The sequence below is a fragment of the Miscanthus floridulus genome, chromosome 6, assembly GCF_019320115.1.
Source record: "Miscanthus floridulus cultivar M001 chromosome 6, ASM1932011v1, whole genome shotgun sequence".
Lineage (NCBI taxonomy): Eukaryota > Viridiplantae > Streptophyta > Magnoliopsida > Poales > Poaceae > Miscanthus > Miscanthus floridulus.
In genome coordinates, this window is record NC_089585.1 from 115,901,282 (window position 1) to 115,971,567 (window position 70,286).

At 46.6% G+C, this 70,286-nt stretch overlaps 5 protein-coding genes and 1 pseudogene across 6 annotated transcripts; 4 read left to right on the forward strand and 2 right to left on the reverse strand.

Moving 5' to 3' along the window:
* The first annotated feature begins 1,722 nt into the window (after positions 1-1,722).
* LOC136459169 (G-type lectin S-receptor-like serine/threonine-protein kinase B120) lies at positions 1,723-7,062 on the forward strand (annotated as a pseudogene).
* Positions 7,063-8,391: 1,329 nt separating this feature from the next.
* LOC136459168 (receptor-like serine/threonine-protein kinase SD1-8) lies at positions 8,392-12,197 on the forward strand. Its single transcript, XM_066459059.1, has 7 exons — positions 8,392-9,703; positions 9,782-10,203; positions 10,296-10,506; positions 10,606-10,843; positions 10,946-11,096; positions 11,685-11,986; positions 12,096-12,197. The coding sequence occupies exons 1-7, from the start codon at positions 8,392-8,394 to the stop codon at positions 12,124-12,126; spliced, it is 2,667 nt and encodes an 888-aa protein (XP_066315156.1). The 3' UTR covers positions 12,127-12,197.
* A 3,428-nt stretch (positions 12,198-15,625) lies between these two features.
* LOC136459170 (receptor-like serine/threonine-protein kinase SD1-8) lies at positions 15,626-19,778 on the forward strand. The gene is made up of 6 exons (XM_066459060.1): positions 15,626-17,188; positions 17,976-18,304; positions 18,445-18,655; positions 18,763-19,000; positions 19,086-19,236; positions 19,333-19,778. Exons 1-6 carry the CDS (start codon positions 15,862-15,864, stop codon positions 19,633-19,635), a joined length of 2,559 nt encoding a protein of 852 aa, XP_066315157.1. The 5' UTR covers positions 15,626-15,861; the 3' UTR covers positions 19,636-19,778.
* Positions 19,779-23,385: 3,607 nt separating this feature from the next.
* Positions 23,386-31,093, reverse strand: LOC136459172 (receptor-like serine/threonine-protein kinase SD1-8). The gene is made up of 8 exons (XM_066459061.1): positions 29,854-31,093; positions 29,198-29,768; positions 25,586-25,717; positions 25,291-25,460; positions 24,577-24,787; positions 24,251-24,485; positions 24,020-24,170; positions 23,386-23,931 (listed from the first exon to the last, which is right to left on the reverse strand). The coding sequence occupies exons 1-8, from the start codon at positions 30,679-30,681 to the stop codon at positions 23,620-23,622; spliced, it is 2,610 nt and encodes an 869-aa protein (XP_066315158.1). The 5' UTR covers positions 30,682-31,093; the 3' UTR covers positions 23,386-23,619.
* A 7,183-nt stretch (positions 31,094-38,276) lies between these two features.
* On the forward strand, positions 38,277-42,286 carry LOC136456687 (NAD(P)H dehydrogenase (quinone) FQR1-like). Of its 2 annotated transcripts, none has more exons than XM_066456625.1 (4): positions 38,277-38,459; positions 41,231-41,324; positions 41,476-41,738; positions 41,838-42,286. In XM_066456625.1, exons 1-4 carry the CDS (start codon positions 38,437-38,439, stop codon positions 42,067-42,069), a joined length of 612 nt encoding a protein of 203 aa, XP_066312722.1. In that variant the 5' UTR covers positions 38,277-38,436; the 3' UTR covers positions 42,070-42,286. The 2 variants fall into 2 exon arrangements, with proteins under 2 accessions (XP_066312722.1, XP_066312723.1); XM_066456626.1 differs by having other exon boundaries at positions 38,316-38,459; positions 41,220-41,324.
* A 9,295-nt stretch (positions 42,287-51,581) lies between these two features.
* LOC136459173 (transcription factor bHLH112-like) lies at positions 51,582-54,643 on the reverse strand. The gene is made up of 8 exons (XM_066459062.1): positions 54,243-54,643; positions 53,634-54,108; positions 53,391-53,498; positions 53,142-53,207; positions 52,923-52,988; positions 52,759-52,815; positions 52,472-52,614; positions 51,582-52,282 (listed from the first exon to the last, which is right to left on the reverse strand). The coding sequence occupies exons 1-8, from the start codon at positions 54,500-54,502 to the stop codon at positions 52,276-52,278; spliced, it is 1,182 nt and encodes a 393-aa protein (XP_066315159.1). The 5' UTR covers positions 54,503-54,643; the 3' UTR covers positions 51,582-52,275.
* Between the last annotated feature and the right edge of the window lie 15,643 nt (positions 54,644-70,286).

Below are 70,286 nucleotides of genomic sequence, written 5' to 3' on the forward strand. Positions count from 1 at the left end.
TATAAAAACTACATGCATAGATATAACTTTCCTAAGAGTCTTACTAGTGCAGGTTCGAGTAGCTACTATGCTTAGGTTTTTGATAGCGTGAGTAACCTATCGTTACTCACAATAGTAATTATTATAATTACTCTCATGATAAAATGATTAAAGAAAAAATAGAGACAGAGAAGGAATATGGTATGGGTATTGGTGGGTGTAACAGGTTGTGTCCCGTGGTCAACGGGGCTTAACTTAGTTACACTATTTTCCCTGTTTATGTTGATTAAGGACCGTCTGTTGTTGTGGATGGTATCAGGTCACAGACTTATTATCCTAAGCACATACTTGCTTATGGGAGCGAGAAGGCTCGTTACACTCTTGTCGTGGGTTTTGGCTCTTTCTGGACTGACTGATTGGAGGCGGGGAAAGGTGGAGGTCTAAGCACCATACTGAGACTGGGTCTCAAGTGTGGGGGCTTAGAGTCCAAGTTTGGGTTGGTCTTGTTTGTGCTTGGGATACAAATGGGACGTGTGTTTCGGGGTACCCAGTTAGGATACATTGGTTCACGAATCGCCGTTTTCATGAGACGGTATGACTTGGCTGTGGTCTAGCACCGTAGTAAGAACTAAAAGATGAAAGATGGTGAAATGGTTCTGATTGCTCAACCCTTACTTGAAAGTAGAACATGTGCTTACCTAGAATGGTTAGCTAATGAAGTAATTATGACTGCTAATAAAACTTGACTGTAAGGATGAACTATTAGTAATGTTTTTTGCAAATAAAAAGAAAACAACAAACTCATATTGCCTATCATACTCCTTGGAGTCGGGAAACTATTCTCACTAGTCCGGTAAGTCTTGCGAGTATATTGTGCACTCAGGGTTTATGCTACCCCTGTTGCAGGTGCAGCTTGAGGAGTAGCTCTTGTGTGGAGAATTCTTCTGGTGGGCACAGACGGATCCTTGTATCGTTTCTGCTAGATGTTTATTTTCATTTCGCTGTTTAATTATCGCACTCTGAACTCTAGTATTATAATAAATAATTTCTAAGAACTCTTGTTATATGAAATAGACTAAGTATTGTAAGCTCGTACTCATTATTGGATTCTAGATGTAAAACATGGATTGTTTTGAGTTCTTCCTTGGGGTGTGCTCGACGGAACTGTCCGATGTAGCTCACTTTCGAGGTGCTTAGTGTCTAGTGGAAGACGAGCGCCTCCGAAAGAGTGTTATTTCGGGCGGTTCTACCACAGACCTGGACCCCTTGACAGGAGTGGGATGAGTTGGTTCCGTTTTGTGTCTGGGATACAAGCGGGGCGTGTGTTTCGAGGTACACAGCTGGGATACATTGATTCATGAATCGGCGTTTCTCTGAGACGGTACCGACTTGGCTATGGTCTAGCACCGTAGTAAGAACTGAAATATGAAAGATGGTAAAATGGTTCTAATTACTTATCACCTGCTTGAAAGTAGCATATGTGCTTACATAGAATGGTTAGTTAATGAACTAATGATGACTGCTAATAAAATTGAATATAAGGACGCACGTTTAGTAATGCTTCTGCAGATGCAATAATCCTCATGCAATAACTCACAAGCCAAACATTTCACTTGTTTGGGAGAATTTAGAGAGGTCTGGAGAAATGCTTATGCCCTTTCCTCATGATTATGTCAGTATATCTCTCTCTTACTACTTTGTTTTGATTAGCCTAGTTTGATAATCGGAGTTAAGCAGATAGCCATGTTTGGAAAAATAAGCTTCTGGAGGAACTGCATGCTTCTTGATTTGCTGATTCTATCTGTATTAGCAGCAAGATGTTTGTCAGCTCCCTCGGCAAGAACAGACATCATCTTTCAGAACCAGTCGATTTCAGATGGGCAGACACTAGTGTCCATGAGCAAAAATTTTGTGCTCGGTTTCTTTAGCCCTGGAGCTTTGAGCAAGCGATATGTTGGTACATGACACAACGATGTTTCAGAAAGAAGAGTTGTATGGATTGCTTGCCAATAGGAACAATCCATTACAAGATACTTCTGGCATACTTAAGTTTGATAACAATAGTAATCTGATTGTTTTAGATGGGAGGGGCAACTCATTCACAGTGGCTTATGGGAGAGGAGTGCAAGATGTGGAGGCTGCAATACTGGATAGCGGCAACTTTGTCCTAAGGAGCATCACGAACCAAGATAAGATCATATGGCAGAGCTTTGACTTTCCTACAGATACATGGCTCCCTGAAATGAACATTACACTTGGTAGTAAACTGACCTCATGGAAGAGCTATGATGACCCAGCAGTGGGGGGTTATTCTTTTGGACTTGACATAACTAATGCGCTTCAACTCATTATCTTGTGGAAAGGTACTGCCCTGTTCGTTTGGCTGATAAGCCATGGCTGAAAATACTGTTGGCTGATTTGTTGTGAGAGGAAAAATACTGTTCGTTGGCTGAAAAAGTACGGCTTATAAGCCAAGCGAACAAGGCGAATAATTATTGGACCTTTGAACCCTGGAACGCTTCTATGAAATCTCTGATTCCAGAGCTAACATATATTCCTATCACCCCTGTTTCATTTCAATGTGGCAATCTTACATGCACATACACTCCCAATCCTAGAGACACAATGACAAAGATTGTGTTGGATCCGGATGGTTCATTGAACATTGCCCAATTTAGTCGTGGAACTGAGTCATGGACTCTCTTATGGCGACAGCCTGCTAGCTGCGAGGTGTCTAACTTATGTAACTTATGTGGTGTTTTTGGTATATGCAACAACAGTATGTCATCCCCCTGTCGTTGTCCAAAAGGCTTCGCACAAGACATAACAGGAAATACCCGGAAAGGTTGCACGAGGCAAATCCAACCGCAGTGTAATGGGGATAGGTTTATTAATATGTCTAGTATGCGACTCCCTGACTCCAGAGTAAAACTTTCTGCTATCGGAGAGAGCAAATGCCAATTGGAATGCATGACAAATTGCTCCTGTACTGCATATTCTGTATTGGATGGTTGCAGCCTAACAAATATGCAGGACGGATATAATGGGAGTGGAGTAGGAACTCTATATCTTCGTGTTGCTGCATCAGAGTTAGAATCAACCAATAGTTCAGGTATGAAATGTGTACCGTAAGGAAGTACTCCCTCCTGTTCTTTATGTAGGGGTTATCATTAGGATTTGAAATGGTCCAACCAGAAGTTTGGTCAACAAGTAGTCAAATTATATGCATGTTTAGTGTGTAAAAATTGTACCAGTAGATTCATATTTCGCATACCTTTTATGTGGTATTAAAGCTTTTAACAATTGGTAATATATTCTAAGATAAATTAGTGATATTTTGGACAGTATAGCTACTTGAAAGAGAAGTAATCAATCCCTGTTTTGGAAAGTACTATGAAGTACGAACTGTTTCTCCAAAAGATAAAGTTTTCACAAAGGAAAGTGTATTATGAACCATGAAGTCAAGTGGCAAACTCTCTTTCTTCTTATTCAGGTCACAGATTACTTTGGATAGCTGGTGTACTTCCTTCAGTTGGATTTCTTATTTTTTGTGTAATCTTGTTTATTTGGATCAGGAGATCAAAAAATAAAGGTAACTATTAGAAAGCCATGAGAACTCTTTGATAGCTAAACAAAATTCCAACCTTTTATATGCAGTGTGGTTGAAAACATGACAATAAGTCTGTGTATGAATCAGGGAAAGGAAAACAGGATGGTCATCACTCCGTAATGACTTCAGATGCTATCAAACTCTGGGAGGGTGAGGAGACAAGCTCTTATTTTGCGACGTTTTCCTTTTCACAAATAAGAAATGCTACAGACAATTTTTCAACAGAAAACATGCTTGGAGAAGGGGGGTTTGGCCCTGTGTACAAGGTACCATATGTTCTTCAATCCCTCTGCTTCACATACTTGTCAGCATTTCACAAACTAGATAAGAATGCTGGTACGGAAGCATGTGGTTACATATCTATGGCTGTACCCTATCTTTTTTTTTTCCTGAAAGGATGACAATGGCTTTGCCACATTTTTTTTTTTTTGAGGAACCAGGAGGGGCAGGAGCCCTACTGAAATATATTACAAAGAATAAAAGCAAATACAAGAAGCTACAACCAAGAGAAAGTTCAAGAAACAAAAAAAGGAGGTGAATAAAATAAAGAGAAGAAGAACTAATGAAAAGTGTTCTGCATCCATGATACAAAAGATGGTTCAGATTTCTTCTTGATCCTCCACATTTAGTGGTGAAGTTCCTTCCTGAAGTTGTGCTTGCATTTTTGCGTTCTGGGTTGAATTCCATTGAAAATCAGATCATTCCTTTCCTTCCAAATGCTCCAGAAGAACAGGACTATACCCCTATCTTGTTGTTGCCATATAATTCAAATAATTTAGGGTAAAATCCAATTTACACCCTCCAACTTTCACCAAAGTCCGGATTTCAACCTCGAACTTCAAAACCGGATAACTTTGGTCCTCCAACTCTCGAAACCGTTCAACTTTCAACCAGACAGTTTTGCAGGTGAACAGTAACTTTTGATTTTTCGGAAGGCGCTGAAATTTGATATTATTTTTTCGAGCATCTTAATGTCCTCAAATGAAAAAAAACTCAAAACTATAAAGTTGTAGATCTCATCGAGGTCTACAATTTACATATAAAAATTATCTTCATCCAACATCATATTGAAGGATTTTCTATTTTTTGAAATTGGAGTCTCATCATGCGACAAAATATGGTGCTGAAATTTTATATTATTTTTTCGAGCATCTTACTGTTCTCAAATGAAAAAACTCAAAACTACAAAGTTGTAGATCTCATCAAGGTCTACAATTTACATATAAAAATTATCTTCATCCGACATCGTATTGAAGGATTTTCTATTTTTTGAAATTTGAGTCCCATCACAGGACAAAACAATTTTTTCATTTGAGGATCTCATCAATTTTGTCCCGTGATGAGACTCAAATTTTAAAAAATAGAAAACCCTTCAATACGATGTCGGATGAAGATAATTTTTATATGTAAATTGTAGACCTCGATGATATCTACAACTTTGTAGTTTTGAGTTTTTTCATTTGAGGAGAGTAAGATGCTCGAAAAAATAATATAAAATTTCAGCACCATATTTTGTCGCGTGATGAGACTCAAATTTCAAAAAATAGAAAACTCTTCAATACGATGTCGGATGAAGATAATTTTTATATGTAAATTGTATACCTCGATGAGATCTACAACTTTGTAGTTTTGAGTTTTTTCATTTGAGGACGTTAAGATGCTCGAAAAAATAATATCAAATTTCGGCGCCTCCCGGAAAATCAAAAGTTACTGTTCACCCGTAGAACCGTCCAAAAGGTCGAAAGTTGAACGGTTTCGAGAGTTGGAGAGCCAAAGTTATCCGGTTTTGAAGTTTGAGGTTAAAATCCGGACTTTGGTGAAAGTTTGAAGGGTGTAAATTGGACTTTACCCAATAATTTACATGGAAAAGGTAAACTAAAGGGATATATGTCATGACATGGAGATGAAGGCGCTGTTTTCATTTTTCAAATTTACCTACATAAGTACACTACTATATATGTTCATACCTATGTTAAACAATGGATCTTGACTTTGTTTGGCATCTAGACTAATTGCATCATTATTCATACCTATGTTAAACAATTAGTCTATTTATTGTCCTTTACGTCTGCATTCACTTTCAGTTTATTTATTGTAGAGCACACCATTTGACATTCCAAGAAGTTCAAGACGATTAGTCACATTTTGTGTGCAGCAATACTATCTGATTTCTATCTACATTGAAAACCATTCTATAGGGCCACTTACCAGATGGGCGGGAGATTGCTGTTAAGAGACTAGCAGCAAATTCAGGGCAAGGGTTACCTGAGTTTAAGAATGAAGTCCGGCTTATTGCTAAGCTTCAGCACAGAAATTTAGTCCAGCTGTTAGGTTGTTGCATTGAAGAAGAAGATATGTTATTAGTGTATGAGTACATGCCGAAAAAAAGCTTGGATTTCTTCTTATTTGGTATGTTTGATTTTCGTTTCTTATTCCTATTGCTTCCTATTTTCTCTCAGCTGCTTTCTTGAACCAGTGAGTCTATTTTTTCCCCTTGTCAAGAAAAATCAAGAAGAGCTTTGCTAGACTGGGAAATGCGGATGAACATAATTGAAGGGGTTGCACAGGGTCTTATTTATCTCCACAAGCATTCTCGACTTAGAATTATTCATAGGGACCTGAAAGCAAGCAACATTTTGTTGGACACTGATATGAACCCTAAGATCTCAGACTTTGGGATGGCGAGAATATTTGATCCCAAAGGAACACAAGCTAATACGAAAAGAGTTGTTGGAACATAGTAAGTTGTTGCTTACTTTGTGCTTTGCATTTGATCTATGAAGCTAATGTTGACTAGATTGAAAAATGGATATTGATTTTAAGTGACTGCTATTCTTCCAGTGGCTACATGGCTCATGAGTATGCTATGGCAGGCAATTTCTCCACCAAGTCCGATGTATTTGGCTATGGAGTCTTGCTTCTGGAGATTATCAGTGGAATGAGAAATGCTGGATCTCGAAGACATGGCAACTCTGTTAGCCTCCTTGGTTACGTAAGCATAAGTTATAAAGATAACAGAAATTCTTATACAACTGGAATTATTTTGGAAGTGTAGCACTTCTAACTTGGTTGCTGGAACTGAACTCTGCAGGCATGGGAACTATGGAACGAAGGCAGATTTTTTTTAGAAAGGCGGCAAGAGATTTGCCGGATTTTTATTAGACGAGCAAAAAGGAACAAGAAAAAAGAATTACAACAAACAACGGGAGACCATTGATAAACCATTACACAGTAGATGTCCTGAGAATGTAGCGCTAAGATGCATTCATGTCAGCTTGTTGTATGTTCAGGAGCAAGCTGCGGATCGACCCTCCATGACTGAAGTCATTTCAATGATTACCAATGGAAGTGCCATCTTACCAGACCCAAAGCAACCTGGTTTCCTCTCCATGTTGGTCCCAAATGAAACTGATATCGCTGAAGAAACATGCTCCCTGAATGGTCTTTCAGTTACCATCCTTGACGGAAGATAGTACTAATTCAAATCGCTGCTGTTCTATTGCGGGAACCTGAAATTTAGCACGTCTTACAAAGTTTTAACCTGTTCATCACATATTCTCATCCAGGCTAATGATATATAAGGATCGTTACATAGAGTCCTTAGAGGAACATATGGACATATATGGTTGTTGCTGATGCCAACCTGGCATTATGACTTTCTGATATCAGCTGGTGCCAAAGGGAACTATATGCTCGCTTTTAGTCTGTTCGGACAAAATTCAACACAAGAGGATTTGAGAGACAAATGAATTGGCATAAATATTTCATCGGTGGGGCTTGCTTTCTCTCTCTCTCTCTAGATGATGGGGACAATGTCAATAGCGGCATGTTCATATGCATGGCTCATTCATTTTGACTTTTGATTGGTTTGGCGAGCTAAGGCCTAAGGGTGTTTGATTTGTGGCAGACAGTTGTAAAAAATAAGCGTTCTAATGTGTGCAAGTTGCCCAAACAATCTTTGTCCGTTGCATGACAACGATGGTGATTGGTGAGATTTGATTAGTTCCTGTTTGACTTTGACTTATGGTGCATATTTCAATTTACAACATGACGATGGTATAGATAAGACCGTGCATTTAGCTATTCAGAGTAACAGGGCTGTCGGGCAAGTTAACAGATTGAATCCAGCTACGAACCGAGGGAGATCCAAACACACAAACGTCCATTTCTCTTCAGGTTTGCCGTGCCGTATACTCGTATTCTTATATATTATCTTCATGTGGTCAAGTGAAAATATATGGTATGCCTAGTTGCACTTGCATCCAGTTGGAAGTTGGGAACCGAGAGCATCTGAGCATGGTTCCCAACCGCAAACAAGAGCCGCATTAGCTATTGATTGCAACGGCTCTTGTTTGCAGTTGGGAACAGGATTAGCCGCAAGAGCCGAGCTTCCACCGAGCCTTGTGCTTGCAACTGTGCAAGCCCGGCGGCGCGCGCCGGGATCGCTGGCGGCATGCATCGAATTCAGATCGGGGCAGGCAACAGCTAGCTCTCCCGGAGCGCCAACGTCGAGTCGTTGACTCAGCTTTATTTGCGGCCGCTGCTCCATGTATATGCAGCCCGCGACGACGTGGCCCTGTGGGCGTAACAAATGCGCGAACAGCCTCGCACTCTCACACCGCCGCGGGCGGGCATTTCCTGCTGCCCATTGTTGTTGGCACGAGTGACAGCCACCACCACCACCACCACCCGACCGGCCGACCGTGCCGGCGGTCTCGCAAGGCATAAGGCCGTGTGGTGAGAGGAGAAGTCAACGGCTGGTTTTCGGCGCGCGCCCAGTTCGGCCGAGCCCGAGGAGGACCATGAGGGCACGCACGCTCTCCCTCCTCCTCCTCTTGCTCGCCGCCGCCGCCAGTTCATTCACCCCGTCGACATCCACCGACACCATTTACCGGAACACGTCCCTCACCGGCAACCAGACGCTGGTCTCGGCCGGCGGCATCTACGCGCTGGGCTTCTTCAGCCCGGCCGGCGCCGACGGCAGGACGTACCTCGGGATCTGGTACGCCAGCATCCCGGGCCCGACAACCGTCGTGTGGGTCGCCAACCGCAGGGACCCGGTGGTCAACTCCCCGGCCGCTCTCCAGCTCTCCGACGGCGGCCGGCTTGTCATCCTCGACGGCAATAACGACACCGTGTGGTCCTCCGCGGTGCCCACCGTCGGGAACGTCACTGCCGCGCAGCTCCTGGACACCGGCAACCTGGTGCTCAGCGCCGACGGCAGCGGCTCCGGGCCGAGCGTGGCGTGGCAGAGCTTCGACTACCCGACGGACACGCTGCTCCCGGGCATGAAGCTCGGGGTGGACACCAGGGCCGGCATCACCCGGAACATCACGGCGTGGCGCAGCCCGTCCGACCCGTCGCCCGGCGACGTCACGTTCAAGCTGGTCATCGGCGGCCTGCCGCAGTTCTTCCTCCTCCGGGGCGCCACGAGGGTGTACACGAGCGGGCCGTGGAACGGCGACATACTCACCGGCGTGCCGTACCTCAAGGCGCATGACTTCACCTTCAAGTTGGTGTACAGCCCCGACGAGACGTACTACAGCTACTTCATCCGCGAGCCGTCTCTGCTGTCGCGGCTCGTCGTGGACGCCGCGGCGACGCAGCTGAAGCGGTTCTCGCTCAACAACGGCGCGTGGAACAGCTTCTGGTACTACCCGACCGACCAGTGCGACTACTACGCCAAGTGCGGGCCGTTCGGGTACTGCGACACCGACCGCTCCCCGCCGTGCAGCTGCCTGCCGGGGTTCGTGCCGCGGTCGCCCGACCAGTGGAGCCAGAGGGAGTGGTCGGCCGGCTGTGTCAGGAGCACGAACCTGAGCTGCGACGGCGGGGACCGCGACGGGTTCTGGGTCGTCAACCGGATGAAGCTGCCGCAGGCTACGGACGCCACGGTGTACGCCGGCATGACGCTGGACCAGTGCAGGCAGGCGTGCCTCGGCAACTGCAGCTGCGGGGCGTACGCCGCCGCGAACAACAGCGGCGGGATCGGCGTCGGGTGCGTCATCTGGACCGTCGACCTGCTGGACATGCGGCAGTACCCGATCGTCGTGCAGGACGTGTACATACGGCTCGCGCAGTCGGACATTGACGCCCTCAAGGCTGCAGCAGCAGGTTCCGACTTCGAGTTTAAAATCTTGCACGAAATTTTCCATCTTGAGGCTTGACCACACCTCTTGTTCTTGATTACAGATAATCATCAGCGTTCACACAAGAGCAAGCTGATCATCATCATTGTCGCGACTATTTCCGGTGTACTTTTTCTGCTAGCAGCGGTTGGATGCTGTTGTTTCTGGATAAAGAAGACAAGCAGGAAAGGTGAAGGTGAGGACATGGCGTCGTCCTTGCCTCCGAGTACTGCAGATTTTGCGCTTCCGTACAGGGTCAGGAGCCAGCCTTCGTTGAGCCCACCTCCGTCCAGGATCAGGAGCCAGCCTTCGTTGAGCCCAGTACGGGATCACAAACAGCTTCTTGATGTCTCGGAGGAAACGAGATGCTACTCCGACAAAGATGTTGACCTTCCATTGTTTGAGCTGGAGGTGACTCTGGCCGCCACGGACAACTTCGCGGAGCACAAAAGGATTGGTGCAGGTGGATTTGGCCCTGTTTATATGGTACAAAAACACACAATTTACCTAGTAATTTAGCTTGCTGGTTGATCTCTGTAATTACTAACTGACCTGCGACGAATCAATTCCAATGGCAGGGAGTTCTTGAGGATGGACAGCAAGTAGCTGTGAAGAGGTTGAGCCAGGGATCAACTCAGGGGGTGAGGGAGTTCATGAACGAGGTGAAACTGATTGCAAAGCTGCAGCACAGAAACCTTGTGAGGCTGCTCGGCTGTTGCATCGAGAACGACGAGAGGATGCTTGTGTACGAGTACATGCACAACCAGAGCTTGGACACATTTATATTTGGTCAGTCCAGTTCTACATGCATGAGCAGAGCACCTTGAATTGAATTCGTATGAGGTGATTAGTTAATTGATGGCATTACTCCATGCATTACTTATGCAGACGAAGCAAAGCGCAGGCTGCTGAGATGGCAGAAACGGTTCGAGATCATTCTGGGGATTGCACGGGGTCTACAGTATCTACACGAGGACTCAAGGTTCAGGATCATCCACAGGGATCTGAAGGCTAGCAACGTGTTGCTGGACAGGAACATGGTCCCCAAAATCTCGGATTTTGGCATCGCAAGGATGTTTGGAGGTGACCAGACCACTGCGTACACCCGTAAGGTCGTCGGAACATAGTGAGTGTCCGTCCATTTGCTAACTAACCCTCGTGCCAGTCGCATTGTATTCAGTCGTATAAAACTGACCTTAACCCCCTTGGCTCCTGAGACGGTTTTCAGTGGCTACATGGCTCCAGAATACGCCATGGACGGCCAAATCTCGATAAAATCCGATGTATTCAGCTTCGGCGTGCTGGTGCTGGAGATCATCGCCGGCAGGAGGAACCGAGGCTCCTACGAACCCGACCTCGATGTCAACCTCCTAGGATATGTAAGTACAGTAGCAGCTAGCAACACTTTTTTTTTCCGAAAATTGCTGGCAGGATTATGCCAGGCAAATATATTGATAGAGAAGAGGAAACAATCAAAGTACAAGTGAAAAGTCCAAAAAAACAACATAAAAAAACAACCGATAGGCCCAAACAAGGGATTTAGGCCCTCAAGACAGAAGAGGCAAACGGCCTAATCCAATGGCAAAATTTCTCGTAATCGCTTGGCTCCCGCACTACACCATAGTCGAGCCTCTTCCTTGATCTTTGCAATCAACACTGTCCGCGATTTGTACTGATGCTCGAAAATCCTTGCATTTCGCTCTCTCCAAAGCTCCCATGTGACAAGAAGCGTCATCGATCTTACTGCTTTACATGGAGAAGGTGTTAGACGTCCCAACCGTGCGCCACCAGTGGACCACAGAGTCCATGTTGTTCCATCCTTCACGGCTAGGAAATTTTCCATTGGTCCAAGACCGTATTCCATCCTTCACAGCTAGCAACACTTTATCTCAAGCAATTCTTCCAAAGAAATTCTGAATTTAACCATGCATGTTCATGTCGACTGTCGTCGGTGGTGGATCTTCCAGGCATGGATGCTGTGGAGAGAAGGGCGGAGCATGGAGTTACTGGACGAGGCATTGGGCGCCAGCTTCCACCACAGCAGGGTGCTGCGGTGCATTCAGGTGGCGCTCCTGTGCGTCGAAGCGCAGCCGAGGAACCGGCCGCTCATGTCGTCGGTGGTCACGATGCTGGCCAGCGACAACGCCGTGCTCCCCGAGCCCAACGAGCCCGGGGTGAACCCAAGGATGAGCACGTCGTCGGACACGGAGTCGTCTCGGACCCGGAGCGCTACCGCCAACTACGTGACCGTCACCAGATTAGAGGCGAGGTAGCTTGCATTGGAACTGTCCACATTTCTAGTGCTTCGTAATGCGAACTTGTGAAGGTTGCAATTGTGCATAAACGTATCTTCGTTTTTGTCTGTCTGTCTGTTTCAGGTCCACGTCCACTGGCCACTCTTCCCTGTAAAGTTTGCACAGTTTGTAAAGAGTACAAATTGCATTGAGAAGCTCCTGCATTCAATTTATTGTGACTTGTTATGGGGCCCATTTTTTTTGAAACTGGACAAATTTGGTCCTTTGACCGGTTTCGTAGGTTGTTTAATATTTTCTAAAATATAATTAATATCTAGTTTGATATCTTAAAACTATAATTAATTTATTTTAAATTATAAAAATATAAAACTAATATATTTTTTCTAAAAATGTTGTGTACCTATTTTTTTAAAAAAGTTTGTGTACCTATTTATGATCTATATATTTGAAACTGGTTTGCTTTTATTTGCGTTGCTTATATTGCTTGTAGTTATGCTTATTATTTATTTAAAATAAATAAAATCCAAATAACCCTAAATAAATTAGCAGCGGGTAGATAACATTTTTAGAGGAAAATTTGAAGTAGTTTTATATATTTTTTAAATTTAAAATGGATTACTTATAATTTTTTTAGAGATCAAACATTCTTATTTTTCAAAAAAAATAATACAAAAAACACCTTTGAGACCCGTCCGAAGATTAAATTTATCTGGTTTGAACAATTGGAGGGTGAAAAGAAAATGGAAAAAAAAACATAAAACCTTCAAGTTGCATGTTCTGGGTTTTTTTTTCTTCAATAAATCATTTGCCACATCAGTAAAATAAATACCTGACAAAATAATACATGCATATAGAAATTATAATAGTCTTTATTCACCGCGCGTCTCAGCAAGTTTTGGCACGTCCTGGTTGGGCCCCGGCTGCTCCTTTGTGCTGGATCCCCGTTAGTCGATCTTGACGAATGGCGAGGCATCGTTCAGCATGATGGGAGAGCAGCATTGGTAGTGCTGAACGATGATGGTACCGTCGGGAGCTTCTTGTTGTTCTTTGACTTCAACTATGTGGTCATCGCAATGTATAGATGATGATGGTACAGATTAGGGTAAATTAACAATCCATGAGTCAAACCTTTCCCACGTTTGGGGTTGCTGTGGGATGCAAATAAGCAAGCTCGAGTTCCAAAGACGAATCGAGATCCAATGCACGTTTTTTAAATTCAACTCAGATGCCAAAGAAGTCTAAGTGCATAGATGAAAGTAAACTCTACCCCCAGTCCATGCTGACAGAGCATAGATATGCCATTTGAGAGTGGATCATGGATCTTATAGCACTTTGCAACACAAAATATTCTGGACCGTATTACTATATGAAATATTCGGGGCTCTTGCGTTTGTACCCTGTTTTGTATCAAAATTGTGATTTTGCCTCTATTTTTTTTGACTTTGTGAATTTACCCCTATGATTTCAAAACGAAGCAGCAGTTTGCCCCTGCTCCATCATCCACCCGTAACGGTGTTAAACTTTGTACAAAAGGACATGAATGCCCATGCGATTTTGCCCCTGTTTGTTATGCATAATTGTGATTTTACCCTGATTTGCCATTCCCGACGAGCCGTGAAGCAAGGCGCCGGCATGGCCATCCTTGCGGTGCTGTGGGGAAGAGCAAGCGTACGTGAGTGCCAGTCTGGCGTCTGCACGCGTGCCTGGGTCCAGCAGCTTGGTCGCGGCCGCGTGCACGAGCCGGCAGGTCGGCCCCGTGGTGGCTCCTCGCCGTCGGCGCGTGCGCGGGCGCGGGAGGGCGACGGCTCCAGGTCGTAGGCAGCACCAGCACGACCGCCGAGTCGGTGGCGCCTTCCGAACGCGACGCCGACTGGAGCAGCAGATGGTGCGGCCGCGACCCTGTGGGGCGGGAGACGGGGCGGCGGCCGAGGCCCCCAGCCGCGCCGCAGCAGGCGCGAGCCGGGGGGAGGGGTCGGGGCGGAGTCCGCCGTAGGCCACGCGACGCCCCAGCCACTGCGGGCGCGAGCCTGCTACATGTTGCTGTCGTCCAACTCCCGTGATCCAGCCTGACGCCGGACACCCTGACCAGCCGCATGCGGGCCAGCAGCCAGGCGCAGGCGCAACTAGCCACCCGCTGCCGGCCGCCCAACGCGGCGCCGCGCCGCAGCGGCCCGCCGACCTCCGAGATTTGGAAGGACGAGGACCGGATGAGAGCCGCCGCCTGCCACCATACGCCGCCCACCGCACGTCCGCGCCCGAGCGACCGAGCCACGGCTGCTTCCGAGCGCCGCACGCCCGAAGCCCCCGCACCGCGCGTCGCGTGCCAAGCCTCGCGGCCCTCGCGCCCCCCACACCACGCGCCATGTGCCGAGCCCCGCCGCTGCCCCGTGCGCGACGAGCCCCGCCGCTGGGAGCCGTTGCCGCACCGCGCGCTGTGCGCTGCCAACGCCGCCGCCGCTGGATGCCCCCGACGCCCCGGTCGATGCAGCCGGCCCGTGAGAAAGGCACAATTTCCTTATGGAGGCTGAATATAAGAATAAGGGGCAATTTGGTCTTTTGCGCCTTTGTTTTTTTAGATTTTTATTTTTTTAATTCATTTATTCCATGACCATCTGACGGCATCCAAACCAGGGGCAAACGGATGATTCAATTCAAAATAGCAAGGGCAAAATCATAAAGTTGAGAAAACAAAGGTAAAATTATAATTGGACTCCTGCATAAGGGCAAGAACACCATTTTTCTGAAATATTTTGGATCGTACCGATGAACGCGATCGTGTCTAGGATGTCGACACGATGGGTTACTTGGCCCGACCGATCCTTACATCAGCATGGAATGAAAATCACACGCAAACACATCTACAATGGTACAATGCAATTTTATAGTGTTCATTACTAAACTGAATTTTATTTAATTTTTAAATAGATTGTAAAAAATATTTATTTTTTATGAAAATGGTACACACAAAATATATTTTTTTGTATGTCACGAACGGATAAAGAAAGTAAGACTTCCAAGGACGTGCTTGAACCGGCATTACGGCGCGATACGAAATATGCCAGCATGCTATGGATCATATTTGGACCGAAGGAAAAACTTGCCATGTTATTATACCGCAAACATATCTCGCGTGTCTGCTTGTCCCACCAGATCTATTGATAAGCTGGGACGGAAAATACTGTTAGCTGATTTGTTATTAGAAAAAAATATTATTCATTAGCTGAAAAAATACGACTTATAAGCGAAGTGAATCGGACGCATGAGGCTAGCGGTGCGGCGGAACAAAAACCTGAGTGCACGCGTGTGTTCTGTTTTGTGGATCGGATCAAACTCTGTCTCTGACCTGCCCATGGGCAACGAGCCGACGACCAACTCGACCGTGTGGAAAAACAGATAGCCGTTCCAGACTCTAACCGTCCTATTCGCTTGGCTTATAAGTTATATTTTTTCAATCAACAAATAATATTTTTCTCTCACAACAAATTAACCAACAATATTTTCAGCCATAGCTACGTTGACTTGGGCGGCTTGTGTGCTGCTGTACTCCAAATCCAACCAACCCGCACAGGGATGGCCGGATGGGATCTTGTCTTGTCAAAAGGTGATAAAGAAGGCACTCAAACGCGGCCACAGGCCCATGTGACTGACTAGAATAACAAATTCTCGCGCGCAGCTGCAGCCCGCACCGTCGCACTGGTCGATCACCCGGTACAAGACAACGTCCTCTCCCTCCCGCTGATCCCAAGCCTCGGGGTTGGCAGCCGCCACTCGGCCGTGCGTGCAGGTGCAGGCACCCTCACAAGGCAATGTCCCGATCCCGAGAGTAGCTAGAGATCACCGCCCGTTCTGCACTGGCGCGGGGCGCGCGATTCAGGCGAGATCGTCGAGCATGAGGGCGTGCGCGCTCTCCCTCGTCCTCCTCGCCACCGCCGCGTTCTTCCCACTCTCCACCTCAACCGACACCATCGGCCCGTCCGAGTCCATCACCACCGGCAATAACGAGACGCTCGTCTCGGCCGGTGGCGTCTTCCAGCTCGGCTTCTTCAGCCCGGACGATGATGGCGCCAGGACGTACCTCGGCATCTGGTACTACAACATCACGGTGCACACCGTGGTGTGGATCGCCAACCGCCACAGCCCGGTCCGCAGCACCCCGGGCGTGCTCCGGCTCTCCGCCGACGGCCGCCTCGTCATCCTCGACGGCCAGAACGGCACGGTGTGGTCCTCGGCGGTGCCGACCAGGAACGTGACCGCCGGCGCCACCGCGCGGCTCCTGGACAGCGGCAACTTCGTCCTCAGCGCCGACGGGAGCGGCTCCGACTCCGACCAGAGCGTGGCGTGGCAGAGCTTCGACTACCCAACGGACACGCTGCTCCCGGGCATGAAGCTCGGGGTGGACGTCAGGGCCGGCATCACCCGGAACATCACGGCGTGGCGCGCCGCGTCCGACCCGTCGCCGGGCGACGTCACGTTCAAGCTGGTCACCGGCGGGCTTCCGCAGTTCTTCCTCTTCCGTGGCGACGCGAGGCTGTACACGAGCGGGCCGTGGAACGGCGAGATCCTCACCGGCGTGCCGTACCTCAAGTCGAACGGCTTCACCTTCAGGGTGGTGTACAGCCCCGACGAGACGTACTACAGCTACTCCATCGGTGGCGACGCGCTGCTGTCGCGGCTCGTCGTGGACGAAGCGGCGGGGCAGGTGCAGCGGTTCGTGCTGCTCAACGGCGGGTGGAGCAACTTCTGGTACTACCCCAACGACCCGTGCGACTCCTACGCCAAGTGCGGGCCGTTCGGGTACTGCGACAACACCGGCCAGTCCCAGGCGTGCGTCTGCCTCCCGGGGTTCCAGCCACGGTCGCCGCAGCAGTGGAACCTCCGCGACGGGAAGGCCGGGTGCGTGAGGACGACCAGCCTCGGCTGCGGCGGCGGCGGCGCGAACGCGAGCAGCGACGGGTTCTGGGTCGTCAAGCGGATGAAGCTGCCGGAGGCCACCAACGCGACGGTGTACCCCGGCATGACGCTGGAGCAATGCCGGCAGGCGTGCCTCAGCAACTGCAGCTGCCGGGCGTACGCTGCGGCGAACGTCAACGGGGGTCTCAGCCGCGGCTGCGTCATCTGGGCCGTCGATCTGCTGGACATGCGGCTGTACCCGACGGACGTTCAGGATGTCTACATACGGCTCGCGCAGTCGGAGATAGATGCGCTCAATGCCGCAGGTTCGGACTCTGACGCAATCTTTTTATTTTTGGTCACATACTACTTCTTTCAATTCAGTACAAATTTAGTACAATTTCAGTCAGTTTTTATGATCTTATAATTGCGCGATTCTATGCGTTAGTACAAATCTATATGAATTTTGTACATCCTTGCTAGGAACCTTACATGACAGATGTAGAAATGTAAATTGGAGCAAACTGTTGTGAGACTTGGTTGAGATATCTCGTCTCCGTAGCTGTCGAGATTAATTGGCCCCAGTGTCCCATCATCCGCCTAATTATAACTCGCCTAAAACGATCACAAGTCACAAAACAGCGTGTGCACTAGTTGAATTCTGCAGCACGCTCTTGTGCTGCTTTTCTTTGTCACCTTCTTTGGTCCCGTTTGGCTGACAGAATTTTAGCTGAAACTAGCTGAAAAATACTGTTCTAGCTAAATTGGTGTGAGAGAAAATTACTGTTCCGACTGAAAATATCTAGATATCATAAACTATACAGCGGTGACTGTTTTACATCGACCACATGCATGCATTTCTAGGTACGATTATTCTTAACAGGTGGTAGAAATACGCACATTTTTTCTAGTGGTAGCAGCGGCAAAAAATCCTAAAGCATTCAAAGGGATACATCATGCATGCATGTTTCTAAGTAAGTGGAACCAAAGCTTTGGTATTTTTCTAGTCTGAAACTTTTGCAACGCTCGCATATTGACTAGTCGCATGCAGAACACAGTGTTAGGCCGGTTCACCACCTAACGTTTTGCCGATTGCCGCTGCTTGTTTTCCAGCGAGACACCGGGTCCCGAGCAAGCGCGTGGTGATCGGCGTCATCGCGGCAGTTGCCGGCGTGCTTCTCCTGCCGTCGGTCGTCTGCTGCTGTGTCTGGAGGAAGAGGAGGAAACGTCACGGCGAGACGGATTCCTCGGCGCCGAGCGGCGGAGACGACGTGCTCCCGTTCAGGGCAAGGAAACGGCAGGCGTTGGACGAGGACTGGAAGAGTGCCGAGAAAGACGTCGACGACCTGCCGTTGTTTGATCTGGCGGTGGTCCTGGCCGCCACGGACAGTTTCTCTGCGAGCAACAAGATCGGCGAAGGAGGGTTTGGTCCTGTTTACATGGTAAGAACGATAGGAAGGAGTGTGATTATTAACAGTAGGATGATAAAACCTGAAAATGGTAGAATAATCTGAAAAAGGGTTTGTCAGCCGATTCTCCCTGATTTCTAACGGGATGCTGGGACCTGCGAACTGTTGAACAGGGAAAGCTTGAGGACGGGCAGGAAGTAGCCGTGAAGAGGCTGTCCCGGAGATCGATGCAAGGGGCGGTGGAGTTCAAGAACGAGGTGAAGCTGATCGCCAAGCTTCAGCACAGGAACCTCGTGAGGCTGCTCGGCTGCTGCATCGACGAGGAGGAGAGGATGCTCCTGTACGAGTACATGCACAACCAGAGCCTCGACACGTTCATATTTGGTCAGTTTGACATTGCAGAAACATATATCTATCTGCCCAACAAGTTTAGTTTACTGAATTGTACTTGCATAGAAATGCTATAATGCTAATGGTTATGCGTTGTGCAGATGAAGGAAAGCGGATGTTGCTAAGGTGGCAGAAACGCTTTGATGTCATTTTGGGGATTGCGAGGGGTTTACAGTATCTGCATGAAGACTCAAGGTTCAGGATCATCCATAGGGATGTCAAGGCTAGCAACGTGTTATTGGACAGAAACATGGTCCCCAAAATTTCAGACTTCGGCATCGCAAGGATGTTCGGAGGTGACCAGACCACAGCATATACATTGAAGGTCATTGGAACATAGTAAGTTCTTTCTTGATCTCCTGGTCCTATGCCCCCCAAATTATGGACATTCAAACTGACATGAGAGACGGTTTTTGGTTTTCAGCGGCTACATGTCCCCGGAATATGCGATGGATGGCGTGTTTTCCATGAAGTCCGACATCTACAGCTTCGGCGTGCTGGTTCTAGAGATCATCACTGGCAGGAGAAACCGAGGCTTCTACGAAGAAGAGCTTGATCTCAACCTCCTCCGTTATGTAAGTACTACAACTGTAAGCAGCACAATTTGCATGTTGTTTCTTTCTGAACATTTTTATCTAACCATGCTGGTCTGGTCATTTGTCCTTGTCCAGGCGTGGATGATGTGGAAAGAAGGCAGGAGCGTCGATTTGGTGGACAAGGTCATGGACGGCAGCGGCGTCAACTACAGCGAGGTGCTGCGATGCATCCAGGTCGCCCTTCTGTGCGTCGAGGTGCAGCCCAGGAACAGGCCCCTGATGTCGTCGGTCGTCATGATGCTGGCCAGCGAGAACGCGACGGTCCCTGAGCCGAACGAGCCCGGGGTGAACATCGGGAATAAGAACACGTCGGACACGGACTCGTCTCATGGCCTCACGGCCAACAGCGTGACCATAACCGCAATTGACGCTAGGTAGCTTCGGTTTGCATGCCCTCACCTGCAGACCACCAGTAGTGATTATTTTCGTGGTGCTCTTCTAGACTTCTACTGATGTAGTATGTGCCTTGTATTGTGTACGTAGCTTTTGTACAGTACATCAAAGGTTTCCGTTGTCACAAAGGCCTGGCTCTCTGTTTTTTTAACCACTAGCCACACTCGAAACCCTCCTGTAAGATGTAAAGTTCAGAGCTTGTAAAGATTTATTTACATTCAATCAGCATGTTCGCTTGTTGGTTTCAGCCAGGGCTTATTAGCCAGCCTACAGTATTTTTCTCTCATAGTAAACCAGCACCAGCCAGGCTTATCAGCTCAGAAACCAACCAGCGAACAGGCTAAGTCACCCGGTTCAATTTATTGACAGAAACGAGTGCATTTTTCTTCCATGTACGTACTGTCTTGCAAACTTGAGCAGCTTCACTTTCGATTTGGGGGCGTGTACCGTGTACGTGAAGTCTGCGAGACAGTTTCTCTCCATCACCTTCGTAACCTCAACCCGCTCGGCAGCTGCTCCTATCGTTAGGTCGTGTTCCGGCGTTCCGCTGGCCGCCGCCAGTCTGGACGTGGCTGTAAATCCAACGAATGATTGATTGACGACTGACGAGTCAGTCACACACTCACACGGCATAATCGTTGCTTGCTAGTACCAAGTCATCGCGCGCGGTCGACTCGTGCACGTCGATTGCGATGCGAGCCCCGCGGACAGTAGAGAATTCTTCGTTGGCGATGCGTCGGTGAGACCGTCTCTGATGGTCGCACGCGCTAGCGCTACGCGGCCACGGGTTGGACTGAAGCATAGATGAATCCGTGAACACAGTTTTTACTGTGCAACTAATAAAACAGTTATGTGCAAGAGGGTCATGCTAGCGCCCGGACGTCCATACCAATGTGCCCGGACGTCCATCTGCACGAGTTTTTTCTTCTGATATTCCATACCAAAGAAAACACAAGGAAAAAAGGGTCATGCTAGCGCCCGGACGTCCATCCGCACGCATGCACGCTACTCATGTGCTGCTGCGCTTGATACGCCCCGCGCCTCCTCTTGTTTTTTTTAACACGCACCTCCTCTTGCTGATGCGCCTGCACAGTAGAGCATGTGCATGGGGCCCACCTAGCTGCATGTGAGAGAGAGAGGGAGCACAGCGCGTACTCATGTGTTGACCCGGTTGTATGCTGCATCGTGGGGGCCACGCCTGGTAGTGCAGGACGCGTGGTTCTACGTCCGTTGGGTGCTGGCCCGCTCTAGCGCTCTGCATGCGCGCATAGACTTTGGGCGTATTTGGTTGAGACCCTAGGTGTCCTTTGCCTAGGAGGCAGGTTGCCTGGACGCTGCCTGGATGGCGTTTGGATGCAACCCTGAAACACTGCCTGCGCCAGGCAACGCTTCAAAGCCCAGGCGAGCAAAATCGTGTGCCTGGGTGCACCTGGGTTGCCTGGCCTCCAATCGTCTGTCATTCTACTATTAATTAATTAAATAATTATCCATCAAAGTACTATAGTATGTTTTAATGCCGTAAGGAACCTATTACTGCTAGTGCTAAAAGCGTTGCTGACTGGTAAAAGGATCTTTCCTATCCGACAAGACATTAAATTGCTGTTTTTTCCTTTCATTGATATCGATGTTCATTTTATGGTTTAGGTTATGATTTTTTATTACTAATTTAAATCATTTATTTGTCTTCATATATATTATTTAAACAACATATATTAAATTTTTATTAGACAAGAAAGCATACTTTTATATATTTCTCAGACCCAGGCACCAACCAAACACACTTCTTTACACTTGCCTGGCTAGATAAATATCATCAACTTTTCAGGCAACACTTTTTGCTAGGCAAGGCCATTTGACAAGGGAATGTTAGCCCGTTTAGGTACTGACCGCTCGTTGCGTACACGTCTGACTGTTGGAGCTAGCCCACGTAACAGAGATAGGCGACGCTGGCTGTGTGTGTGCAGCGTGTGCGTGCTCGCGAGTCAGAGCACGTGGGAGGAGCACTTGCTGAAACATACTGTAACAAGGTAAAACAAATTGAAACATATGCTTGCAACATATGTGTATAGCCACTGCAACGTATGTAACATTCATATAAAACACTTGCAATATATGTCTAAAACAGGTGAAACATTGGGAACATACACTGCGACATACGCTTATAGCCACTGCAACATATGTAATATCCAGATGAAAACATGCAACATCCAAATGAAACAGATGAAACATTTGGAAGATACACTTGCAATATATGTATATAACCATTGCAATATATACAACATCTAGATGAAATATATACAACATCTAGATGACACATATGAAACATACACCTGAAACGCGTCGGCGTGGAGTTCAATGCCCATAGTCACCAGTCACGAGAGCAGAAAATGGCGCATGCAGATGTGGCCCCCCACGCTCCTCTCACGAATCCACAATGTCGGTCATTCTATCTCTTGGTCACCGGCATGCATGGGCCCCACGCTCCACATGCACCCCACGCCGATCGAGTGGCCACACACACTCCCATGCGCTGACCGTGGAAAGGACTGGTGCAAGCCCTGTGACTGCAACATGCGTCCTTCTTCTTTTTTTCTTGTTCTTTTTTTCGAGATCGTGCATCGGCACGTTTTTCATTAAGCAGGGTTTTTTTTTCTTGTTCATCACGCCGCATGGCTCGGTCCGTCCTCAACCAAGCATTACCGAGGAAAAACGATCTTATTCAGGGGTATGACCTTTTGACATGTAGTGCTAGCATTCAGGATGTATATGTATATATGACCCAAAAGTCTAAGAATTTAAGAAGACAGCAGCTCAACATCAGGATGTATGCTAATTGACAGCAGCTCAACAAGTCGCGATGCCTCACCTTTCAGAGAGTCCGACTGCACCGCGACCCGCCGATAGCCAATTCTACGAGGCGAGACTCCGTGCAGGCGAATGATTCAACAATAGTAGGCTGCCAGTCAGCACAAGATCAAAGTAAGCACTGTAGGTTCCCTTTCTCTTTCCGTAATTTCTAAATTCTAAAATTGAGAATCTATCCGTTAGTTTATCTAAATTCTGATTTTGTGGATCGTCTAAAAGCCCATTCTCTGTTATATTGGTCTAAAGACTAATCATTGGTGTAGTATTTTGTACTCAGTCTCATTAGTTATTATAAGCAGTGACTGAGAGTTTTTATTTTACCAAGGGCCTCTGAGTTTTACTTCAGCTCCATGCCCTGGAAAACTCAGTGTAACACCCAAGGTGTTAAGCAAGATCATTACATGTGCATCTCAAATAAGTTGTTGATAGAAGGTGCATCCGTTTGTTGGATATTATGGCTGACAATAGGGGCTTTGCCCCTCCTGTTCATTCAAAATATTATGGCTGACAAGAAATGAATTTGTTTTTAACAAGTGCCAACCCAAAACATTTTTGCAGATATTGGTTACATCAACGGGCGCAGTTATAGCCATGTGAAGACAACAAGAAATGGGTCATCCAAGTTTGTCGAATCCTAGAGGCAGCCGCGATGCAATAATTTGCTTCTTTTATATGGCCAAATAATGTTAGAATTGAGTTTTGAGATAGACTTTCTTTTATATAGCTTACCGTAATAAGTGGTTTGATTCTGTTGGTGCAAGAGATGAAATTAGAAAAAACACAGTTGCTCAGGTGCTCACTTTGTATACGCACAAGTTGGCCATCGGAACCACTCATACGAAGTGAATCGAGTCCTTCAGTGTACTGAACTAGAACTGACATGAAGTGCTTCGTAATATTAGCAAACTTTCTTAATTTCTGACATCGTGTCACTTGTCGGAGATAAAAGCAACAAAGATTCTACACCTGCTGCTATTATTTAATATTCATATAATTTTCTGCTGCTTAATCACACAAAACATACTGAAGAGGCCACCAAATTTACTCTACAATACACATTTCCCTAGTAGTTTAGGTTTCAATAAGGTGTCTTAGTCATAACTTCTATCGACCTTCAAGCATGGTGATTGTTGCACTGTCAAATATGCTGCAGTCTGGCTTGGTTGATGACGTGTCTGTTTCCATTAGAACTCTCCTAGCTGCAAAGCCAGGTTGCTTAGGAGTTGGCAGTGAGGTGGCATCAGGACTAGCTAACATCAGAAGCACCTGAGACATCAGTGGACGGTCGTCTGGATTCTCTTGCACACACAAGAGTCCAACTCTGATACACTTCTGTACTTCGTCTGAGTTGAATGATCCATTCATTCTTTCATCTGCTAACTCTATGCTCTTCTCCTCGTTCCATAAACTCCATGCCTGCAGAAAAAAATGGTTACCAGGTTTCAGAAGTTTTATTGAGAAACACAGCTGGTATTCACTAGATGAGGTAAGTTGTCTCACTTACATGGCCTAGAAGGCTTTGGTTGTTTGAATAGGAGTATACTCCTCTGTTTCTCCTACCACTAACAATTTCCAGCAATAATACTCCATAACTGAATACATCTGACTTGACAGAGAAGATTCCATCCATTGCATACTCCGGAGACATATAACCACTGTAAAAGAGCCACACGAATTTGATTAGTACTGCAAAATGTATTTGAATGATGATGAGTATTCCTTTATCACAACTTACTATGTGCCAACCACTTTTCGGGTATTAATTTCTGTCTCTTCATTGCCAAATATTCTTGCCATTCCAAAGTCTGAAATTTTGGGAGTCATCTCCGTGTCTAGAAGAACATTAGCTGCCTTGAGATCTCTATGGATGATTCTGTATCTCGAGTCCTGGTGGAGATAGAGTAAACCTCGAGTAATGCCTTCTATTATGCGATACCGCACTTGCCAATCAAGTACAACATTGTCTTTTTCTGTTGACATACAGGAGGAGGTTAATTTTTTTTGCTGTGGAAATATATCATCAAATGTTCATGGTGAGAAAAGATAGGTTGAGACTTATACCAAATAGGAAATAGTCCAGGCTCTTGTTTGCCATGTACTCATAAACAAGCATCCTTTCTTGTCCACTAACGCTGAATCCAAGAAGCCGAACAAGATTGCGATGCTGGAGTTTGGCTATCAACAAAACCTCATTCTTGAACTCATCAAGACCTTGTGCAGATGTCTTTGAAAGTGTTTTCACTGCGATTTCCATTCCATCCTCGAGTTTACCCTGCAATATTGATTGAAACTATTCCAATTAGCCATGCAAGGGCTGGAGTTCAGGAGTTAATAGGATACTAAAAAAACTAAAAAGGGGCATTGGCATCGTTTCTCTTCTGGTTCATTTGGGATAAATATGCAGAGTTGTGGTGGTCTCAAACAAGTAGTCTAAATAGTTTCCTTTAGTTGCTTTAGATCATGAATTTTGTTGGAAATCAATTAGCATCTTGATCCCACTTTTTTTCCTTGTTAGAAAGGAGTTGCTATATTTTAGGTGCATGATTTTTTGAGAATATTCAGACAACAACTCATAAGAGACAACTGTTACAATTAAAAGGACAACTCACAAGAGACAGAGAACAATTTTTTCAATGGCCAAATAATGACAAAATTACATGTTGCCTAAATAACAACAAAAAAAAACCAGGCACCTGAGATATAGGAGAATTGTAAAAGAAATGTTAGCATGAATATGCATATCTGACTCTGTTCATATAGATTATAGAGTTTCACCTTATATACTGGTCCAAAGCCACCTTCTCCAAGCTTGTTGTTGATCGAGAAACCATCCGTAGCAGCCGCAATTGTCCCCAAATCAAATATTGGCAGTTCCAGGTCATCATCATGACTGCTCCCCTCGTACCGACGCCCGGTGCTGCGTGAGCCACTCCATTTACTTGATCCTGTTACATATTGCCATGTAAAAGCCAGGACAGCATCAAGAAACATATATAGTCGTTTGTCCCTTCTGTTCAGGTATTTGTGTCTTTCAGGCAAAGTGTGATGATAGTTTAGTGCGTGTTGTTACCGGCTGTTCTTGTTAGCCTTCTCCTTCTTGACCAGATGAGGAGAGCAGCAACTGCTAGAAGAAGCGCCAGCACCGCGACGCTGACACCAACTGCGATTTTAATGCGTGCCTCCCTTGATTTAGCTTCTACATCTGTATAAAAATCATGCATGAATGTTAGTACTCTCAGCATATATATTGACCTAGAGGAAGGAGGCCTTTTCCAAGTTCTTTGTGTTATAAACGGTTTTTCATACTAATAAGAAAGTCTAGTAGATGAGGGAGATCGTTCAATTCGGTTTTCTGCATGCATCATGTGACTGAAGGGTGGATCCAGACGAAAGCACTGTAATGGCATGCGATATATTCTTGGATGAGACATGCCAAACTAGCATCACATGCCCGCTGCGTCAACAATCAAGCGGGGACGAGATCCGTTGGCATGGGACCTTGGTTTCGCAAATGGAAGTGATCATCGGCCAAGTGGGTCTATCTGTAGGATCGAAATGGTTGGTGGCCTTTTGTGATTTGGGATGCGCTAGAACACGGCGGCCCCAAATTGCCTGCCGGGGCGCTGTTGCTTGGTGAGATGCTACTGCTAGCTGTTGGCCTTTCCTTACTTGCTACTGTAAGCAATTCGTGCATGGACCCTCATCGTAGATCTGTCAGCTGATTCAGGTCTGCATCATCACTTCGTCAGCGCATCCGAGGTCCTTTTCAGAGTGAGGCAAGACCGGAAAGGCCCTGCGCCCTCGGCGTGCTGCGCCAGCCGTCCAACCAACAGAACACCGAGCAAAACTCATGGAGCGGCAGGAGCGCGCGTGTCCCAGCTCGGCAGCCTCCGACGTCCAAGGGCAGAGGCCACTAGCAGAGGGCAGAGGAGGCCAGAGGCGCTCGGGCGCGGCTGCCCCCTGCCGCGCCCGCGCTGCTTGCCCGTGTCGTACGGAGAGTGGAACGGAGGTGGCCTGGCGACTGGCCGAACCCCGAATCTCCCGTAGATTCGCGCACGCCGACCGGCCGACGACGCCCCGTTCGCTTGGCAACGGTAAATCAGCCTTATCAGCTAAGCGAACAGGTCACGGTGCGGGGGACCGACCCGTGGGGTTTGACGTGCATGTGATCTGCTTCTGGCCTTCTCGGAAAGCATCAATCAGCGCCGGGCCGGCCCCATGCGGCCGTTTGCAGTGCGGTGTGGGCCCAATACGCTGCAGAATCGCGAGCGTTCCAATCGATTTGGGCTCCACGGAGGAAACAGTGGTTCGAGAAAAAAGGGGTAAAGTTGAGAAAATACCTAAAAGGTGCTCCATAAACTCTACTCTATGGTGAAGTTAGAGTTGGTGGAGTCGTCCAAACATCCTATGCCTTGACAGAAACGTGGAATGCATGTCAAATGGGATGGGGCAGTCTGTCGGCTCGCTCGGAGTCCCTAGTCGGAGAGTTCGTATAGTTACTGGGACTGGGCCGTCGCGTAGCCCGACGATTCTCTATGGAACGCTTACCACGTTTATCCGCTTTCCTCCTCCTTGATGATTCTTGTTCACATGATTGATGCTTCGACTTCTGCCCCATCCATCTGTCACCTAATGATAAAGGTTAGCTTATCTTGTGGATCTATCAGTGTTCATCGCCTCCCACTGTACCCTCTCCGAAACGAGATTTCACCTACCAGCACCAGATTCTTCTTGTGCCCACAAGTTGAGCTGTGCTCCGGTCTACAGAGTACAGAGGCTTAAAGGCAACACCCATGCAGGACCAGTTTTCTATTTCAGCCCTCTCGCCACTCATACAAGTACGTACGTGTGCAACAGTCGTCCTTCTTTGAGCAGAGCGCACCCCGAAAAGCGATATTTGCCTGTCGCTTTTCGGCTTTCGATCAGTGGATGATAAAAGGAGGAGTACACGTCACTGCGTCAGAAACTCAAAAGGGACCTCACATACTAACAACCATGTGTTTGTTTATACTGTAATATTTTTGTATAATGGGTTAAGTTTTCATAAATAGTTTAGCAACTAAAGATTCCTCTAAATATAAAAATCTTCATATGTTTCTTTAAAAGGTGTCATTCGGGAAAAAAAATATCAAAGAGAAATTAGAATGGAGATACGACTTACTATTTTTGTAGTAAGCCAAGAAACCCTTTAAATCTCCAACCATGGCATTTAAAATGTCACCTCTCAAAAGATTGATGTCAGGTTACTATGGAGGGTAGTTCACATGATGCTAGGTCTTAAACCACCTCTGAACAAGGGATAATATTTTAGATCCTTTTTTATTAACAGGTGTAGCGGTGAGCTATTGATCTATCTAGCTGACAAAGATCTAAGTTGTTTTTGACAGATGGATGACGACTTGAGACTCTTTTACATGTTCTATTCAGGGAACACATTGGCTTCAGTTTTTGAACGCAATTACAATAGCCTAAGTAGCAGAAGAGATGATGTTGCAGGTAAGTAGCAAGCTAGAGAATGTGGTTATGAGTTTTTAGCATCCTTTGAATTCCATTTTATTTCACGGATTGAGTAATAAGTGTGATTTGTTGTGTAAATTCCGTCTAGTAATTATGATTTTATTCTGTCAGTACGATGTGATCCTCGTAATAATATGTTCTGATTCCTCTATTTCTATTTAGAAGAAGATGAAGCTAGATGTTCTTTCTGTTGTCCAGAAAATGAGCGTTAATTAAGAGAAACGAACTAGCCCATCAGTACACGGGTGGCAGGTACTGGAAGCCTGTGCAACGAATGGTCTACATGCCTCACGTGATGCACGGTATTCCACGGTGAAGTCGCACGTCCAGACTCAAGAGTCTACGTGCCTCGGCCCTCAGGTGATGCACGTATTATTGCAGCTGCAGCAACGGCGATCAACAACCAAACAGTTCCTATGATATTATCATTGATCTTTTGGCTTTTGCTGCAGCCAAAGCTTACTGCTTTCGGTAGTGCTCAACTTCTGGAAAGTACTCGAGGGGCCGCTCAACGGGGCCGCTGTCTCACTCAACAAAAGCTCTTTTTTTCTTTTCTTTTCTTACCTTTCTCCCTCTCGACTATTATTGCACGATCTCAGCATCTTACAGTCTCACATTGTTGGACATAAAGGAATTGAAGGGTACTGTAACGAGGACGGGTTAAAGCGTAAAGATGATCGCTCGTGGTGACCAATTCGGCATCTCGCAGCAGTCCCTCCAACTCCAATAAAAACGGATAACACATGGCCTCCCTCCATCTCTCCATCAGCTGAATCAGGACGCCCTGCTCGGTGCCTCTCGCCGTCTTCTTTGCGGGACAGTGGTCACCGACGGCGATTAGCGGAAAAAAGGTGGGGGCAACTCTGTTCTAGACGGACTGAACCTTAGCAGCCTTGTTTCCCAAAAAGAACGGGAACGAGAATTTAGTGTCATTTTATAACGTAGGAACGTAAATATTTTCTAATCAGGAACGTGGATGTCCCGGAACGAGGAACGTGGCCATATTCCACGTTTCCGGCTGGTAAGGACTGAACAACGGTATTGATACGAATATAGGAGATCCCATGCAGCGAAGCATGGTACTACTATTACCAATGGTGGACGTAAACTACGTATAGAGACACCAACGCATAGTGGACGTACAGAGGGCGGTGTTCGTACGTACCGAGATCCGCGGCGGCGAGGCGGACGAAGAGGTCCTGGCCGAAGTCGGGGTACACGCGCAGGTCGGTGAGCCCCGTGGTCCACATGACGCAGCCGGAGCCGGCGCCGTTGCCGCGCCCTCCGCCGGCGCCGACGCTGACGTTGGCGCTGGCGTACGCGGTGCAGGAGCAGTTCCGGAGGCATGCCTGGCGGCACTGCTCCAGCGTGAGGCTCCCGTCCACCGCGCTCCGCTCCGTGTCGGGCACCTTGGCGTGGTGCACCGTGATGAAGCCGTCGGTGCCGCTGCGGCAGTCCAGCGGCGTGGTCCGCACGCACCCGTCGCGCCCGTCCCGCAGCGCCCACGCGGCGGGGGTCTTGGGGGTGAAGCCGTGGAGGCAGGAGCAGACGGGCATGTTGTTGGTGTCGCACACGCCGTTGGGGCCGCAGGGAGACACCGCGTCGCACTGGTCCTTGGGCGCGTACCAGTACAGGTTCCACGCCCGCGCCGCCTCCACCCACGTCGAACGCTGCAGCAACCCGTAGTTCCCCGTGCTCACGACGCCCAGGTGCGAGATGATCGACGCGTTGTGCACCTGCATCGTCGTCCATATATAATGTGATGATGGTTACTTGCATCTAATAAGCAACCAAATGGAACTAGGTGTTGTTCTTGCGTACCTGGAAGCTGTAAGTTACTTCATGCGCATCGTTTATGAAGCTGAAGGTGAAGCCGGAGTAGGTGGCGGTGTCCGGCACGCCGGTGAACTGGACGCCATCCCAGGGGCCGGAGCGCCAGACTTTCTCGCCGCCGTTCCAGATGAATACCTGGGGGTCGCCGTTGGTGTCCATCACCATGGCGACGGGGCCCGGGGAGGGGTCGGACGGGCTCTTCCACGACGTCAGCGTCCTGTTCTTCCTTTTCACGTAGTCGATCCCCACCTTCATCTCTGGGAGCATCGTGTCCGTCGGGTAGTCGAACCCCTCCCACGCCACGGCGCCGCCGACGCCGTCCGCGAGCACCAGGTTGCCGTTGTCGAGGATCTGGGCGGTGGGGCTCGCCAGCCTGGACGCCGGCTGGACGGACCACACGACGGTCTTGTTCCCCGCGGCAATGGCGAGCGTGCCGCCGGCGGAGACGGAGAGCGTGGCGCCCGGGTTGTCCTCGACTGCGCCCGCGATCGGGGCCTCGCGGTTGGCGACCCACACGACGGTGCGGAGGGAGACCTTGTTGTACCACACGCCGAGGTAGGTGCTGTTGGCGCCCGGCGGGGTGAAGAAGCCCAGCGCGAAGTTGCCCTCGCCGCCCGAGACCAGCGTCTCATTGGCCGCCAGCGGGCTGCCCGGCGTGATGGTGTCCCTCGCGGTTGCGGCGTGGCAGGTCGCAAGGTGGCGGAGTAGGTAGAGGAGGACGCACAGGAGCGGGGACGCCATTGCTCGGCGCGGACGTCGACGATGGGCCGCCAGTGCCTCCGCCGCCGCGTTGGTACCGCGAGTGGCGTCTGTCATGCACGTTGGCGCTTTGGACGGGAGCTGCAGGGATAGGGTGGTGGTGGTGAATGTCGTGGAGTGTGGAGTGGCAGCCACCGGCCAGGGGGGCGTGGCGGCTTATCCCTGGACACATGGACAAGGAGCCGAGGGCGCCTTTTTGTGGCTCAGGTGTTTCAGCATCACTATTGCATGTGGTTTTCAGAAGCAAATTCAATTACACTCTTCCTGCACTTCAGGTGCCTGAAAATTGCTGAGATTTCAGGCGACGGGAATTTCAGATTAGGGAAGGGACTCCTGGATGATGAGGGTATTTCTATACTTGGCAATTCTTGCAACCATCGAAAAAACATTGTAATATAGACTTTTTTTTTGAGAACACGCTTATGCGCGTATTTCATTGTAATATAGACTAGACTAGACACAGACACTTCTGGGCTTGATTTTTATTGACGGCCTCAGAAATAACAACTCCCCAAGACAGGTAGCAGTAGGCCAAGGGCGCAGAAAGTTACTGTTGATTTCCCATCAATCGTTTCACGTTGGTCGCCTGTGACGAGGCCAAATTTCAGACACCTGATTAATAGCATGTCCCATTCAAATGCCAAAAGGCCATTCAGTTTCAAACTTCCAAACTGTCTTCCAGAAGTAAATCATGGCACCGTTTAGTTCGGCCGGAACTTTGCATCTGCACAGTGTTGGATGCGACGGCAAACACCGTAGCACTTTTTGTTTGTATTTGTAAATTATTGTCAAAACATTGACTAATTAGGCTAAAAAAATTCGTCTCGCAAAGTTCAACCAAACTGTGCAATTAGTTTTTTATTTTATCTACATTTAGTACTCCATATATGTACCGCAAGTTTGATGTGATGGGGAATCTTCTTTTTGCATAGTATCAAAGTTAGGAGTTTGGGGATGTCATTTTTTCCTCGCCGGGGCACGCCCGGATTACATTACAAAAGCAACGAAATTATGGAGTCTAGCACGCAAGCGCTTTCCAATGAAAGCAAACAGGAACTAGAACGACAGCTAGAAAAAAACAGAGCAGAGAACACAGGGCTTCCTTACCTCCTAGGCTCCTAGTCCTAGCACGCTCAGCTTAACAAGTACTACTGGTCCGCGCCGCGTCCCCTCCACACGTCAGACACATGAGTACATGACACAACGAACATAACCAACACGACAAAGTCCAGGACGCCACATACAGGCAAAGCAACACAAACCGAAAGCCTAGGCCAAACTAATGTCCAAAACAAACAACTTGCAAAGGACTCCAGGCCATCGTTCCTCCAGTTGCAATCAGCGCTAGCTAGTTCATGATCCTTGGCTTCTCCCTCCTGATGATAGTGCAACATCGTTTCTTTGAAGATGTCAGCTCCATTCTTCAACAGGCCGAACAATCTCAGTAGGAGTTCTTCCTATAAAACAAATATGATTTCTAGCTCTCAAAAGAGCCCAGCATACAGCAGCTAAGCCAATATTTTCGAAAAGTCACCCGTTTTGGATGAAATTATGAACCTAATCCCAGAATCATTCAAAAGAACTAGATCGACAATTGGTCTAGTCATGAACTGTCCTTCAACTACTACTTTTTTTTGTTTGGTTTATAGAATGAAACCAGCGGATACACCGTATAACCTCATCTCTTACGAGCAGGAAGGCAACTTGGAGGTGCTCTTACGAGCAGGAAGGCAACTTGGAGGTGCTCAGGATGCCGACTTCATGCGTTTTCTAGAATCATGCTCTATATTTCGGTGTCTAGCTAAGAAAAACACAGAGCATGGTTTTAGAAAAGAATGAAACAAGTTTCATATTTTTTCTAAGTTAAAACAAATTTTCTAAGATTAAATCAGCTTTTAATATTTTAAATGCGTATTTTTCAGAAAACTACTTGGATAATTTTTTGAAAAATATTTCTTAAAGTCCAATAACCTCTAAACTTTTGCGGAAGTTCAATTTACCTCCCTCGTGACTGACGTGATGCCATGTAGAATGGCTTCAAAACTGGGTTCAGGAAGTTAAATCTAACAATTAAAAAACTGAGCAAATCTAAAGATCCGATTTTAAAGATGTAGAAGAGACAGATCGGACTCTCATGGTAGTTGAGGGGGCCATGGGATGTTATCATGTTATAGATAGACTTTTTTCAAAGAAGAAATGGATGGAGGTGGTAGAGCAGCCTGCAGCCCAACTACGTTGTGCGACTTTGGATGGCCTAGTAGTGCCAAGACTGGGCCAAAATAAGTATAGAGAAGGAGATAATCCAGCTTCTTGGGCCTGCCGTTCCTTATCTCTGCGTGGGCCAGCCCACCTCCGAACTCTTTGTTTACTTTTGCCGATTTTAGTCTCACTCGATTTTTTTGTGATAAACAACCCAGTTCGTTGTCGTTATCGTTGAAAGAACTAGGAAAGTGCTACACGCAATTTGCGCCATGTGGTTTAACTCTAGTACAATTTAGGTCCTATATGGATCTTATTTTTATAGTGATTATAGATAATGATATAAACTGTAGATTTTAGAAAAAAAAAGAGGTGTTTTGAATCTCACTCTCACGCTGATCATTACCTTTGTACAGTGAAAATCTCCAAATAGCAAGATTCTCCAAATAAGTATAATCTTATTTTAGAATCCAATCGTTTGGATCTCATTCTCATTTTTCTACTCATTTTCTTATGAAATCCAAATAAGATCTTAACTTGAGCCCATTTTGGTGATGTCACTTGATAGCAATATATTTTTTAAAATTCAACACTAACGTATATTGTTTACCTAAGGGAAATAAGGCTAATGATCATGTTCTTAACAAAAGTGACATCCATGACTATTTAGTCTGGATCCCCGCCGCCCTCCACCCTTCCTCTCGATCGCGGAAGCTCGACATGAAAAAGCCCCGCACACATGACATGAGGGATCGCCCTGGAGAGCGAAGGCCTCGACTTGCGGCGGAGTAATCCATCATCAGTCCGCAGCTCCGCACACATGACATGAGCTTTATTTGCCGTCACGCTGTCCAGGATTGGAGAGGGAGGCGCCACGCCGGTTGGTTCGGAGACTTGGAAGGCCAATCCAAGTAGGCCGCGCACGTATTCTCCTTGTCACTGGACGTCATGGGGGTTGTGCTTAATTTTCCAGAACCTCGGGTCGCCGACGAGGTGACCATCCATGATCCGATTCCATCAAGTGGTCGTGTCCCGATATCACTCGATCATTTATAGTGCAGGCGATGTGATGCCGGCCGGCTGGCCACGTGCCAGCCAGGCCCCTCTCGAGGACACACTGCCGGCCACACGGGTAATAAAGGAGAGGAGATAGCAGCCGAACACATCAGGAGTCGAGGACGGGTAGCTCGCGTGGCGTTTTCGCGGGCGGTGCGCGCTTTGGGCATGCCGCATGGAGACGAGGCGGCTATGTTGCATGCACTGTTGTGTGCGTGCAGTGGCAGTGTGGCACACAGCACAGTGGCACTCGGCGGATCTGATGCCCTGGTTCTCCTTGGTTGGTGGCGTTTACGACGGCCGGGCCCGGGCGGTTGGCGGGTTGGGCCCAAAGGGCGCGCCAAAGCCCGAGATCTCTCTCTTTCCGGCGTCGCTGTGCGCAGGTCATGATGCCGCCGCGAGCGGCTGCGGCTCCGTCCGATGCGCGGAGCCGGCGGGTGACCCGCTCGGTCCGTCGTCACGCTGCCGCTGTGCTTACCTCACCTGCGAAAGCCTGTTTCCGTGGGCGACTGTAACTGGGCATGACGAAGCTGCCGACGACGGTGCCGTTAGCAAACTAGCAACAACTACCAAATGCGCCGTCGTTGCCTGCGCCTGCTCCTCAACCCCGCAGCATCTCATGCAATGCATTGGCCTGCCTCTGTCTACCTGCATATTAGGAGTATAATTAAAGGAAATGAAGTCATGTTCAGTACGTACACATCGATTTATTTACTTCCCTCTTCCACGCTTTGGATTACGGCATGCCATCGTCGATGCGGATCACCCGGCCAGGACCAGGAAGTTAGAGAGTGATCGGCTGAGATTAAAAAACACTATTTATGCTGGAACGTTGTGAGAGAAAAACATAGTTTCGGCTAAAAAAAATAAGCCGAACAAATCGACTTAAAGTGCAGCTGAACACTCTCTAAATAAATAAAATATAACCCTGACCTCCCCGGCTCCCCGTACGTGTACGTCATCCATCCTGCTGTCTCCAAATTCTTCTTCGGCGACGCCGCCGCGCCCTCAAAGCTGCTGGAAGCCTCCGGGTCGGGGGCAAGAAGCGTCCGGGGTTGTCGGCAAAAATCTCAGGCTCATTTTTGAAAAATTATTAATCTCATGCTCAAAACCACGAACCTCTTGTTTTCATCAGCTAGACTGCATAATATCCACGTGCGATCCAAATACTCCTCCCGGTCTACCAAGCAATTCACGCGATCCTTACGATTAGACCGTGCCACGTGAAATCCGGGAAACGGTGCGAGACGATGACCGGGGAGACGATCTCGGCCATGGACTCCCCAGGGCCCAGGCTGCAGACATGTGATACGTATTAAATGACAACAAGACAGCTGCGGCGGTAGAGTACGGTACAGCCAAACTACCAAAGTCGTCATGCATTGCTGTCCCATACGCATGCGGCCGGCACATATGCGCTTGAAACAGGGGGGCTTTACAATTTTGCGTACGCTGGCCCATACAAGACAGGTCCAGCGAAATGGCAACCGGCTAATAACATCCACCGTGCCAAATCTCTTTTGACTTGAAATTCACTGTCTTTTTTGGCGCTTTAGATAATAGGGTTGGCGACGGGGTAGGTGAGCATCTGAGTTCCTACGAATTTCTTTTGTTTTTCAACTCGCCAAAAATTATTAGGAGGAATAAATAAGATTATCTCTAAGAGTTTTCACTCCTAAAATATAGAAGACAATTTTACATCAAGAATCATATACTATATCTAAATTATCCTAACCACTTTTTATATATATATTTTCTCTCTCGCACATTTGCATCAGGAACTATTTTTCTACTCTTTATTCTTTTTCCGCCCTTCGACCTTTAGATTGGCCATAGTATACGGGCGTTTGGATCGCTGCGGAGAAGATACACACGACCTCGCATCTTTACGTGCGAGCAGGTTTTTTCCCCAAGTGCCAAAGGATTGGGAGGTGAGTTTGGGAGTTGTTAGAGATTGATATTTTTTTTTCATTCTTTCTAAAAATCATGGATCGGGAAGGATTATTGGGTACTCTTGGAGATGCTTGCTCCAGCGGTTCATCCATGTGCATGTTCTTCCATCTTTTTTACTATTTATTTATTGTTTGTTATTAAATTTCCAAAAAAGAGTAGTAATTAAATTGTGGTAATTATATTTCAGCCTTGTATATTGTCTAACTAATAAAGATATTTTGTCCTTACCGAACTCAGCCTTTATTTTATTTCTTGAGGAGAATACATTGCGGGCACTCCTATATTCTAGGTGTCCAAAAATTTTGGTTCGTTTCACGGCTATTTTTCTTATATAATCGGATTCTTGGTGGAAAAAATAAGAACCTCACCAAACTTTTTGATCATTTCTAATTTTCAAAACTTTAGACTAGCGTAATCTAGAATTGAAAAAAATCACCGTGGCACGGTGATTATAGGCAAAACCAAATAGGGCCTTAACAAACACATATAACTCACATGATCTTGAGGACATTATTGGCCCTGTTTGGATCCAGGGGCTAGAGCTAGTTTGTGCTAGTTTGAGCTCAACTAGCCCAAAAGTATCCAAACAGAAGGGTTGGAGTGGGTTATTTGCAACTAGCCCACCCTAAAAAACTATCCTCCAAAAGAGGTGATTATTTGGGCTAGTTCTGGTGGGGCCCACTGAAAACTCTTATTTTTTTATTACTCCACCCGCACTGGATCCTCGCGACTCCCATCCCCTCATCGCTTCCCACGCCGAGCGCACCAACGGATGCCTTCGCGACGCTTTTTCGCGGTGACCGGCCGTCCTAGCCGAGCGACCAGAAATCCGCTGGGTTCACAGTTTTCACCTCGTGTTGCCGGGCACGAACGGGCTGCTCCTCAAGCTGCCAGAACAATGTAAGCATGCGTGGTTCATGCCGCTACAGACTAGAGTGACAGACAGGAGCCGTGAAGGCTGCAGTTGCTTTCCAGCGGTTCGCGGGGCCCCCTGCCATGCCTGAGACGCTGCAGGGGGCGTTTTCTGATAGCGCTGCGCGACTGCAATTTGCTTGTGTTTGGTAGAACGTGTGGACAGCGTATTTCGCGCCTCCAAGTGGGTCTCCAGCGCCCGCAGGTCAGTGTGCGGGAGGAGGCCACACAAGAGCCTGCCACACCAAATCCGGCTGTAAAGATGGTTTAAATGAGCCAAATGATTAGAAAAGTACATTTATTGTTAATCTAACCCTTGCATCCAAACATCTATTGGGCTAGAGTTAGTTCAGGGCTAGTCTAAAGCTAGAAACTAGCTCTACCTCTAGCCGAGCTAGAGTATCCAAACAGGGCCATTGTTTGATGTAATAGATGGGCATAGCATGAAACATAGTATTGCAGCTCCCATGTTAATGCGTACATTTTGTTCTTCAATGTTCCAAACATTGATGTTTGATGTTTTAACCCATCATATGAAAAATGTTAAATTTAGACATATGAAATATAGTTTTTCAAAAGGATCGCAAGAGATTTGTCACTATTTTTTATTAGTCGAAGAAAAGAAAAGAAACCAAATATAACTAAGAAAAAAAACTTGCAACTTCAGTTGTGACATAAGAGCTACCAAACAAACGGCATTTGAAATATAGTAGGTTGGTGCTTGTTCTCTATGACTAGAAACATTGCTTTTGTCTTTTCAATACATTGCTTTTGCTATGTATGTAGATATAACGTAGGTCTAAGTACATAGCAAAAGATATGTTTTCTAAAAAAAACTAAAACATCTTATAATTTAGAATAGAGGGAGTTTTTGCTATGTATCTGGATATAATGTACATATATAAGTACATAACAAAAGATATGTTTCTAAACCAAAATGTCTTATAATTGGAATGAACTAAAGTCCTCGTTGTCAGGCTTGTGCGTCAAAATTGAGCTGTAACCATTTTTGAACCCTGAGGATCCTGTCGCAATGCTTACGAAGTGGGAAATCGTTTTCCCTAAAACTTCAAAAAAAGAGAAAAGAAATACGTCCACTCCTTAATTTCTGTTTTTTTTATTTCCATGTGAATGGTAGCACTTTTCAGTCCACACAAGTAATGCTGTATACGTAATACGTAATACGTCTATGAACAAAATGCGTATAGAATCTCGTAGAAGACGTGCCGACAGTCTGAATCCGACCCCACTGACGTGAAATTTGGTCTACTTCGTTTGGCATTTGGAGTCCAAGCGTCGGACCAGCCGATTCATCGTAGCCTCGTAGGAGAAAAAGGGTAGGAAATGACCGTCGCATTCCACACGGAAACCGGCTGGGTAATCTGCCAAAGCGAAGCATTTGGATGAACCTGGCGTCGAATCGAAGAGAAAAAGGGTAAACGGAGGGGAAAACAGCCATTTTTTTTTTTTTTAAAAAAAACTAGAGAAAAGGAAGCAGAGGCTTGACTGCCAATTGGAGGTCAAACCAGAGCAGCATCCCTGCCTATAAATACTCTCTCCACTGGCCGTAAACTGACACCACTACCAAGGCAGGAGCGCCGATCCATTCCGCACAACACCCCTGCTCTGCCCCAGCCCGCTGCAGGAGTTCCCAGATCTCCCTCCGGCCACAGGAGCTCCGAACCCTCTCCAATGGCGGTCAAGGTCTACGTCGTGTAAGCATCGCCACCACTCCTTTCTTGGAATTGATGGTTATTCCCGTGGTCTCCGTCGCCCGCTCCCTAAAATTCCTCTTCTTTTTTTTATAGATAGGCAAGAACATCCTGATTTCAGGCTCTAATTTCTTGTTTCCGATTGTATATCCGTGCCTTAATACTTGTCCAGTGTCGTTCATGGTGTTATTCTTGATTGTTAGGGTTTAGACTGTGATCGAATCGCATCAGAGTTTTCGAAGTATAGTCTTTACGGGAAGAATTCTCGAGATGAATCGTCGATTTTAGGAATTCAGATGTAGGATGCCTCCAATTCTGATTCTTAATTCCTTTTTTCGCGATAAAATCGATAAACGAGGTCGATTTTTCCACTCTGTACACTGATGATTCTGCAGTATTGGTAAAGAAATGGGAGGAATATGCTGGGACTTCTAGTGCGCCGGTGTTTATTTTTATCCGCAGGACACAGGGTCTCAATCATGACGGTAGGTTTGTGTCCTTGACGGAATTGATGCCTCCTTATTTGCCAGGTTGGTTTGGGCTGCTTTGGCAAGCCATGGCTGGAAGTACCGGTGGCTGTCTTGGTGTGAGAGAAAAACGTTGGCTGATAAGCCAAATACGAACAAGCGAACAGGCTGATTAATGGAGCCAAATAGTGGTGGGCTCCTGCGCTAATCGTGCCCATCCTTTCTTTGCTTTTCTCTGCACACCTATGCACCGGAGGTCCAATTTTGTCAGCCTTGCTGATTGGCCCGGAAAGGAAATTAGTGCCACTATTATTTTACCCCGTCAAGTCCATAACTGTGGCTAGGATTATTGAAAAGAAGGTTCTTGCTTCCAGACCAATTTTGCTCTTCGTCGTATTCTATCAAAGATGCCTAGCTGTCAATTCTCTATTTTGTTTTCAAAAGATTGACATCGATGCGTTGCTAGTTATGTTTATGATACTAAGACTACTCTAAGCACTTATCACATCCACCTGCCTGTATCATATTGATCTGAAAGTGACCCATTTGTACTATTGTGTTCTTTTTTTCCCCCAACAATACTATTGTGTTCTTTAGAAACGTAGACATTGTAGATGAAACCCTGCACAGTGGTAGCCAAAATATATAATGCTCTGTTCCCCTTTTCTGACACCAACATGAGAATTCTAGCCTTACCTTAAGATGAGAGTTTATATCAGCCTGAAGATTGTGCACGTATTCCTTCTCTACTTTAATGAAAAGGCAGAGCACCTGTCATTGCTCTAAAAAAAAGAGTTTCTGTGTTCTATATGCACAAAAATGTTGTGAGCATTTTGGATGTTACCTCCATTGCATATCTTTGCTACCTTTTGTGACAAATCAAATGGAATGGCTCTGCTTTTCTTTTTGGAAATATGTGATTTATGCGGATGCGCCCTTTTCTTTTGACATGGTGGATGCCCCCTTTTTGTGATGTGGGTTCCCTACCAAAAAAAATCACCTTTTTACCGTTAAATGGCACATTCATATGTGCAAGTCCTGCTGCTTCCCAGTGCCTCGCCAACACTTTGGATCTTTATTTCTTTTCTCCATATCTCTAGCTGTCTAAGCAATTCTTTATGAGGATAAAAAACAATTGGTCCATACCCTCTTAATGAAACACGTGTCAACGGACACGTTCTCGAAAAAAAAAAACAATTGGCCCATAACATCTAAGGCAAAATGAAAAGGCCATCATATAGGCTTTTGTTATATTTCCTTTAGACAGAGTTGTTGATCAATTCCTGCTGTAGCTGTACAGTGAACTTTAGCATGAAATAGTAAAAACATATTTAACATTTGTGCGCATCAAGTTAAGTGTTGACTTGAGCCCTAAGTATTTGATTAATGGAGCACACTTTTAACTGCAGACTTTATTTGCGCTAGCAAGACATATTCTCTTTGCCTATATCATGTCTCTTTTTGTCCAGTTCAGTTGTTAATTAAATAGTTAATCAGGTAAGTAGCAGTTGTAAAATTGTCTATTGTAATAAGAGTTTTTGAGGAACATTTATGATTTGATAGTCTTCATCATCAGGCTTTTTAACCACCAGAATGAAAGTTCAGCAATTCTGAAGACCTGAATTACTTGAATGTATAAATTATATGCACTGCTGCACCTATAGATAAGTTTAGCAACATATGTATAAATTTCTTCTAGATGTGGGGCTTCCCCAAGCTTCTTGCTTGTGATATACTTTTTTGTTGGCCCGCTGTATGCAGAGTTGCAGACCATCTTTTCTAGAAGAAAATAAAGCTGAAAGTGATATCGTAGCTAAGAAGATATACTCAGTTTTATTTCCTTTCATGTCACTAATCCTCACAAAATAATGTATTCTTGAATTTGGTTTGTCTGTACATATCTTCTTTTCTAGGATTGATTCTTTCATCACTATAACACTAAGGCAACAAAACAAAGCACTTTATGGAGTAGTTGAATGATGTGTCTGTATGAAGTATGAGTATCAGAATATAGGATGTGTTCAAAAGGAAACCAGGGCATGGACACTGCCCTACCAATTTATTGATGGATTTGTTCTTTAGCTCAAAACACATTTTCTGTAAAGTATGAAACATAATTTAGTTACATATGGATTGTGATGGTAAAATTGAGAGCAATATTAATAATTATACGTTGGAACTCTCTTTTCTTTTTTTTCTTTTTTTTGCGACAATTGTAAGTTGGAACTCAGAAGAAAAGGTTAATCCATTTTGCTACTTGAATACTTGGAGCAGAACCTGTTAAACAATTTATCAGTTTTCCAACAGGTACTACTCCACGTATGGACATGTTGGCAAACTAGCTGAAGAGATCAAGAAAGGTGCCTTATCTGTTGAAGGTGTTGAGGCTAAAATATGGCAGGTAAGCCCTGATCATGAATAGGTATTTCCACACTCGTCTGGCTTAAGTGCCCCGAGACTCGTACATAAGTTATCTGGAATGCTCTAACAGTTCATGAATGCAAATCTGGACATGAATTGCTGATACCACTTCTAAATTTTTGCATCTTCAGGTCCCTGAAACTCTCCCTGAGGAAGTGCTTGGAAAGATGGGCGCACCCCCTAAGCCTGATGCGCCAGTCATCACACCGCAAGAACTTGCAGAAGCTGATGGAATCCTCTTCGGGTTTCCGACAAGGTTTGGAATGATGGCAGCGCAAATGAAGGCGTTCTTCGATGCTACTGGTGGACTCTGGAGGGAGCAGAGCCTTGCTGGCAAGCCTGCTGGCATCTTCTTCAGCACTGGAACCCAGGGTGGTGGCCAAGAGACTACACCGTAAGTGCCATTCCACACATGGTTACAATTACACGAGCACCAGGCCTGATGTCCAAAGATCATGAGACCAACATTTCGTTTGTTACTCTTTTCATTCAGGTTGACAGCGATTACCCAGTTGACACACCACGGCATGGTGTTTGTGCCTGTGGGCTACACCTTCGGTGCCAAGCTGTTCGGCATGGACCAGGTTCAGGGTGGCAGCCCCTACGGCGCCGGCACGTTTGCTGCCGACGGCTCGAGGTGGCCGAGTGAGGTGGAGCTGGAGCACGCCTTCCACCAGGGGAAGTACTTCGCAGGCATCGCCAAGAAGCTCAAGGGCTCTGCTTGATCTGCATATACCCTTCTCAGATATCATAAAACATTTACAGATTCGTCATACCCATTATTCTCTCATGGTGCCGGATGCTATGTGGCTGATTGGTACTGCTGCCGTATAATATGGTTTTTCATGCTCTGGTGACTTGGTTGTAATCTGGAGTTGGACTATTGTGTTTCTCGTCGCTTAAATTTCGATGATTGCTCAAGTAAACGACTTGCAGCTGGTTGATCTGTGATGTCTTGTGTTTGGTCAATTTAATGGCCGAAGCAACTGCAGCTAGGTTGTTAGGTTAGCTTCCTGTCAGGTGTCACGGCTCTCCAATCGAAAGGCTACTGAGAACGATGGGAACTTATGTGACTGAAGTGTGGATTGGACTGGATAACAGGAACGTGCAGACGCGCAGTTGCTATGCGCCTATGCTTGTCTTCCCAGCATTGCCAAACGCATGGTTTCTTTCAGCATGAAAACCTCTGCTGATGCCCAGCCTGCTACGGTTAGGATCCGGCCTGTCGAAGTTACTAGGCCAGGCAGGCAGGCTGAAATTGTGCCGGGCTTGTGCTCGGTCTCGGCCTGTCCCATATTTCTTTTGCCACAGGCCTACTGCCAACGAACGACATCCAAATATCTGAAGCACGTGGCAGTGACCTCACTCTGACGACGTAGTGAGATCGCCTAAATAAAGGCCACCCTTCTGTTGTCACTAGATGTACTCGAGTGCTGCTTTCGGGTTGGCCTTCTTCTAGGTGACGCACTCGCTAATTACAGTAATGCGTTTAAGCACTAAAGTACGTGATCATGGTGAGTTGGTGACGCACTCGCTAAGCTACTCTACATCAAGTCTGCACCATGCAAATGCAAATAGGAGGGCATTTGAACCTCCCGTGCTCGGCGATCGAAGCACTGGAAAGCAAGCACGAACTCCATGAGGATTGGCTCATGGGTGGATGCCTGCCGGCTGCCGCCGGCGGCGGCGGAAGAGGAAGAGGGTGCCAAGCGCCGCCGTTCTTGGCCTGACGCGTGCGAGAACCATGCCACCATGGCGCACTTTTGCAGCGAAACGCCAGTTTGAGGGCCTGTTTGGTCGGGCTCCGGACGTCTCCGGCTCTCGCTGCCGAATTCGTTTTTTTCTCTCACTGACACCACCGGAGCCGTAAAAGCTCATTTTTCTGGCTCCCATAGCTCTGGCTACAGTGTCACTATAGTGTAGAGCCGGAGCACGAGGTAACCCGACCAAACGGAGCCTGATAAGGCCGGCGGCAGGCGGCTGCTGCGTCGCAGGCAGGCGACCTGCAGTCGACCCGGCCAGGCTCCAGAGCTCGGATGACTGGACCTGGACATCACCTGAACAATGCAGGGACCCCATTCCATCACATGCTCTGATGTGCACCGGTACTAGGCACTAGCTCGCCGTTGCCATTGTGGCTGCTAGATACATACAGGTTCTCTGATAGAAAGAAGAACTCAGCGAGAAGCCGAAGGAAGTAGCTGGCTATATTGTTGGCATCTGGATCTTCCACACTGTGAGCCGATTGCTCACTGACGTTATCGACCACACACTATGGCTAGAGATAGAAGAAGGGAGGAAGAATAGCGCGCGCACACACAGCACAAGCATCAGCGTTGGCCGCAGTTCTGCAGAGGAGATATCAAAACTGAACTCGCTCTCTTTACTGAGTTGCAGTGAAAAGCTATATATACAACTCTACCTATATAATCCTAGTACACAGACATGCTAGGCTATCATGCTGCTACAGTGACTAGATATGACAGCAGGGCTGACTTTAGCGGCTGCCCCTGCTGTGGCTACAGTACGGCAGGGGAGCCTTTCGGCGCCTGCCCCTGCCGCGGCTATAGTGCAGCAGCAGGGAGCCCTTTCGGCGCATGCCCTTGCCGCACGTTCACAAATGAGAGAGCAACAGATTACTTTACAATTCTTTCCCTAATTCTGCTGCTAACCCTAGAACCTCCACAATGCCGATCATCTTCTTCAGCTCCGTGAACCGAAGACGGCCGAGCGGTTTGGTGAGGACGACCAGTTTCGACGAACTCGATGACGATCTGTCCTCCATCGACACAGTCCTGAGGAAGTGGAATTTGATGTCGATGTGCTTGCTCCGGTCATGGAGAATTAGATTCTTCGCAAGGGCGATGACAGGCTGGTTGTCCACCATTAGTGTTGGTGGGTGAGCTTCCACACCGGTCAGCTCGCCCAGTAGCCGGCGCAGCCACATAGCTTGGCACGCCGCTGTGGCCACCGCCACACACTCTGCCTCACATGTGGACAGTGCCACCATCTTCTGTTTCAATGACAACCATGAGATTAGAGCTGATCCGAGGAAGACGAGCACGCCAGAGGTGCTCCGCTGTCCGTCGATGTCCCCCGCCATGTCTGCATCGCTGAACACAGTGAGCTGTAGCCCACTTCCGCCGGTCTTGGGGAAGATGATCCCTTGATCCACCGTCCCCTTGACGTAGCGCAGCAACCGCTTCACCGCGGCCCAGTGATCCTCTCGGGGATCCTCCATGAAGCGGCTAACGTAGCCCACGACGAACGCAATGTCCAGCCTAGTATGGACTAGGTAGCGTAGACCGCCGATGATGCTCCGTTAGAGTGTTGCATCTATCTTCGCCGTGGTATTGGCCTACCGCTCTTCCAACGGAGTCACGCACGACTTGCACTCAGCCATGCCGCTCCGCTCCAACAGCTTTGAGGCGTACGCACTCTGACCAAGCGTGAGCACCTCCTTCCCCTGTCTCACCTTGATGCCGAGGTAGTAGGAGAGCGCGCCAAGATCGCTCATTCGAAAACGAGCCACCATCTCGCACTTGAAGCTGTCGATGTCCTCCGCACATGCACCGGTGACGATCAACTCATCCACATATACGCCATCGATGAGCTCCTCCTTCCCCAATCGCCACGTGTAGAGCGCGTGCTCGGTTGTGCACCGCGTGAACCCAAGCTCGCCCAGCGTGGCGTCAAGCTTGGCGTTCCATGCTTGTGGGGCCTGTCGTAGCCCGTAGAATGCCTTGTGCAGTTAGAGCACCATGTGCTCCGCTCCCTTGATGGCGAAACCCAAAGATTGCCTGACGAAGACCTTCTCCGCCAGCTCGGTGTTGAGGAAGGCTAATTTTACGTCTAGGTGATGAACGCGCCAGTCCTTTGCTGCTGCCAAAGCCAGCAGCAGTCGGATAGACTTCATGCGTGCTACCGGTACAAAGACTTCCTCGAAGTCGATGCCCTCACGCTGGACAAAGCCTTGGGTGACGAGGCGCGCCTTGTGCTTGACAATGGCACCGCGCTCGAACCGCTTGACCTTGTACACCCACTTCAGGCCGATCGGACGGCATCCTAGAGGTGGATCAACAAGCACCCAAGTCTTATTTTCCTCGATCGCCTTCATCTCCTCCAGCATCGCCCATCGCCAATTTGCATTGCGCTCGGCCTGCACGAATGTGGGTGGTTCCTCTACACTGACGAGAAGTAGCTCTAGGTCATTGAGCAGCCGACCCACCTGGCCTTAGGACCCTATGCCGCTGATGATGTCGTCCTACCTGTGGAACCACACCTCCTCACCATGGTGGAAAGCATCCACAAACTCTATGATGTCTCTTGGAGGTGAGGCGAACTCGATCGGCGTCGATTGAGTCCCCTGTTCCGTCAGAGTGGTCGACATAACACCTGGAGTGCTCGGCACCCCGGCTACAGTGCTCGTCACTACTCCTAGACCACTCGTCACCACTCCTGGAGTGGTTAGCACCAATGCAGGAGTGCTCCACACCAGTCTTGGAGTGGTCAGCACCACTGCAAGACCTCTCGGCTCCGCTACAGGAGCGTTCGACACCTGTCCTATAGTGGTCATCACCACTGCAGGACCACTCGGCACCACTCCTAGAGTGCTCAGCACCAGTCCCAGAGTGCTCGGTACCACCCTAGGAGTGCTCGCCTCTGTTGCTGGAGTGGTCGGCACCTCCTCTCCAGCGTCTCCACCACCGTGGATGATCAAGTGCTTTTGACGACGAAGGTGCTGGTGAAGCCGCCAGCTTCCCCCGTGCCCGGACTGTCCCAGTCCTAGGCTACCTTCTCGTCGAACATGACATTGCGTGAGACAACTACCTTGCCTCCATGTGGATCGTCGAGCCGGTACACCTTGGTATCTCCCTCGTAGCCTAGGAGCACCATCGATGTGCTCCTGTTCTCTAGCTTGGTGAGGACCGGCTTCGTCTCCCTGACATGACTGATGTAGCCGAATGTCGAGAGGTCAGACACGCATGCCTTGCGCCCAAACCAAGCTTCTAATGGCGTCACACCCTTTAGGGCCTTTGTGGGCGCACGATTGTGGATGAACACCACCGTGGTCACCGCCTTAGCCCAGAACCTTGCCGGCATGCTCTTGACCTTCATCATGGATCGAGCCATGTCAACCACCGTTTGGTTCCACCGCTCCACCACGCCATTCTACTGTGGTGAGTATAGCATGGTGTGGTGTCGTACCACACCTTGATCCGCGCAGTACGTAGCAAACTCCACCAAAGTGAATTTGCCACCACGATCAGTCCACAGCACGCGTAGCTTCTTGCCGCTCTCTGCCTCCACGCGCGCCTTGAACTTCTTGATCGCCTCCGTCGCCTCGTCCTTGCTCATCAGGAGTTGTAGCCACATATAGCGACTACAATTATCCATGAGCAGGAGGAAGTACCACCGACCATCGTTTGTGGCTGGCATGATTGGCCCACAGAGATCGCCGTGGATGAGTTTGAGAGCGTCCGTCGTACGATACTTGGCCACCTTTGGGAATGGCAGTCTCTTCTGCTTTCTGGCTAGGCAGCTATCACACGACTTGACTGTGTGCAACATCGCTATCAGGAGAGTGGCCTCATCATCCTCATCAGCCTATGCTAAATGAGCCTCAACCTTCTTCTTTTGCTTGTGATTTGGGCACTTCTTTGCCCAATGACCCGTCTTCCCATAGCACCGGCAGGTGTTGGGCTGACCTTCTTCTTCTTCTCTGAAGAAGCCTTGTCGCGGTGCTTGCCATCGCCGCCGCAACTAGAGGAGGCTTTCTTGAACTACTTTCGGGTAGCCCACTCCTCCTCTGTCAGCAGTAGCTTGCCGTTGTCCATCGTTGCTGTGGCCTGCTCCATGCGCTCGTCCACCATCCGTAGACGGCCTGTCACATCCTCAATGGTAGGGGTGGACAAGTCCAGCATCGTCTCTATGGAGAGAGCGATCTGGATGTACTTCAACGGCACGGAGTGGAGGTACTTGGAGACCATCTCTTCTTCATCGATGGTGACATCATGGCTCCTCAGCTTGTTGATGAGCGACTATAGGTAGAGGGAGAAGTCCTCCACCGACTCACTATCCTTAAACTTTAGGGTAGCGTACTCCTGCTTCAGCAGCTGGGCCGTCATCTTCTTTGTGTGGTCGGAGCCGACACGCATCGCTGTAATAGGCTCTCATGCCTCCTTAGCAGAGTTCTTCGTCCCTAACGGCTCCCTATACTCCATTGGCACAGCAGCAAGGATAGCCTCCAATACTGATATGTCGTTTTCTTCATTGTCGGTGCCCTTGTCAATGGCATTCCAGAGTCATCGGGCTCTGAGCTTGACCTTCATGGTCACCGCTGAAAGCTCTAGTTTGGTTTTAGTAAATTAATAAAACCCTAAGTGCTAACCTAGTTTATCAAGTGATTATGACATAGGTAGCACATTCCAAGTGACGAAGCAAATGAAGATCATGACATGATGATGGTGATATCATGGTGATGATCAAGCGCTTGGACTTGAAAAGAAGAAAGAGAAAAACAAAAGGCTCAAGGCAAAGGTATAAATAATAGGAGCTATTTTATTTCGGTGATCAAGACACTTAGCGAGTGTGATCACATTTAGGTTTGATAGCCATACTATTAAGAGGGGTGAAACTCATATCAAAATGCGGTTATCAAAGTGCCACTAGATGCTCTAACTCATTGCATATGCATTTAGGATTTAGTGGAGTGCTAACATCCTTGAAAATGTTTGTGAAAATATGCTAACACACATTTGCACAAGGTGATACACTTGGTGGTCGGCACATTTGAGCAAGGGATAGAAACTTTACCGGCAGAGTGTCCGCCCGTAGAGTGTGGACAGTCCGACGGTTGTGTCCGCCCGTAGAGTGTGGACAGTCCGACGGTTCCATCGGCGCCATATACAGAAAAGACGGAGATCACTAGAAGTGACCGGACGCTGACCTTGGTTGGACCAGTGCGTCCGGTCAGTAGAAGCAGCGAAGAAGCTGGCATCGGTCTCTGATCGGACACTGGGTCACTTAGTGACCAGACACTGGAGGGTTGTGTCCGGTCCTACTGACGTGGCAGCACATAGGGGAGTCGCCGAGTGACTGGATGTTGGGTGAGTCCGATCGAGCATGACCGGACGCGTCCGGTCGTAAAAAATCGTTTCTGGATGCTTACTGGAAACGACCGGACGTTGAGGTTCAGCGTTCGGTCACTTTGAACTGCTGTGTCCGGTCATCACTTGACCATTGAGATCGGGCGATCAATATTTGAAGAGAGGGAACACGTGGCATGCATCGCGTCACCGGACGCTGAGGTCCAGCGTCCGGTCAATACGACCGAAGCATCCGGTCACCCCGTGTTGTGCCCAGTGAAGGGGTACAACGGTTCTATTTTGTGGGGGCTTCTATTTAAGCCCCATGGCCAGCTCAAGCTCACTCTCTTGGCCATTTGCATTGACATAACAACCTTGTGAGCTTAGCCAAAGCCCTCCCACTCATCTCCATCATTGATTCATCATCTTTGTGAGATTGGAAGAGAATCCAAGTGTATTACTTGAGTGTTTGCATCTAGAGACACTTGGTGTTTGTGTTTCGCTGTGGGATTTGCTTGTTACTCTTGGTGGTTGCCGCCACCTAGATGGCTTGGAGCAGCGAGGATCATCGAGAGGAGGTTGGTGATTGTCTCCGGCTTCGATCGTGGTGATTGTGAAGGGTTCTTGACCTTTCTCCGGTGGAGAGCCAAAAGGTACTCTAGTGAATTGCTCGTGGCTTGTGTGATCCTCATCTTGTGTTGGTTGTGTGGCACCCTATTGAGGATTTGGCGTGTGATGCCAATTAGCGCATGAACCTCCAAGTGAGTGAATCGCCACAATGAGAAGTAGCTTGCCGGCAAACAAGTGAACCTCGGTAAAAAATCATTGTGTTCACCATTTGATTCTGAGGCGATTGGTCTTCATTGTTATTCATTCTTGTAATTGATTGGCTCCTTCCTCGACACGGCAGTATAACCTTCTTCCTCACTCTCTTTATATTACCGTAAACTAGTTGTCAAGCTCTTTAATGTAGCTAGTTGTGAGAGCTTGTTAGTTTGGTTAATGTAGCTTTTTAGTTAGCTTTTGAGAGCACACTAACTTAGTGTAGTGTCATAGCTATTATGTGGATAGAAACTATATAAACTAGAATTATGGTAGGTGGCTTCTTTTTTAGTAGGCTAGCGCAACACTTGCTTCGTCTTATAATTGTCTAATCGGTTTGTTAAGTGTTGTTATAGAAAATTTTAATAGGCTATTCACCCCCTCTAGCCATTAGAACCTTTCAACCACCCACTCGCCATAATTAGTGCGAGTCAGCGTCGGCCAACTGGTGCCGCTGACCTCCCACACCGTGCGCACGACGACCTCCTGTCGTGGCTGGGCAGCCACAGTAGCGCCGCTGCTGTCGCCCATCTTCAAACCATCCGTCATCACCGGCGGTTAGTCCAGCGACAGTGCTTGCACGGATCCGATACCACTTGTTGGCCCCTGGATCTTCCACACGGGTGAGTCGACTGCTCATCGGCGTTGCCGACCACACACTATGGCTAGAGGTAGAAGAAGGAAGGGAGAACAGAGCGCATACACAGCACAAGCACCAGCGTTGGCCGGAGCTCTGCATATGAGATGGTAAAACTGAACTCGCTCTCTTTACTGAGTTACAGTGGGAAGCTATATATACAACTCTACCCATCTAATCCTAGTACACAGACATGCCAGGCTGTCATGCTGCTACAGTGACTAGATGTGACAGCAGAGCATATTTACGCGCCTGCCCCTGCTTTGGCTATAGTGCGACAGGGGAGCCTTTCGGCGTCTGCCTTTGCCGCGGCTATAGTGCCAGCAGTAGGGAGCCCTTTCGGCGCCTGTCCCTGCCGCACGTTCACAAATGGGAGAGCAGCAGATTACTTTATATATATATATATATATATATATATATATATATATATATATATATATATATATATAGAACTACTAATATGTAGGTGACTACAAAATAACTTATTCTGTAGCCAATTTGAGTTACGATAATTACTATATTAATTTACGAGATTATAGTAACTCCTTACTAAGTGGTTTACTATAACGTTATGGTAAATATCTCCATGTGTTATAGTAACCCAATTTTCGTAAATATGTATTGACATTAACGTAAATTAGTATATAAAATTATCGTAAATGGAGGTGACTACAGAATAACTTATTTTGTAGCTGCCTACTAAATATATTCTCCCTATATATATAGGCAATAATAATATTGCTATATATATATATATATATATATATATATATATATATATATATATATATATATATATATATATATATATATATACACACGCAAGGGGCCTTGTTATACACAAAAAGAAAGGCAACCAACGCAACAGCACTAGATACACACAGATTTGTTCGATTTCCACAAGGGGCCTTGTTATATACCCTCTCCATTTCAAAATGTAAGGTGTTTAATTTTACTATAAGTCAAAATTTCTAATTTTGACCAAATTTATGAAATAATATATGATCATTTGCAATACCAAATAAATACATATTAATGACATATTTCATGTTGGATTAAACGAAACAAATTTGACGTTGGTTGTTTTTTACAAACTTTGTTCAACATTACAAATTTTTTGATTTAGGATAAAACTAAAAACACATTATATTCCATTACATTTTGGAATGAAGGACTACAAGATTGCATTAAAATTTTGATATCAGTATATGTTTTTTTGCTTATACAGCAAACAGAAAAAAGAATACTGAAAAGGTGTTGGGGATCTAATGGTGTGATTGGCATAAAATGTTTGGTTCTTTTCTTAAAACCTCACTATATGTTTGGGGACCCTCGTCATTATAAGTAATTGGTCTTAGTAAATTTGCAAGCCGAGGACAGAAACAGAACTGAATTAGCATGATCCGGGCTGGCCCTTCATTTAATTTGAATTTTCACAGTTGAGTAGCATATATGTTTAGGTAAAATCTCGGTCCTACAGACCTAGGGCTGATGAGGGCCTGGTAGCCCTTGGACTGGATCCAGACTTGGTACACATAATACATGGCACCACCGCACTAGCAATCCGATCCACTAATTAACTCCGTTGCACTGTATGCACTGTATGGCAAAGGGTATGAATTATGAACATCTTTCTCAGAATTCAGTGAACAAAATACACGGAAATTTAATCCCTGAATGGCGGGAAATAGTTACACACATCCATTGTATTTGCACTGATCTTTTTTTCAATCCACTAACGAAGTATACTACTTGTCTGTGTGCGGCGAATAATTTACAACTCCTTCATCTAAAAAAAGACAAAATATGCTAGTACGTAGTACGGTAGTACTGCTAGATCAAAAACCAATTGAAATTGAGGAATGCATCGTCTTTTACAAAACTAAACAAATTAAGTAAAGTTACTGATTTGGCACTTATCCTTTTTGAGCGCATACATACTTCCAGTAATAGGAGCTTATAATGAGATAGAATCATTGCCATGCTGCCATGACTGTTGTCAGCTATCTGCACTAATACCTCCTGCTAGCTTTTCCTTTGAAATAATTTTGGCACCTGCCCTACCTTTCCCTTCCAACGCCAAACCTATTCATACTACACAGTGCTAATTATATATAGCTGTCATGAATTATTTGCTTGCAAAGTTGCATATATATGAGTATAGATGCCCCATACATGGCCTCAATTCATCATTCTCTTTTTGCACCTGATCCAGCATGTGTTATATATACTTAGCCTGTCGTAGAAACCACCAGTAGGCAGTACCTATTATCATATCCATCTTTTCCCTTGCAAAACATCCTTCGATTGCTTGCTTGGGCGACATCATAACTTCTTGCTTTTCGTCTCATCAAGCTACTTAGCTTGCTACTAAAACTGGTCGATCACCATCTGTACAAAACTTAGTTTGATAAGAACACATGCATGAGTTTACTTTGCTTTAGCTTCAGAACACTCTTTGCGTTTGTTTGTGATTCACGGACGAGTACACGTGTTGCTGTTATTAGCACGTACGTGTACCCTCTACCAATGCAAGCTAAACTAGTTACAGTATATATATATATATATATGTTTCTCTACCGGAATGTGCCTCCAAATGTAGGGTGCCAGAACTCCGGCGTCTCGGCCGCCACCGTGTATGTGGTCGCCACTGGGACAAGGCACAGGCCTCGGCTCTGCAGGTCATGCTTCGTGTCACCGTTGTCCTTGGAATCCTCGGAGCCCTAGTCGAGGAGAAAAATGATGTAAACATATGCCAATCGAAAATATAGTACCAAAGGCTGGTAACTGTTTTCATGTACCAAAGGCTGGTAACTGTTTTCATTAAGGAACTGCTAGAAGCAAAAGTTGATATATATATATACTACCTTGTGCTGGAATTGCTTCATGGGAACCCCATTTTTCAAGTAGGGAGAGCTCAGTGACTGCAGGTAGTATATCGCAAGATATGATAGGGATTAGGGACAAAATAAATGAAACAAAATTTGCTAACATATAAAGCAGCTTGCATTGGCATTTAAGATATACTCACCGCAACTTGGTCGTGAAGGAATTTGATGTATTCGATGGCCTCGTGAAGAACCGATGCGGTATCAGTCTAAAGTATGAGACCCATTACCATGCATAAGATTGATCCGTCAGATCATTATCCAAGATGAGTTCTAGCATCACTTGTGTCCTCTCATATGCTAATTGCAACGGCGAGGAATGTGAGGGAATTGACGACGCAGAGCAGAGAAAGAACTAATACCTTTCCAAAAGGCGAGACTAGTTGCTGGAGCGCAGTGATTCTGTCCCCTAGCTTCTCTTTCCTCACCTGCAGCGCAAAAGCGAGCAGGAAAAGAGAAAACATTTAGCAGTCAGACTCTATGGTTATCAATCATCCATCGATGCACCAGACGGAAATCCGAAGTGTCATTTCATTCATCAAAAGGAACAAAAAGAGACACAGCCAACTGCTGAAAGATTAAAAAAGAAACCAACTCAGATCGCTCTTCACCTTAAAAGTCGGCAGCGGCGACGGCGCCTCGATCCGTGGCCTTTTCGCGGCGGTAGTAGGCGGCTCGGAGACGCTTTTCCTCGTCGCCGGTGGTGGAGAGCCGTCGTCCTGGACAGACAAACACGGAATTGGAGTGCAAGCGAAACTGATGCTATGACTTGACGAAACCCTAGATAGCAGCTATGAACTCATCAAGAATTCTAGCTAGATTCGTGACTCTGGTGCATGTCTTCTCTTAATTACCTTCACCGTCAGAGAGTTAGCGTTGGAGCTGCGGCTATTGGGCTTATCCGCCTGCAGGGCCTGCAAGAGAAGGTTGGACGGCAGCGGGACACCGAAAGGAAGGTAACTGCCGGCGGACAAGTACTGCACCGGATCGCCGACGCCGACGCCGACGCCGACGCCTTGCATCGGCGTAGACGCGGCGGGCACCGAGGTCTTGAGCAGCTGGGAAGAAAACTGCATCGACGCCGCCGTGGCGTCGTAGCTGACCGAGGACTCGCTGTCTCCGTACATCGAAATGTTGTGCACCGCCGCCGCGTCGTCGAATAGAGCTTGAGCTTGCGATGGGTCCGTGCCGTAGGGCGACGGCGCTAGCTGCGCCTGCTGGTCGACCAAGAAACCGGCACCCATGTCGCCGTCGCTGATTAATGGATCGTTCATCGCGGGGGGTTGTTCTTGGAGCACGGCTTGGAAGCTGGTATCACTCCTCCCGCTCCTGATTAAAGTTCATGCAAGATCGGATGCTTCATTAGTTACCCCCACGGCCCCACCATGAGGGCTCTAGAGACCCAGAACACATGGATGCGAAGGATGGACGACGACGACGCTATGTATGTATAGCTAACTTACAAGAAGGCCTGCGTCCAGTCCATGTGTGGATCACCGAGCGACGAGGCGGCATCAGACAGAGGCTGCTGATGGGTGGAGCTCCTGTAGCAGGGATCCTGGAAGGTTACGGAGCTCGTCGACTCAGCGGCGGCTGCGGTGGGGGAGGCCCAGCCGCAGGCCAGCCTGCCGCCCGTGACCGTGAGCGGCTGCGGCGCGGCGGCCGAGCACGCTGACGCGCCGTGACTCCTGTGAGAGGTACTATCCCACCACTGGTCGGCCATGGATCGGAGTGATGGAAGATCTCCCTGGCTCTGCTTCTTGCGGTGCCTGGTTCGCTCGAGGTGTGGTGTGGGCGTGTGGCAGAAAGGTGGATTGAACGGGAGGAAAGGGAGGAGGGCAATCTGGATATATATGAATGAAGGGTTCAGCGCCGTGTGCGTTGAGCATCAATCAAACCATGGTGGTGGTGGACTTGTATAGGGAAGGGAAGCAGGAGGCTGACCTTTGGGATGGGACCCAACGGAGTAGTAGCTAATACAGCAGTGTCATGTCATGAGCGGTCTTACATTCCCTTTTTCTTTTCTTAATGTTTTGTCAAAACATTATTAGGTGGTAAGGGTCGATCTATTTGGTTATGGTCAGTTATCTGGAATACTGCACCCAAAATCAGCTTATTCATCCATGTTTGTCTTTTGGTCTTTTTTGGGTCCTTTCCAGAGATATACGTACGTACTAACGTACCAAGGAGGTACAATTGCAAATAAATTTCATTAAGTGTGAAAAAAGAGGTAGCGTTATTACACAAATTTTGGTAACTAGTACATTAAACTTATGAGACATAAGCAAGATGATCATGTTCAATATTTACAGCTAATAAAACTATTTACATTAATTTGCACTCTTTTTTCTTTGTTCATTATAAATACTTTATATTCTACATTTAATTATAAACTTATCAATTATTATACATTGAATTGTCCATATACATAGTTTTTTCTCCTTTGCATTGCACTCATGCGTATTTGAAATACCCATTGAGTTGAAACCTTAGTTTAAGTTAGCCTATGTCTCATGACCCCATGAATTTAAGGTTTCTTTTTTTTTACTTTAAAATTATTAGTTGCTAAAACACCCTCAAGTTAATTCAAAACTCTTGTGTTTACAATGTTTTTTTATAGTGGCAGAAGTGGATGAGTGTTTCAAAAATAGGACATATCCAATGGCTATTATGAATGGTGATTAGAGTCTGCTGAGTTGGTGGTGGTAAGATCATTCCAATTTTTGTTAGAATTTTTTAAAAAATTTCAGCCCTGTTAGTAATATTAAGATATGTATTGCCATAGTTTACATTGCAACACCTTGACGCATACACAGCTCAAGCAATAGAATCCACATGTATATTGGACGTAGGATAACCTCTATCTGAACTTGTACATACTTTGTGTCCCGTGTGGTACTATCTAAATATGTTATTTGTAATACACACCACCTCATAATCATAGCAGGATGTAAAAACATCTACACATTTTCTATGGTTTGTTATGGTAACAATTTTCCATGCTCGATAAATTATTACGAATGATACTTGATCTACATAGTCGCATATATCATTTTTACATTTAATTTAGTGGTGGTGTAGAACACATATATAACTTACTTTATGGCTACAGAATTATTTCCATAATAGCTTATATTAATATTTAAAAACATAGGTTGAGGGATTTTTAGTTTTTATAACGTCAGAAGGGAAAATCTATCTACAAATCAAAGCTGTTTCTTCATATTATCTTTCATAATGAAAATTTTGAGTAATTTAGATACAAACAAGGAGTTATTTTTATTATCATGACAGAGATGGGTTATTTACATGTAACTTGAGGAGGTTATTTTAAAATATCTTTCATGGTTGTAGAGGTGGATAATTTAGATGCAAATTTAGAAATAATTATGTATTTTTTATAATTACATAGGTGGATAATGTTTTAGAATAAAACAAAATAGATTCAAAGACTATTATTGACGATGGTGAATAAAGTTTACAAAATTAAAAATTAGATGTTTATGCTTATTACCATGGCCTTCACATCAAAATGATCACACAGAAGCCTGCAGCTTGACTGCAGCCCCCATCCATAAAAAAACTAACGAACTTATTGGAGCTAGAGGTGCATATGCATGCCGCTTTCCACATGCATGATAAATTCTATCAAAAAACTACCTGAGGAGATTACTGAATGCGGCCTGACCTAGCTGTGAATTATACACAACTGGTAGTCACTACCAGCAGCCCCTGCATAATTCCTTGGACCTGTTGACCTCGATCAGCGCTACTAGCGCACGAGGTTGATTGATATGTATTTGCTTCGGTACAAAGGGAAATCATGTGGTTGCTGCTTTGCACTTTTTTTTGAAAAGTACGAAGGAGATGGTTAACTCACTCATGACCTCCCGTTGTAACAATAACCGTGTGAAATTCTTCTACTTGCCTTTTATGTCCTTCTCTCTGTCACCTCTTCTCCCTTGGAACGGCTATAGAGCCATCTTAGAAAAAAAAAGGCGTAGCCTGTTTTTGCTTAAGACATATTTATCATGCATCAAAAAGTTCAGGAAGCAGGGAAATTGCAACCTATTGACAATTTGACAAAAAAGTGCACATATAAAACAAAGTGCTTAGAAGCGAATATTTGAAGAAAGATAATATTGCCACATCATAAGCACCGATATAGAAATTAATTCGAACAATGCAAGTTGTGTTTAAATAGGCCCAATAACCTTACTAGTACACTTCGAACAACAGCAAACGTAAGCATGTTACCCACCTTTTAAGCAGTTAAGCATCAGCGCAAATAACATGGTGAAAAAAGGTTTGTCATTAAGCATATCCTCTAACTCTAAGCACCCCAATTTTATGGTTGTACATGCTTTGAAGCAATCATGTTGCAAATCTCGGTAGACAACCTTCAATAGATGCCACTAAGCAGGGATCAGATTAGAGAAAGGGGGTAGGGTTTTAAGATTTTACACCAAGAACTATTGCTGCCAGGTTTACCGGCGGCGGGAAGGGAGCAGGGGGGGGGGGGGGGGGGGGGGGGGGGGGGGGGTATGGAGGTGGCTGCTAGATCGGTGGTGGAGGTCGGAGGTGTGCTAGGTGGTGAGACAGGGTGCTCTGGTCACAACATGCTTTAAGGACAACTAATAAGCAGGGGAGCAAAAACAAGTGAGAGAGAAGTGACAAATAAACTTAATGGTGGGGACGTCGTTAAGGACAAGAGGAGCCCATAGTAGTGGGACGTTAAGTGCCGCGCGCCCTAGATGAAAAGAGAAAGAAAGAAGTGAGCACAAGGGAGCATGGGTTAGAGCATGAACATGGCAGCGAGCCTTTGATGGCCATTGAAAAGCTCAAAATTGTATACAGAGTCTTATGATAATGCAATTTGAAAGCATTTTCTATGATAATGTAGTTTTAGAGAGATTATATAGACTTAGAGTCTTAGAGGTCAAACAGAGCCAGCCAATACCTTATAGATATTGTAGGGACTGTTTGGTGGATATCTATATTCTACCATATACGTTTCTTATCCACGTATATACTCCCTAAAAACAATTCTCTATTGAAACAAAATCACTTGCTCAATTCATTTGACTACCTATAATAAGTTTTAATTATGAGTGTACTACCGTAGTAAGTTTGGACTGATGCTTCTTCTTCTTAGAAGAAGGCTGAAGCCAGAAATTTCTCATTATCTAAAAAAATCCATTTGACTACCGACCCAGATTCTCCCTGAAATGAACTAGAATTGGTGTGGATCATCCTTTTGGATGTTTTTTGCTCCCTAGTGTTAAACGAAACATTTCAAGGTGACTAGCGCAAAAAAATATTTCTCGTTCCCTTCTGTGTCTGGAGACCAAAGTGAGCGTAATTTATGAGGAGTTGGAATTAATGTTTTCTTCGTTTTCCTTAAAAACCCTATAACAAAATAATCTTTGAGGGGTATCCCATCCCATAAAAACCCTTATAAAATGTTTTGACCATTATTTTATATTAGAATATAATGAACATCCTAACAAATTTATACTTTCATGAAAGTCTTTTTCAGACAAGTGTATGCATATGATCTTTTTAATTTCTATACAAATTCTTTAAAAGTTCTTAGTAATCAAAGGTTTGGAAGTTTGACTAAAATCTTGTCAAAAATGTAAAAGTTTGCAAACCGGAGGCAAGTGAGCAGCGTTTATGCATATAACTTTTTAAGGCCGGTACATACTTCGTGATTCACACCGAACTTTGCTCAAAAGTAGCTTTTTGCAGTTGCAGCTGGATTACCTTCTGGAGAAACTTTAGTGAAGGACACAGCATAAAAAGAAGAAGAACAAAAAGGTGTAGATAATACTTTGCTCGTAGTGCTGCCTACTAGTTTGCTAACTGGTACACGAGCTTCATGCATGGCTTCTTCCTGAAGATGAGGTAGAGAAATAGGGTCCGGCCGGTATGTAATGCATGTCAAAATGTTAACGGCGGGCGATCTACCAGGTTGGTCTCCGTCTAAATCACTTCGGCAGAAAGGTTGACACTTGACAGCAATACAGCATGTCCATGCATGTGTAGTAGAGTCAGTGGCTCTCAAGATGTAGGAAGACACAGCAGCAGTTCTAGTGGCATGAACCGGCAGGCTGGCAAGCGACGTTTTCAGTATGCTCATGCATGTGAACGAGCTACAAAAGGCAGCGCATGCGTATGCATGCCTAATTCTTTTTATACATGTCAGTTCATTGCTGGGTAATAAGAAAGAATGTGGTCTCTGGTAAGGAATGGCTAGCTACATGAAAAGCATTCAGTTTAAACCCTGTGCTTAGTGTAACTACGAGATGCCTCCTTTGGAATTGAAATACGACTTCATTTTGTCGTTTGATGAGATGGCCTGAAATATTCCCGTGTATTGTTGCTTCACCAAGAGGCCACCTCTACTGGACCACTGGTAGGAAAAAGCGGGGACCTTGCATTGTACCCATCATGGTATCTTGCCTCCAAAACGAAGATCTGGATCGCTAGTTTTTTTTTTCCTGTGAAAGCTGGGTTCAATCTTGCTGCATGTCGATTTCCAGCCACTTAAAACATTGTGAAGAAAAGGTTGTTTTTTTGTTCTTCTTCTAATGAATTTGCTCAGCTACTCTCTTGCTGAGTTTTCGAAAAAAAAATAAACATTGTGAAGAAATCAAGCGGGTAGTGTTAGTTTATTGGAAATTTTGATGCATAGTTTGATTTTGGCATATAATTTTGATCGAGTTTACATAGAAAAAAAAATCATTGACTGTTACATTGTCTAATAATCACACTGTCAAGGGATATTTTATAGTGGATTTTAATGAGACTAATTAATGTGATCTTATATATGTTAGTGTACTTTTCTATAAATTTAGTCAAAACCATTGAAATTTGACTTAAAGACAAAACTAAAACAACCACATGAGAAGGGAGTAGCTTATCCATATCTTCAGTGCACAGCTAATGTAGCATCAGTGTATGAACTACTAATAAAAAGAAGATGCTGGAAAATGAGCTGATCATCAGTGATCACCTTTTGGCAACTAATTGGGAAAGGGGAATATAAACTCTCTTTCTGTTTCCACTCTCGTCACCCCCTGAATCGAAACCAAAGCTGCCCATATTTCTATGCGGAAAAGCAAGCTCGATGCATGGATGCGTGCAGGCATTGCCAGCTTTGAATGAAGCAGCCGCACAGCTTTTGTGCCTCGAGCTCACGATGTTTAGAGCAAGTAGGATAATTGGTTTATAGCCAATCAAATGCTCATGTAGAGGAGTGAAGAAACGAGAGAGAGGAGAGCTTAGCTCTTATGCAAGCACCAAGCTAGATACGGAAGCATATGTAGTTGTGGGCCCAACATTAAGTGAATATGAGGAGGATCAGGAAAGAGAAGATGATTTATATAGACAAATAAGATACCATTATTGTATATCTCGGCTCTTACAAACTTGACTAATAGCTGAATATTTAGCTCTATTATTGGACTTGCTCTTAGGGTCCTGCTGGAAAACTAATCAAACATCCATGTCCGTTAATACAATACACGTCCATAATTCTAGGGCCTTGTCTTGAGGCGTGCTGTGTGGCTGTGCGCAGTGCAGGTACAGGCTACATCGATCGTCATATATGCGTGTGGATTGATTGTGCAAAGCCGAGTGAGATTTGGGCCCTGTATCCATCCTGCCTGTTTGTCCCCCCTCTCCCATATGCTTTCAGCAACAGACAAGCGCGACAAGACAACGAGCCGGATGTACCCTGGCTGCTGCCTTGCATGGATGCCTCGCTTTTTTTTTACACTCGTGGGCCTGGCCTTGCTCGACATGCGCGCTTATCAAGGCGTCGATCATTGGAGTTTTTCCGACCCCATACATTTCTTTCCCACAAGGTTACGTACGTACTGCTCGCAGAGGAGGAGAAAGCTAGGTACGACCCTATAGAAATGTCGAAAAGTTGGACATCACACATGCATGCTGATTAGTCTATCCGTGTAGTGTCAGCGAAATGCGTGCACGGCGTACTGCATGCCACGAATGTATGTGTGTGTGTGTGTCTATATATATATATATATATATATATATATATATATATATGTACCTATTCGTTTGTTGGTTTCAGTCATGACTTATCAGTCAGTCAACAGTGTTTTTCTTTCGTAACAAACCAGCATTAGCCGGGTTTATCAGCCCAGAAATCAACCAGCGAACAGACCGAGAATCTGAACGTTTTGTGGCCAGTTGAAATTGAAAGATGATTGTTCAGAACTTTTGTGTAAGCTGCAGGCGACACATTGATGTGCGAGAGGATATCGTGCTCGGGCAGTGCCACACTGCCATGGATCAAACCGGGAGAGGAAACCATCGATGGCGATTTGGCGATCTAGCCATCTAGGCAGCTAGCAATCCCGCGCGGACACGAGGCGTCGGGGTCGGGGGCATGGCATCGACAGGGCCAGCAGCAACGTCACGCCGACGTCGAGCGCACTTGTGGTCGCGCGGGTGCGGGGCCGGCCCCGGCGCACGCGTGCCCCCACGGCCCGCGCATACCTGGACACGGGGCCCGACCAGATTCCGGCTGCCGTGGAGGCCTCTCGCCCCGATTAGCCAGCAGCGTCTCGCGGATGGATGCCGACCCCGCACGAAAGCGACGGCTCGTGCACGGCCACGGCCGCCCGCCCGCCCCCGCGCGCGCCGGGCGCCCTAACGTGGAAGCAGATGCGCGAGTGGCGACTGCGTGCGAATACGGCGGCTAGCGGCAGGCTCGCCGGCTGTGCCGTGCCGCGCGTCCTCTCGTGTCGTGTCTCGTCCCCGTTTCATGCCAATGCCATTGCCGCCCATTACCTCTGGTCAGTGGTCACTCGCCAGAGCGCGGGCATCTTTCCTTTCCTGCCGTTGAGGTAGGTGGATTACGGGAAGGAAACTCCGGTGCCGGGATACATACTCCCACGCTGCAAGTCACGCTGCCGCTGCATGCTGAATCTGAAATACGCTTTGTGCCTGATTCAGTGGCACGGTCGGTTCTGCACTTCTGATCTCCTCCACCGTATGGCTCTTTCTCACTAGCCATCATCATTGCCTTGCCTCAGGCTCAGGGAGATGCTAAAAGCTTGACCATGCACGTGTACCACACCACAGCCAGCTCCCAGCTGAGAAAGTGGAAGTGCTAGCATTGCATCTCCGAGACTCTGACACGCGTGCTGGTACGGTTGACCGAGTTCAGATAAGCGTGCCTGACTGACTCTGCGGTCGTCTGGAACTAACACACACAAAAACATGAGCGTGGATGGATTGGTTCAGTTCCCTAAACCGGAGTGGATCTAACGAACTCTTCCAACCGCAGACACCCGTCTTAGACCATAAACTATAGTACTCCTACCATTGAACACAAGGACCAGCAGCATCTCAGTGAGGCAGCGCAGAGCCAAGAGCACCCAGCTGCCTGACGAAGCGCGCGCTACCAAATCTCCTTTTGGCTTCTCATCGATCACCACTTGATGAGAGACACCTACAGCTCGCAAACGCAATCCTGTCACATAAAACCCGGCGCGGCCCCGCGAGTCATCACATCGTTTTCAGGGAAGACAAAAAGAGACTGGCCACGGCCTCCAAACCTCCTCCTGCTACACAGCGTGCTACAGACAGTGGTGGTTACCAAAAACAGGGCGTACTTACGCAACTAACGCAGAGAGAGCCACCTGCTACCGTCCAGTCCAGTCCAGTAGAGAACTAGAGGACGCCGCTGCAAAGCCCGGGTTTGGGCGCAGAATCCCGGCGGGAGCAGTGGGTTCCCGCCGCTAAATGACAGGACGGAACGCTGCAGGGGGGCTTGGGCTTGGCCAGAGCTCCAGAAGCGTACGTACGCACGTACTCCATGATCGGATCGATCGCGATCGCCTTGGGAAAAGTGGTCAGTTTTGTTTAGGGTGTTAGTTACGGCCTCCAGCAGTTGGAGCCTTCGGCAGAATCGCTTTCGCGACATAGCCAGCGTCACACCGGAACCCTTTGTAATATAAAGCTGCTTGACTATAATGCCGTCGACAGCAACGATACAAACAGGTCTTCTTCCCTGACGCAATCACTCGTTCGCGGCTATTTTTTAAGCGCTTCGTCGCCGTGAGCCCTCTGACGGTGCAGTCGCCGGCCACCCGAAAGGCGATCGATCGAGTCGTCCGGTTCCGGTGAACCAATGTCAGCCCTGCTCTGCTCAGTCTTATTAGGATATTCTATCTGCCGTGAAGTCCTAACTGCAGCTGATGTTGATTGCCCGCAATCTCTCTTGTTGTCAACATAAAGGCAGGTCAAAGGGGCGTCTCCAGCATGATTTTCCTGTCTACTCAACAGATATACTTAGGGGGCGTTTGGTTCCTCCTCCTAAATTTTAGTCGCTGTTCCATCGAATGTTTGACACATGAATGGAGTATTAAATATAGACTAATTATAAAACTAATTACACAATTTACGACTAATTTACAAGACGAATCTTTTAAATCTAATTAGTTCATGATTTGACAATATGGTGCTACAGTAAACATATGTTAATGATGAATTAATTAGACTTAATAGATTCGTCTCGTGAAGTACTGACGGATTCTAGAATTTATTTTTTTATTAGCATCCGAACAGCCTATGCAACGTCCTACCTCCTAAATTTTAGCCACATGTTGAAACACCCCATTACTTGTTCGAAAACCACGTCGCTTTGGCTTTGGCTGGCTACTGGCGCAGGTGTCCTCCTTCCGTCCGTCCCTGCCTCCGCAAGGGACGTTGACCTGTTGGCCGATCTTCAGTTCTGATTGTCTGGGTAGACTGTAGGAGTAGTACGCAAAGAATGGGTCTGCTGTGTCGGACGGACGGTCATGTCGATCGTAGTCAGCGCCACCCGCCAGGGGGGGGGGGGCGTTAGTCACTGTTCATCTAAATGGCTGTTTTAAGCCTGTTTAATTAGCTGTTTAGCCCGTTTAATGGACTGTTTTACATGAATACTGATTAAACAGCAGATGACCGATTGTTTACCGTTTAGTGTTTAAGAAAATATTGGCGTCAGAGTTTACAGATGCCGTTTTCGGCAAAATCCCCCCAGAGTCAGCGCTCACGTGAAGGATCGGATCGGAGGTCCTTTTCGCTGCTTGCTTTGGCGTCTCGGTCGAATTACATTAACAGTGCACGGACGAAAAAAATGTCAGATGCGCGCAGTTGGGCTGCGGCCTGCGGGCCGTGCGCCTAGATATTGGTCGGTACAGCGGTCTGCGGCCTGCCCGGTTGTGCCGGATGCCTAATCCTGGGCCGCTGGGACGTGGTGAGTTCGGGCCTGCCCATCGGGGATCGTACCAACTGTGACTTACATGGGCTACCCGTGCCGAACTGAAAAAAGGCTACTGGGCTACTACTACAGTCGCGATTAGTCGTGGACTAGCCCGCGCGTCCGGTGGATGGGTTAGGCCAGGGATGTCTCATGTCTGGGGTACTCCAGCGAGACCCCTGCCCAAACTCGCGTTGGTTCCAGATTCTCGGCTCAAATTTCATGGACCTGCACTTGGCAAAGCCCATGAGGAGAGTAATAAACTGTGAAATGAAAAAGAAAAAAAAAAGATGCATGTCGACTTCTCGACGGCCCTCGCTCATTTCCGAGAAAACAGAAAAGCGATCGGAGAGTAAGAAGACCATTTGTGCATGCATGCACGTTATCGGGTTAGGGTTACACCGTCAAATGCCGGGCCAAAACGTGGATGCACGATGCCTCACGTACACGATAATATGGGGCACTGAACCCACCAACAAACCGCGATTGGCTGATGCTGACGGCACACGCAGCGGCCATAAGCCCTTGGTTGGGGCTGTCCTCTGCGACACACCAAGGCTGTGCATGTACACTGTGCCGTGCCCCTATCTCCTGGTTTCCATTTCCAATGAAATCCTCGTGCGTGCCCAGCTTTTGTAGCTTATCCGCAACCCGTGTTCGGGAGCACGTATGAGCTCCCCCCGCCCCTCCCCCTTTCGGCCTGTCTGTCGCGACCGCTTCACGGTGTAAAAGCGTTGCAGCTAGCTAGCTGCAGGTTTTACGTTACAGCGCACGCCGCACTTTCTCACCTGGGTGCTCCCACACAGGAGTCGCCGCGCACGGACGTGTATAGCACATTAGCACACACCGGGACAGCCGGCCCTGGCCAGGCATGGTGCGAGCTCACCAGACAGAGGTGACCTCTCAAAAAAGAGGTGCTGCTAGCTCTTTTGGCGCATGCAGCCTTGTGCCTCCTTTCCGTCGATGGCGCCATGTTTGTATCTATGCGTACAGGCTACAGGGGCACTTTCATTTTACTGTATGTGTGCATGCATGGATATATAGTGTTCTTATAGAACAAGAAAAAATGAAGATAATAAACTGTCACTAGAAACAACCTTTGATCCCGTTTTAAAATTTGGCTTTAGTTCCGTTATTTTTCGCGCCCGGGACTAGAGAGACCTTTAGTCCCGGTTTGTATATCCAACCGGGACTAAAGGTCCCTGCCCAATGACTACTGCGGCAGACTTTTGCTGCAGGGGACCTTTAGTCCTGGTTGAAGCTATCAACCGGGACTAAAGGTTAACTTTTACTCCCGGTTGGTCCCTCCAACCGGGAATAAAAGTCTACTCCCAGTTGGAGGCTCCGTCCGGGACTAGAAAGGGACCTTTAGTCCCGGTTGGTTTCTCCAACCGGGACTAAAGCTTGAAACTGTAAGAGGCAGTCTTTTGAGCTGACACTAACAGGGTGCTGTCCCCTGCTTGCATTTGTTGCCGTGCTTTAGTCCCGGTTTATACTTGCATTTGCTTGCATTTGTTGCCGTGCATTTGTTGCCGTGCTGACACTGACACTGACAGTTTGTACTAGGAAGTAGCAATAAGAAACGAAGAGTGACGACGCATGCTTTAGTCCCGGTTATGAGTGGTGACATTGTACTAGGAAGTGCTACTAGATCGAGACGTACTTGTGTGCTTGGTATTATGAGCCGGTTACAGTTTGTTGCCGTGCTTTAGTCCCGGTTACAGTTTGTACTAGGAACTACCTTTAGCCCTGGCTCGTAATACCAGCCGGGACTAAAGGTCTTTTAGTTCTGGACGTTTATAGGAGCCTCGATGGACTGGCTCGACCTGAAGCCCACACATAGGAGAGAGCATATACCAGAATGGAGCGGCCCAGTACGCAATATTGCTGGCCAGTCCCATCTATTAGCACCACCTCGCTTGCTCAGAAGGATAAAAGCTAACTTAAAAGCTCAGCTCTGGAGCCATGCACCACGATCTTACTTGAACAGGATCTGTTCTATAAGATCATACCGCTGCATCCTTGACTAAAAGTCCTTCGCACATTATAAACGTGTAGAATACGTATATTCTAGCAGCGTAGAATGCGTATTCGAAAGCCAAAACGAATCATCAATTGAAAATAAAAAGAAAAAAAGAAAAAAAATTGAAAGTCCCGGTAGAAGCGTAGAATGTGAACGAAAATTGAAAGTCCCGCTAGCAGCGTAGAATGCGAACGAATCATCAATTGAAAATAGAAAAAAAGAAAAAGAAAATAGAAACAAAAGAAAAGAAAAAAAAGAAAACCTTTAGTCCCGGTTGGTAATACCAACCGGGACTAAAGGACCGGCCCACGTGGCCAATCCGGGAGGCCTCTTTAACTCTGGTTGGTATTACCAACCGGGACTAAAGGTGGATCTTTAGTCCCGGGTGAGAAACCGGGACTAAAGGAGGGGCCCTTTAGTCCCGGATTCATGCTCCTGGTTCCAAAACCGAGACTGAAGGGGGTTAAGAACCGGGAGTATAGCTCGCTTTTCTACTAGTGTGTGGATTCTTTCTTTCTCTTCCATTCTTTTGTTTCCATATTAAAGTGTAGGTTTCTTTCTTAAATTTAATAATATTAATCTAATATGTCCACCGGTGTTCCAAAAGTACCCTACTAGATTCCCCGGAGATGAAGAAGCAACTTGGGCTGACTTATATGATGTTACATATCAAGAAAGGATACTTTTTTTTTGGTCAAGAGATTCGTTGAGAGATCACGAATCATATTACAGATCTGATGGTATATCTCGATATAGAAGATGAAAATAGCGATATTTTTTGTTTATAATCTACCCCGGCGGAATAAAATTCCTTCATATTACAGAGGCTATTCTACAGCTGACTATAGAATAACTTATTCTATAGCCACCTTGATTTACGATAATATTTGTACCAATTTACGATAACATGAATATGCATTTACGATACTCGTATTACTACAACTCACGGTGATATTTACGATAATGTTATAGTAAATCACTTAGTAAGGAGTTACTGTACCCTCGTAAATTAGCATGGTAATTATCGTAACTCAAAGTAGCCACAGAATAAGTTATTTTATGGCCAGCTACAGATCCGTAGTTCTATATATATATGAAGGTTATACAAGAAGCAGGAAACGTTGTCAGCCCACAAATGTATACAGCCTATTCGGAACTGTTGGTTTGTTCGTTACTGGTTCGTAAGAAAGTACTGCTAACTGGTTTATGGAGAAAAAAATACTATTCCTGACTGGAAACACTGTTCATATGAACAGTGCGCATGCGCGAGGGCTGGTCCGCACCAGCCAGCCAGCCACTCCAGCCGAACAGGCTGATACCCATTTCAAGGAATTTTTTTGACACGTAGTAAGAAGAAAAATGAAAAATATTTAAAATCAATAATGACCATGTAAGCTTTATGGGCTCTTGAAAATGTCCTATAGTATTTTGGTGATTATGATGACAACCCAATCAATTAATAGGACTAACATGTCTATAACATGCATTAGATAAGTTCAAATATTAAGTAGAGCACTAAAAGTAAGCTTTTAGAGGTTCAATTTACATCCTCCCCCTCTCTTTGTCTCTTGGGTCTCTCGGTACTTATGTGCTACCATTAACACATGTATTTTTCTATTGATACCATGATTAAAATGCACTAATTAAATAATAAGATGTTCGTCTTGCTATCTCGAATCATGGATAGAGGTAGTACTTTTTAGAAAGCTAGTTTTAAGATGCACATATGTCTTAATTTCTCTTTTGAACCTCCTAATACATTTTCTGACAAGTTTATGACAATTTGATTCTTTTAGGATAAAATGAGAAACACTTAGGATTTTGGGAAGGGCAGTATACTATTAGGGCCTGTTTAGAACGCGGAAATTTTTTCCTGTTTATGTGTTTTTCCTGTGAAATTGAATTGATTTCTGTAAAATTTCTACGTAATTCTTGTGAAATTCATGCGTTCCAAACATGCCTCTAGATACGAATATCTGACATCCGCGCACATGACCGCGACTTGTCACCTATGTGACTTGTGAGATATGACCAAGCATTCATCATCGACCATCCCTTTTTACTTGTGCGTGCATGCGATGGCCATGACTAAAGAAGCCCACTACTATCCAGTATCCAGGCAGAAGTCAATGCGTTGTTACGCATAGTGTTGTCATATATGGTCGTCACAGTTTGGTTTACACCCTCGAAAAGTTGTCTAGATCGACCAGACAACAATCTTAGAGGTTTGATTTTGATTATCCGTGGTGGGATGTTGCCTGGGCCATGAACTTTTCCTAAGGCTCACTGAACTGCAGGGTGCAGGAGTCTCCACCACTTCGGAATTTGGGTATGCATGCATTGCTAACAAGGCCCCAGTTGACCTTTTTGATGACCTTGACATTGTGTAGATAACACAGTGTACAACAAGTTGCGAGTAGCACATTGGCTGGTAGACTGGCTCATATAATCGGTGCATGCTAAGGTGGCGTGGACTGTGTCACTACGCGTGCTTTGTCGAGTGTAATTGCACTCGACAAAGAAAGCTTTACACTCGACAAAGCCTTTGCCGAGTGCTGCACTCGGCAAAGAGCTGTCGGCATATCCCTTCATGGCAAATGCTTCTTTGTCGAACGCCGTATGTCGGGCACTCGACAAAGGATTTCCCGAGTGCCACGCGTCGGTACTCGGCAAAGAAATTTATTTTTTATTTTTTTAAAAAAAAATTATTTGCCGAGTGTCTGAATCTGGCACTCGGCAAAGCTTGTTTCCTTTTTTTTGGATTTTCTTTGCCGAGTGCCTTGCCCATGACACTCGGCAAAGCTGGGAAGCTTAATCTGGCACTCGGCAAAGCTTGTTTCCTTTTTTTTGGATTTTCTTTAACGAGTGCCTTGCCCATGACACTCGGCAAAGCTGGGAAGCTTAGTGTCCTAGATTCTCAGCTTTGCCAAGTGTCATGGTCATGACACTTGGCAAAGAAGTTAAAAAATTCAATTTTTTTTGGTTTTTAGTCTTCCACCGTTGCAAACAAGATATACATCATATATATATATATAACACAACTATATATCACACAAATGTATATCACAATCCACCACAAACACAAACATAGCATACAAGTATCACAATCTCGACTCCCAAGTCCAAAGTCCAAACACACAAGCATAGTTCACAAAGTTCACAAGTGCATTATATCACAACAGCTTCCATTTGAAGCTCACGGCGACGGTCCGAGTTGGGATGGCCCAACGTGTGATCCCGGCGACCCTCCGAGGTGGTTCGACGCCGCCCCCGATTGACGCTGCACAAAATAGAAGAGATTGCACGTGAACGACAAGAGAAGAGATAAATATGCAAGATAAATATCTGCTACTACTACCACCACCACCACATCACCGCCATCACCAACACTTCACCACCACCACCATGAGCACCACAACACCGTGACCACCACCACCAACACCACACCACCACCACCACCATGACCACCATACTACCACCACCACCATCACTAGGTTTTTCTAGGTTTCACTAGGTTTTTCTAAGTTTCAGCATAGAAAGTAAAACTTTGTACTTATACTCATCGAGGTAGAATCAGGACATTATGGAGGTGGATCTGGAGCAAGCAGCGTCTGTGGGACGCCCAACCTTGTTGTTGGCCAATTTGCTGCATGAACTTGATCATCTCGGCCATCTGCCGCTGATCTTGCTCCTGCTGGGCCTCCAAAGCCTGTAGCCTCTGCCGCTCGACCTCCCGCTTGGCCTACAGTTCCTGCACCTAGGCCTGCAGCATTTGACCCAAATGTTTCAATAATGCATATGTAAGGGTATGTAAAAGTCAAAGAACGACGAATGAAACAGGAATGCTTACCTGGAGTGCTGACATCGCGGTCGGCTATTGGCGTATGGGCATGCTTGAGCTCGTGCTCGCTGCTCAGAGCTGGTGGAAAGGAGGAGTAGAGACCGTGTCGAGGACGTCGTCGCCAATCCAGAACCGCCCATGCTTCTTGCCTTGCCCCACCCTCATCATGAGCTGAGGATCAAGGTGCTCCTCGGTTCTCAGATCGTAGCCCGGCCCATGGACTGACCTTGCCGCCTCCATGTACGAAGAGAGGCGGGTGTGGACGCTGGAGTTGGTGTATGCCTCAAGCGGGGCATCTGGGTCGTACTCGATGTCGGCCATCGCCTTGCCCATGTGAGCCAGAGCATATGCCTTGAGTTGAC

Bases quoted from the DNA above. Each gene is read 5' to 3' on its own strand.
- LOC136459168 (XM_066459059.1), top strand. From the start codon at position 8,392: ATGAGGGCACGCACGCTCTCCCTCCTCCTCCTCTTGCTCGCCGCCGCC. The intron at 9,704-9,781 runs GTTCCGACTTCG...TCTTGATTACAG, and splicing joins CCTCAAGGCTGCAGCAGCAG to ATAATCATCAGCGTTCACAC. The intron at 10,507-10,605 runs GTCAGTCCAGTT...TTACTTATGCAG, and splicing joins CTTGGACACATTTATATTTG to ACGAAGCAAAGCGCAGGCTG.
- LOC136459170 (XM_066459060.1), top strand. From the start codon at position 15,862: ATGAGGGCGTGCGCGCTCTCCCTCGTCCTCCTCGCCACCGCCGCGTTC. The intron at 17,189-17,975 runs GTTCGGACTCTG...CTTGTTTTCCAG, and splicing joins AGATGCGCTCAATGCCGCAG to CGAGACACCGGGTCCCGAGC. The intron at 19,001-19,085 runs GTAAGTTCTTTC...TTTGGTTTTCAG, and splicing joins TTGAAGGTCATTGGAACATA to CGGCTACATGTCCCCGGAAT.
- LOC136459172 (XM_066459061.1), bottom strand. From the start codon at position 30,681: ATGACAGACGCCACTCGCGGTACCAACGCGGCGGCGGAGGCACTGGCG. The intron at 25,718-29,197 runs GTACGTACGAAC...ATTTTTATACAG, and splicing joins CCTCGCCGCCGCGGATCTCG to ATGTAGAAGCTAAATCAAGG. The intron at 24,171-24,250 runs GTAAGTTGTGAT...GCTCTTTTACAG, and splicing joins CGAAAAGTGGTTGGCACATA to TGGTTATATGTCTCCGGAGT.
- LOC136456687 (XM_066456625.1), top strand. From the start codon at position 38,437: ATGGCGGTCAAGGTCTACGTCGT. The intron at 41,325-41,475 runs GTAAGCCCTGAT...TTGCATCTTCAG, and splicing joins TTGAGGCTAAAATATGGCAG to GTCCCTGAAACTCTCCCTGA. The intron at 41,739-41,837 runs GTAAGTGCCATT...CTTTTCATTCAG, and splicing joins GGTGGCCAAGAGACTACACC to GTTGACAGCGATTACCCAGT.
- LOC136459173 (XM_066459062.1), bottom strand. From the start codon at position 54,502: ATGGCCGACCAGTGGTGGGATAGTACCTCTCACAGGAGTCACGGCGCG. The intron at 54,109-54,242 runs GTAAGTTAGCTA...AACTTTAATCAG, and splicing joins GACTGGACGCAGGCCTTCTT to GAGCGGGAGGAGTGATACCA. The intron at 52,816-52,922 runs GTGAGTATATCT...TACTACCTGCAG, and splicing joins TCCTTCACGACCAAGTTGCG to TCACTGAGCTCTCCCTACTT.